Here is a 72089-nt window from a genome sequence, read left to right as displayed (position 1 = left end):
CTGATCTAAACAACCAATAAAGCCCTACATCATTATGATTTAAAAAGGAGCCATGATCTCTATCATTAATCATCAAAAAAAAAGTTTTTTGCATGATCAGTCATATTTTCAAAATCAATGCCAAAATTTCACAATTTCTGCCAGGGCATGCACATTTTTGAGCACAACTGTATATATTTATCTGAAGTAAAAAAAAAAAATTATCCAACACCTATATTACCCATGTGAAAAACTAACTGCCCCCTTACACTTAATAGCTGGTTGTGTCACCTTTAGCAGCAACAACTGCAACCAAACGCTTCCGATAACTGGAGATCAGTCATTCACAATGCTGTGGTGGAATTTTAGCCCACTCTTCTTTGCTGATCTGCTTTAGTTCAGCCAAAATGGAGGGTTTTCGAGCATGAACTGCCCGTTTAAGCTCCTGCCACAGCATCTCAATCGATTTCAAGTCAGGACTTCGACTAGGCCGCTCCAAAACTTTCATTTTGCTTCTTTTGAGCCATTCAGCGGTGGATTTACTCTTATGATTTGGATCATTGTCTTGCTGCATAATCCAGTTGACCTCGAGCTTCAACTCACAGACTGATGACCGGACGTTCTCCTTTAGGATTTTCAGGTAGAGAGCAGAATTCATGTTTCCCTCAATTGTTGAGTCACCCTGGCCCTTAAGCAGCAACGCATTGCCACAACATCACACTAACACCACCATGTTTGTCCGCTGGTATGATGTTCTTTTTGTGGAATAGTGTGTTTGATTTCCGCCAGATGTAACGGGATACCTGTCTTCCATAGTTTCACTTTTGACTCATCATGGGAACATTCTCCCAAAAGGTTTGAGGATCATCAAGGTGTGTTTTGGCAAAATTCAGACAAGTCTTAATGTTCTTCTGGGTTAGCAGTGATTTCCACCTCGCTACACTTCCATGGATGGCATTTTTGGCCAGTGTCTTTCTGAGAGTGGAGCCATGAACAGTGACCTTTATTGATGCGAGAGAGGGCTGCAGTTTCTTGAATGTTGTCCTTGGCTTTTTTGTGACTTCCTGGATGAGTCTTCACTGTGCTCTTGGAAGAATTTTGGAAGGACGGACACTTCTGGGAAGGTTCACTACTGTGCCAAGTTTTCTCCATTTGGAGATAATGGCTCTCACTGTGGATCTTTGGAGTCCCAGAGCCTTTGAAGTAACTTTGTAACCCTTCCCAGACTGATGTATTTCAATCACCTTTTTCATCATGATCATCATTTCTGGAATTTCTTTCGACCTTGGCATAGTGTGCTACTGGGTGAGACCTTTTAGCCAACTTCATGCTTTTGAAAAAGTTATATTTATGTGCTGATTTGATTGAACAGGGCTGGCAGTAATCAGGCCTGGGTGTGTCTAGTCCAGCTGAACCCCATAATGAAGGCAGTTTCATAGATTTGGGGATTTAATAAATACTTTTTCACACAGGCCCAGTTGGTATTGACATTTTTTTATTTTTTTTGCTTCAATAAATAACATTATCATTTAAAACTGTACTTTGTGTTTACTCAGATTGCCTTTGTTTAGATTTTGTGAAACAATGTAGTATGAGATATACACAAAAACAGAAGAAATCAGGCAAATACTTTTCCACAGCACTGTATATACAATGCAAGTGAATGGTTGCCAGAACTCTGAAGGTCCAAAAAGCAAATAACGGCAGTGCAAAAGTAACCATAAGACTCCAGTGGTTAAATCCGTCTCTTCAGAAACAATATGATAGGTGTGGGTAAAAAAAAAAAAGAGGACAATATTCAAGTCATTTTTTTATTATACTTCTCCACTTTCACTTTCTTCTTTTGGCGATTCACATTCTATGTGCATATCACCACCTACTGGTCGGGGCTGATCAAAGGTGGAGATTTATAGTAAAAAAGGACTTAAATATTGATCTGTTTCTCACCCACACCTAACATATAATTTCAGAAGACATGGATTTAACCACTGGAGTTGTATAGATTCTAGATTTTATGCTTTCTTTATGTGCTTTTTTGACCTTCAGAGTTTTGGCCACCATTCACTTGCATTGAGCTACAGAGCTGAGATATTCTTCTAAAAATCTTTGTTTGTGTTCTGCAGAAGAAAGAAAGTCATATGCATCTGGGATGGCATGAGAGTGAATAAACGATGACAGAATTTTCATTTTTGGGTAAACTATCGCTTTAACAACAGGGCTCCAGACTAAAAAAAATAATGACTTAGGTGGCTCCTAAACAGAAACAATAAAGAGCCAAATGGCTGTTTTTGTCACCATCTTACAGAATTGTTCAGTTTAGATCATTGTTCAGAAATAAGATAGAAAGGCGAAGAAAAGGAAGACAGCTGATAACCCATTAATCGGAGGTTTAATATACAGTATATATATGAGAAGATAAGTTTGCATTCCCCTTTTGTCTCATAAATGTTCACACCACTTTCATAATTTATACAAATATAAGAAAAATCTTTTTTATTTAGTACTGCCCTTCAGAATCTACATTACATATAAAGTATATTATGCATATTGTAATGTGTTGCCTTCTGTCTAGAGCATCGATAAATGTTTGCACTTTATGTAATAGTTGTGTACAAGTTCCTCAATTGTCCTAAGTAGTGATTGACTGATATGGGTTTTTTAATGGCCGATGCCGATATCCAGACAGCAAGGTGGCTGATACAATGCCAATATAACAATTTAATATCGTAAAAAACAAACATAAAATTGCTAAAAATATATAAATATAAACTCTTATTTAGCACTATATTTACTCAATTTCATACAAAAGAAAAAAATAATAATGTATTTTAAATGGTAGACAACAATTTCTTCAGATTTCTGTGTAGTCATCAAATTTTTGTAATTTATTTGCACATGAAGAAATTGTTAATATACTATGATCATGTATAGGCAATCGATGAAAAGTTAATATTTTGTCTAGGCGTGCATTTTCTTTGGGGTTTCTGAAGGTTGAAGCATCCAGGATACACACACCAAACGACCATTTTCAACAATACAGTTATACAAATCTACAGCAAAGACAATTAAACTTTTGTACAACGCTCCTTCTCTTGTAAACAATGACGTGCTTCCTACCTCCTCCTCCACGTGACGCGTGACCTTCCCAACAAGTTTACATCATCCCTCTCATGAGCGCGCGTCACCGAGATGTACGGAAGTGAACAATTGTAGTTAAAAAGTATATAAGTATTGTTTTGTTTCTAAAAATAATCAATCGTTTGGGTTCAGAAGAACTTTATTTGTCGACTGGAGTTGTGTGGATTATTTTGATGCACCCTAAATATGCATTTTGGACCGTCAGAAAAATTCATTCACTTTGTTTAGAGGAGGAGGCCTGAAATGAAATCCTAAAAATCTTAAATTCTGTTTTGATGAAGAAAGAAACTCAGACACACCTTGGATGGCCTGAGGGTGAGGTAAATTATCAGCAAATTTTCATTTTTGGGTGAACTATTCCTTTAACAACTCACATGATGATATCTGACGAAACCCCATATGAACGCACACAACCCGACTGTCGCCAATGGCGACTAGATTTTGAATTATTGTCGCAATAAATTATTTTTGGTCGCATTTGCGACCATTTTAGTCACAGTCTGCCCTGAACAAACGATAAAAATTTCAAACGTGTCTTCATTATGTACATACATAATTTCACGAGTTACGTCCAGTTATCATCTCGAAAAGAAGACTGGGAAATTTGCATCTTTAATCCAATTTTGTGCAAAAGCATCTTAAGTCTTCGCAGTTCGATCAAACAATTAGTCGGGAAATATGTAAAAAATTTAACCGGATATAACTTTTTCAATTGACGGACTGAAAATAGAAGGTCAAGTCTTGCATGCTGCACATAGCCTGTATATAAAGATGGACGACGCATCTCCACTTCCTCCCACTGTACAAAAATGAAGCCAAAATATCCCGGAAACGGGTGCTGCCATCTTGCGCTGATGACGTCATTTGGACCCAGAGTCTGCACAGAAGTGATTGTGGGGTGAAGCCGTGGTATCTTTAGACAGAGTATAATTCAGGTTTTTACCATATTATTTTATAAAATAAAAAATAATTAATAACTGCTAGCTACCGATCACCAGCTTTTTTCCACACAGCTAACGTTAGACTGCTTGTTGTCTTAGCTAGCTAGCTAATAACATTAATTTACTGATTAACTTACAATAAGGTGACCAGATTTCTGAAATGAAAAACGGGGACATTTCTAGTTCAGTAGTAAATATGTCATTGAAAATTCACATGCAACTATGAATTAAGAAACGGGGACAATTCGGATGTTATGTATTTTGACCATGGTGAATGTAGTAATGTCATGAACTATAGTAAATCATACACTGTTGAATATGTCTCAATGAAATCCGATACAGAGGTGAAGATGAATGTTTCTGTTACATATGAATTTATTATTTTCTACACTGTATACAGTAGATGACATTGTGGCATTAAAGTGAACTAAACAAACATATATAAACAATGATTGAATATAGGAACTATTGCAGCTGACTCCACAGCACAGGGACACCTGCCCTTGGTCACACTCTTTGCATCAGTCTTCTTACTCTCTTCTAAAATTCCTTCTCTTCTCCTCTTTTCCTTCATCTTTACCTGGCACTTTCCTAAAAGTAAGACGGTAGGCTACTAATTTGCTTGCTGACAAACTGGCAGAGGAATTTCAAAAGAAATGATCTCACTTGGTGGTGACGGGTCCCGTTCCTCCCGTTATATCTTATATGGTGGTCTTGATCACATAAGATCATCATTAGATCATATTTGACTTCATATCTGTCACAGTGACAGCACTTTGGAATAAAAAAAAAAAAAAGCAGTTTGCGATCAGTTTCCATGATTTCTTCGTAAAAAAAAGTTCATATCCATCAACAGCTGCTGCGGGTCAACTGGGTCTAATAGAGCAGATGCGATAACAATGGCGGTGACCTGTGATTCATCATTTATGTAAAATCAGAGTTTTCCTGATGCAATGATTCAGTTGAAATTTAAAGCCCTAATCTCCAATTATCTGTGGGAAACGGGGTGTTTCAACCCCACAAACAGCACTTTTTGGGCAGTTTCAGCGCAATTTGAGCCAAGCACCCATAGACAGCAGTTCTTTTCTGGGCTACCAAAAGAACCCGGAAGGGGCGGGACAGATCATTTGTTTGTAAACAGTAACTTCATCTATAGCATCAAGTTACTCATTAAAACCAAACTTATCAGAAAAATGAACACTTGAACTTACATCAACGTGATAAGAACTACTTAAAATGCCAGAAACCATCTTTGGGAAAAAGTACACCTTAAATAAATTAGATTTTTTAGTCTGTCTCATGTCACATCCGCTAACATGGTGGGGTTTATGACCTATATTGCAGCCAGCCACCAGTGGGTGATCGAGATGTCTTCACTTTTGGGGAGCCGTCATGTCGTCCATCTTTATATGCAGTCTATGATGCTGCATGGTGGGATACAGTAGTATGCAAAGCGCAGTACAGTACACAGTATGCTCTGCTTTAAACTGCACATTCTGGCAATTCGGGTATTCTATACATGCAGAAAATGTGCATACTAGGCTATATATAAATGTAGAAATAGTAATAGTATTATACTTCAAACATTACCATACACTACAACTGTCTAGGTAAAGCAGAGAATGAGAAATCTGATGAAGGTTGGGTTGACAAAGAGGAACGTGCATTCAACCGAAACACGGCTGATTCACTCATAATGCGCTTGATGATGTGAAATCAGCTTTTGTTCACGTTAGACCAAGTTGCATCTTCATCAGCCCCCCTGCTTTGAGACGCTAATACACTCATTATACCAATAATTACACATAGGACACTGTAAGCACACATTTCCCTCTCCCTAAATCAGCATACCCGGCACCCTAATGGATAATTGATACCAACAGGGGACCAGTGCCTTTGCACTTGCCTGTAAACAGACTCAGAGCCAGATGCAATCACTTAAATAGGTACCTGAGCTTCAGCCATAATAGATAATTCATGTAATCAGATATAATTGTGAATACCTTTTAAATTTGACCCACATATATTTGAGCAGCACTGTATTATTGGCATCTACATGCTTTTATGAAGAAAGACACATTTCAGTGCATCAGTATACATTTCAGTTAAAGGGATAGTTCACCCCAAAAAATAAAAATGTATTTACTCACTTTCATGCTGTTATAAACCCATATGACTTTCATGGGAGCTGACGTTCTTAAAGTTATGCACTAACAGCCTCAGTTACCATCAGTGTTGGGTGTAATGCAATACTAAGTAATTAATTACTGTAATTAAAATTACTTTTTCACTGAAAAAAGGGATTACTCTTAATTTTTAAGTAATTTAATTAGATACTTCTAATGTAATTGTGTTGAATACTGTATAGACTATAAAACAATAGTGAATTTAAAATCGAAATGTAACGTCTAATGTTAAAATGTATGTTTTTCTAATTTATCACTGCCCCTTAAATTCTTTGGCCATTTCATGAATAATTTATTTGATTTTATATGATTTATTTGAAAGAATTAAAAGAACAATTTCATGTCTATAGTTGTATTTTTCATCTGGTCGAGGTTGATCAGGGTTTAAGAAAGTAATTAGTAATAAGTAATGCAATTACTTTTCAGACAGAGTAATTAGTACAGTAATCTAATTACACTGTAGAAGATGTAATTAGTAGTTAATAATTAATTGCTTTTTTAGAGTAACTTAACCAACATTGGTTACCATTCACTTCCATTGCATCTTTTTTCCAATGCAGTGAAAATAAATGGTGACTGAAATTGTCAGTCCCGAATATTCTGCATGTAGTTTTTTTTTTTTTTTTTGATGAGCTATTCCTTTAAGTTCATCCTCTGACACAAAGCATTTAAACAGTGGGTCACAAACTTTCTCACGTCATTTCTTGCATTAATTTATCCCGAGAAAGTCCAAATACAAGACAAAGGTATGAGACTGCATCATCTTACCCAGCAAAACAGAGCGTTTCTGACCCAACAGAGTGTCTAAAGTGAGATGTGCTGCTCAAACTTTTACTTTACTTGATCAAACGCGTCTCTTCTCTCTAAATTTCAGAGATACCCGCTTGTTACAAACGCTCAATGACACTCACGCGCAACATCATGCTAACAGCAATAAATGTCGCGCGAGTTAATATTAAAAACACTCCCGCGATACCGACACGAGTCTTTCTCTTCATTTCGCCCCTGGCGAACACCATCATCATCCTCATCCTCTCACTGTAGTCCTACAGTACTTTAAAAAATAAAAGAGGAAGGACAAACCTAAAACTGCTAAGCCCTGACGCAAACGGCATGCACGAGAGCGACACAAATAAAGGGACGTTGATTTTTTGTAAGAGACGTTTTCTCTTACCTCCGACCCGGTACATGTTGGCTGCCATGACTGCCCCCCGGTCCTGCCTGGCGTCTCCAGGTAGGGCTTTCTCTAGCCGCTGCCGCCGCTGCTGTGTGTTGTGGTGCTGTGCGCTGTGCGCTGGAAAATGGTGGATTGATCAATACGAACCGAACCAGCGAAGGGATCTTAAAGAGACAGTGCACATATTTTTATGAAGCCGCGTTCCACTGAGCGGAGTGGAAGATTCAGAATCACCCGCGTGTTTAGGAAAAACCCTCCCAACAAAGCGGCTCCTTGCTCAGGAGGAGAGACTCAGGCCACGGGGCTGATGAGGGCGAGAGAGGGAGGGGAAGAGGGTTTGTAGGGACAGCAGCATCCTCATGTCGCGTTTCCCCGCCTCTTTCAAATGGCCGGACCATTGCTGTACTACTCTTGACCCACTAGAGGCAAAACGAAACATATAAACAACTGTTGCTGATTGACTGAGTCTGAACACAAATTTATACACTGGTATGAAAGAAAACTGGATACTTCATGTAGACTCCATTTGAGCAATACTGAAGAATAGGGTTGTCCTGAACCTGATGGATGGATAGAATGTCACCTCAGTCACCATTCATTTCCATTGCATTCTCTTTTTTTTTCATTCAGTGAAAGCAAATGGTGACTAAAGCTAAATCCTTCTGCCTAACATCTTCTTCTGTGTTCCTTAGAAGCAAGACAGTCGTTCAGGTTTGTAACAACAAGAAGGTGAGAAAATGATGACCCAATTATGACTATCAGGATGATGATAGCTTAATGGCGACATATTCATTGACAATCAAAAGATTAACAAAAACTGCACTCAAAAAATATTTTAGCCTATTTTTGTGACTTACACCTTTCAATTTAATAACAGGATTCCATCAAATTATGTATTATGCAAATAATGTTTAACAAAATTAAATATGTAAACTTCAAATATTTAGTTTTTATTTTATTTTATTAAAGACAACTTAGTTCAGTTTGATCAAATTTTGTAATGAAATTAAAATGCGTAAATCATAAAATGTACATTTACATTTATGCATTTGGCAGATGCTTTTATCAAAAGTGACTTACAGTGCCCTTATTACAGGGACAATCCCCCCGGAGCAACCTGGAGTTAAGTGCCTTGCTCAAGGACACAATGGTGGTGGCTGTGGGGATCAAACCAGCAACCTTCTGATTACCAGTCATGTGCTTTAGGCCACTACACCACCACCACAAATTATTTTATGTCCTCTGCATGTGTGTAATAATGAAATGTGGTGGTTTGTAACACTGTTTAAGTTTGGAGAGAGCAGCCTAAACACAGCTCTGACTCATGGCTGACAGTTACAAAAGCAGACTTTTTTATTTATTTGCTTACTAGCTGTGTGGAATAACCGTAAAGTCTCGAAAGCCAGTTTTTAATTAGGCTTTCCCTGAACACATAACTACAAAAATTTAGCTCCTTCTGAGTTTGGTCTGAGGGAAATGTGAAACACTGTTTTTCAGAAAGGTGTTGTGGGTGGAACATGTATGTTCCAGCATTTTTATGCAAAGAATGAGTCAGCATGTGAAAAACATGAGCACTAGACACTTAAGCTACAGCAGTAAACACTTAACCATCTATGATGAGACCTCCGTGGCACTGGCAGGGCTGGTTGCTACTGGTAAAGAGCAGGGTACAGTAAGTAGTGAGGACAGTAACATACGCATAGTAAACAGGCCATGAGCTGAACAAGCAAAAACAAGAGGTTTTTATTCTTTTCTGTTTGTGGGAATCTCTTTGTGTAATCTATTTAAATATTTATGCAATCGATTGAAAAAAATATATTAGGCATTGTTTGACACATTTGTCTGTATGTCAACTACCCAAACCAATTTCTTGACTCTCATACTGTAACAAATAACTCTCATCACATCAGTGAAATACACAATGAAAAAGAAAATAAGAACTTGTTTAATTATGAACATATACAATGCACTGAAAACCCTACTAAGTTGACTGTACTCAACTGATTGAGTAAACACTTTCCCTCCATTGAATTGAGTAATAACGTCTACAAAACTTGTGTAATTAAAGGGATAGTTTCCCAAATTGAAAATTTTCTCATCATTTACTCATCCTTATGCCATCCCAGATGTGTATGACTTTCTTTCATCTGCTGAACACAAATGAAGATTTTTAAAAGAATGTATCAGCTCTTTTGGTCCATACAGTGCAAGTGAATGGGTGCCAAAATTTTGAAGCTCCAAAAATCACTTAAGTCAGCATAAAAGTAATCCATAAGACTCCAGTGGTTAAAACAATATCTTTAGAAGCGATATGATTGGCGTGGGTGAGAAACAGATCACTTTCACATTCTTCTTCTTGTGTTTTTGGTGATTCACATTCTTCATGCAAATCGCCCCCTACTGGGCAGGGAGAAGAATTTCAAGCAAAAAAAGGACTTAAATATTCATCTGTTTCTCACCCATACCTATCATATCACTTCTGAAGATATGGATTAAAGCACTAGAGTCGTATGGATTACTTTTATGCTGCCTTTATGTGCTTTTTGGAGCGTCAAAATTGTGGCACCCATTTACTTGATTTGTATGAACCTACAGAGGTGAGATATTCTTCTAAAAACCTTCATTTGTGTTCTGCAGAAGAAAGAAAGTCATACACATCTTGGAAGGCAAGAGGATGAGTGAATGATGAGATGATTTTTATTTTTGGATGAACTATCCCTTTAAGTTAACTTAACTTGGTGTTCATATATATTGTACTTAACTATTTAAGTTCATTCTATATGAACACCAAGTTAAGTGTAACTAGATGCATGTAGACTTATTTTTATAAAATGTTGTTGTTTCAACTTAATTTTAATTGAACAGACTCAAATTTAGGTTATAACTGCTTAAATAATAAAGATTATCACTGCATCAAATAAACGTATTTCTCAACAGAAATGCCTATATGCCTGTACTTCAGTTGCACATGCTTGACCAAAGGGGACACAGATCGCGTGTCACCACAAGAAACAAATAATTGCAACAAAACAACATAAATAATACTACAAAAGAGCTAAAATCTCTATGAATTCTAAATTTAAATGCTCCCATATTTTCCCTTTCAAAAGGAAAGATAATTAAATAATTCAAGCCCAAGGCATTGTGGGTATTGCCCATAGCCTTACTTTTGTACTCAATAGTTTGAGTTATGAACACTTAAAATCTTAAGTCTATGAATTTTAAGCAAAATAAGTTCAAGGAACTTATATTTTTTAGGTATTAGCGAAAAACTTGATATTTCAAGTAATGTATAATTAAGACAACTTGATTTTATCACTAATGATGACATTAGGGTTTACAGTGTGGGCTCCAAAAAAATCACTGGTCTGTGAGCACATTTCAAATCTGGGTTTTTTCTTCATTTAAACCTGACATAAACCAAAAGGATTTAAAGATCTTGAAAAGTCACTCATCAAATGTAAATAAATTTGTGACATTGACCTTGTCCTATTATGACTCAAAATGGTCAGATTTTCTTGTTTTCACTGATGTACACAAGATGCTCTTTGGAACATTCTCAAATCAGGCTGGGATAACACGAACCATCAGGTTTTGCCCAAACATCTGATGTCCATGCTGACTCAAGTGCATGCTGTCATTTAAGCAAAATGTGGACACACCAAGAATACTAAGAAATTATTTTTTGCAATTCAACTTTTCACACAAATTGCGATGCTGATCATTTCATTTATAATGAATATATATTATGTTAGAAAAAAATGCAAAATAGAAGCATTTTCATGAGTGGTTTCACTCTTTGACCCACATGTTTGTCTGTACATCCATGTAATGCTGTGTCACATTGATTATTGTTGTTATGGTTTTAAAACTAAGTGAATAGTTTGTATGTAGATGAAAACTACATCATTGAAAAGCATCCCACTTTTAGAATAGCTCCAAAACACCACATTTGTCAACTGATGCATCAAATCAGTTCAGTTCAGTTGTAAACAAATTCAGCCAACTAAAGAATCAGATCTCAAGTGATCCTTTTGAACTTCCCATGTCAGATAAAAAAGTGGAGGGACATGAATGTGACATACAGAAATAGGCACCTCATATTTGGTGGTTGTTGCTAGTAAAGGCTGAGTGGAATGCTGTGATAAGCAGTTGATTTACACCAAATGAAAACCTTACAAATTGAGCTCTGTCTCCAGCTGTAATCTGCAATCACATGATTGGCCTCAGCCAATGGCAGGCTTTGACTTATCCTCGGTGGAGACTCACAACAAAGCCAAGTCCATACTGCTGATTTGTGTGTATGTGCCTGTGTGTTTATTCATAGATTCATTGTGTGTGTGTGTGTGTGTGTGTGTGTGTGTGTGTGTGTGTGTGTGTGTGTGTGTGTGTGTGTGTGTGTGTGTGTGTGTGTTGGGAGCTAGCTGGTATGCGATAGCTGTGTAGTATGTATAAACCTCACTCCCCTGGCCTCAAGAGGCGCACTAGCGGCTGATGCCAGAGGCTGTAACCTTTAGCCTCCTCCTAGTTAGCGCACCCGTCTCCCATGCCGGAGACCCTGGTTCAAATCCCACTTGGGTCAAGCAGGAGCAGGACGTGTGTGTGTGTGTGTGTAATGATGTCTGTTTGGACACTGCCAAATAAAAGTCTGGCTGAAATTCATGCTTCAATTGCTTGAAAAGATCAGAATACACAGTCTACTCATGAAGGAGTTTTTAATATATGGTATGAAGTTGCATTGTTAATTTTGTTGCATTCTGTCTATACCAAGGACAAGACATACTAAATCTAACAAGCAGCATTAGGCTTCACAGTGCTTGTAGTCTGTCTCTCGTTCTTCCTCACTGGCTGCTCTCGGCATCACCCCAGCTGGCTCTCTCACAGGGCCCTTGCTCTAGCACAGCAGGCAACTGCTAGAGCAACAGAAGAAGTCAGTTAAGGTGTGTGGCCTGATCAAGCTCTGCCTTTTCTTGTGTTCCTTTATTACGGGCTCTAATTACAGCCAAACACTGTCCACAAATAATATAACCATTGTTGCAGACCTCTTCCCTGAATGTCACAGTGAGCTCAGTTCCTGTGAAGGTACTAACTGGTCTGCTTAATGCAATTCTCTGTATACAGTATATGCACACACACAAACACATACACATGCAGAAAGGAAAACTAATTATATTCCTTTCTCTCCTGGCATAGAACATTTATAATAGAACCTTTAAGGGCCTTTTGTCAAAAGTGCAGAATGGCAGAATTCACTCAGAGACAGACGTACTTGTAAGAGGACTGCAAGATTTATTGGAATAATAGAAGAACAAAATGGACAAACACTCTTATGGAAGATCAAAGTAATGAGAAGACATCTGATCATGTTGTTAATCACGCAGCACATAAAACAGGAATAAAAACATAGGAAATGACGCTCTCACTTATGTTATTGTCTGTTTATTTGCCAGTCAGCCAAAGCAGAAATAATATTCCCCACCAAAGTCAGCATTGTTACATCTAATTTTGTATTCAATTAATATTATTCTTAACTATTCAGTATCTTAATGCAAATGGAATAATATATTGCCTTATTGGGTGCAGTGAAATCAACTATGCAGCCTCCAATTTCAGCAATTTTGTTACACTGTTTAATCCTCAGAGACCCAAGCATTGACATTTATAATGCTTTTTATTATTATTTTTCCACCTTGAAACACCTTGAAAATGTTTTTAAGAAGCCACTTATTATATAAATGTTGATATTTAAGCATATTTTATTTTGGTGTAAATATGTGTGACTTTAGAAAAGAGTGGCATGAGAAAATCTTTATTTTTAAAGCATACTTTTCTTTTGTATTAATTTTTATGCAATTGTTTTCCCCCACCAATCAGTTGTTGTGAAACTGTTCAGAGTGCCAACTAGTGTCATGTGTAGAGTTTTATCTACACATAGTTTTTAATTTAAAAAGCTATTATTTAATTGCTTTAAAAAAAAACTTTGCAATTTTGCTACACTGGGTCTCTGATTTAATCTCAAACATTTTGAATTAATTCATGTGTGTATCACTGACAAATTAAGAATCTGATATAATCTTACTTATTCACCTATTTATTATTACCTGTATTATTATTCTAAATGAATATTTGCTCACTGATGGTAAACAGTTGGTCAACAAAAAGCATGATTATGTATCTGCAGGGGGTCTTTATGCCTAAGAATGCTCAAAATTGTCATAATTGGAAAAGGAAGGATTAAAAGAACTCACAGATAAAAAAATAAATTATCAGTTTTATTTTAATAATGAGGCAACATCTTCAGTCTGTATAGATGTCACACCTGAAATAAAGTCGATTCATCTTAAACTAACATAAGCTTAAGGATACTGTAAAGTAAAAAAAAAAATAATAATAATAATTTTGTTTATGTATTTCAATTTCATAACAAATTTCCATCAAATTGAATTGAGTAATCTTTAGAAGAATTTGTTCATTTCATTTAATTAAAGATTACACAGTTCAGTTTGATCTAATATTTTTTGATGAAATTGAAATGCGCAAATCTTAAAAATAGGCTAAAACATGTATGATTTTGAGTGTACAGGGGTGCAGTGACGTGCACAGAATGGGGGCAGCAGGGGCGTTTCGTTCACAGATCTAAAGGTGCCCTTTTGGTCGTCCAGAAAAAGGGGAGAATTTTTAATAATTAAATTAAAATTGTTAAATAAAACAAAATTAAAATCTCGTCATAATCTCACAATAACAGTAATAATGTGTTATGAGATGTCTTTGTAAACCGTGGATGTATTTAAGAAAATTAAGCGGAGGTGCCTTTAAAATAATTTGATAGAATAGTCTTTTATAGAATATTGATATAAACTGAAGGAGCTGTCAGGTTCAGCCAATGCCAGTTTGGTTTTGTTGAAACTAATAAGCCATTAGACTAATCACTTTCAGAAAAATACCATTAGGCTACCACAGTACCACCAGTCCCTATACGCATATTGCACAGTCTTTGTAGGGCACCAACTCCCTAGGGGGGTAACATCATACCATAAGGGCCACCAGAAACTCCCCCAGCTGCCCTTACTCACATGTTATATGATATTCAAGGACCCTGTAGCATTCGCAAAACACAGTCGATCGCCTCGCTCTCACACTTTCTCATCACGCCTTCGCACCGTACACCACGTTACCAGGGCAATGCCATGGTACTGAATGATTGATCATGTTAATTTTTCATGATACTGTCACGGTACTCCAAGGTACTTTAAAAAAATACCATGGTTTTACTATGACACATGTCATAAACATGGGGTTATCACAGACCATGTCTGAAAATATATAAATAAATAAACAAGTGTATTACCATGGTGCTTTTTGTGAGATATATAACAGAATAGGCTATTATTTGTGATAAAGGAAAAATTAAAAAAATTATGTACAGCATATATATACAAGAAAATGGTTAAATACTCAAAAAAGCAAAGAAATTAGTTAACTATTTATCATTTTTTATTCTTCCGCCCCTGCCTCTGCTAAGGTCTGTGCACGTCACTACAGGGGTGACATTTTGACTGTCACCAGATGGCATCAATATACTTTAGATAATTACTACAAAGGTAAGATCAATTAAAATGTCTTAAAAACAGACCAGTGATAGATGGAATGACAAAAGCAGCCTCTTTCTTAATTATAACTGTGGTCTTCCTGCAATGTAAAAATGTTTTCTGTGTTCCACAATCCAGATTCAGATACCTATTTTATTGTTCATCAGAAGGGGGCGCCAGTAAACCAAATTTCATCACATGTCTTTGTCCTCGCATGCTCTCTATTGAACAAAATGCACACTGAGAGCAATCAGAGCACAGCAGCGCAGCCAGTGCTGACAGAGGAAATGGCACTCATTTAAATGGCTCATTTACAACACACTGGTGAGATTAGATTTGAGGCTGACGACATGCATATGAAATTAGATAGGAAACTATTTTATAGAGATGTTCTAAGTGTTTTTGTGTGCGTGGCACTGTGATGTGCACAGAACGGGGATAGCAGGGGCGTTTCGTTCACAAATCTAAAGGTGCCATTTGAAAATCCAGAAAATGGGGAGACATTTTTATAATTAAATTAAAATAGTTAAATAAAACAAAATTAAAATCTCATAATAATCTCACAATAACAGTAATAACGTGTTATTATGTGATTTCCTTATAAATTAATTATTAAAGAAAATTAAGCGGAGGTGAATTTAAGTGCGCACACTATAGAGCCCATTGTACAAAGGGGCCTCAATTTGTTCCTGGGAGGCAGCAGATGCCCTAACCCTGCCCCCACCCTAATCCTAATCCACCTATACCCTCCCAGGAATAATCTGAGGCACTTTTCTCCCATTGCGGTGCTACAGCAGATCAGGGACAGATCCCAATCGCTTGTGATCCTCCCTATGCCCTATACTCACTACGAAGTGCAGAGCCCTTGAAATGGGTACTCTGCAGGAAACATAGCATTACTGTATGAATGTTCCCTTCACTAACAGTCTCATGGAAGGGCCCTTCGAGAAAATCTTTTTCACTTTCGTTTTGAACAAGCTTTCGAGTGGCGTCCCCTCCCGCAGCAGTACACTTCAAGGAAGCAAAAAATGCAGTTTTGAATTGGCCCCGGAGTATCGAAGTGCCGTTACCTCAGATGAGTAACAGGTCAGATAAGAAGTCCAATCCATGTATTGTGTTGTAAGTTCATCAAAAGAATAACACTCGATTGCTACCATATTTCTGACATCACGCACCTGCAGTGTAGACAGATCTATTAATTATATTGGGAGCGGTCATAAACTGAAGGAGCAGTGGTTAAGGCTCTGGGTTACTGATCAGAAGATTGGGGGTTCAAGCCTCAGCACCACCAAGATGCCACTGTTGGGCCCTTGAGCAAGGCCCTTGACCCTATCTGCTCCAGGGGTGCTATATCATGGCTGACCTTGCACTCTGACTCCAGCTTATCTGGGATATGTGAAAAAAAAAAATTTCACTGTATATGTGTGATAAGTAAATTTAATTAATTAGTTTAGCTAAAGCCAGTTTGGTTTTGTTGAAACTAATAAGCCATTAGACTAATCACTTTCAGAAAAATACCATTACCATTTTTTGGACATGTAGGTTACCATGATAACCTTTCAAAACCATGGCATCTTGACACCATCATTGTATCATGGTTCCGCCATATTATTGGGTTGAGGTCCTGTATATTTATAAATATTAATGACAGAATACAGAAAATAACATTATATGAATATTAAAAGAAATGAAGAGAAAGTAATAAAATAATTATATAAAGTTATATAAAGATGATGATGAGGTCAGAGTGGAAGCAGCAGAGATGACTGTATGAAGTGAGGGATCAGAGATGAGAGAAAGTGAAAAGAGTGATGAGACAAGTAAAACATAATCAGAATCAGAATCAGAATAAGAGCCCTTTAACAAAAAATGACACTGTGCCGTTACCAGGGTAATGCCATAAACTTTAAAAAATACCATGGTTTTACTATGACACATGTCATAAACATGGGGTTATCACAGACCATGAAAATAAATAAATAAACAAGTGTAATACCATGGTGCTTTTTGTGAGAAATATAACATAAAAGGCTATTATAAGGAAAATATATATATAGACTGTAGGCGTGCCATCTGAGGCTGAGACATGAAATTCACTTTATCCCTTTCTTAAAGGAATAGTTCACCCCAAAATTTAGGCTACTCACCCTTATGTCGTTCCAAATTTGTATGACTTTTCTGTGTTAAAATCTTGACGTCCACTGCCTGTTCATTACCGCTATGAGAAAATCTAGTTCACCATGGCTTGTTTGGCACTAAAAACAATGCAATTCTGTGTGAACACATGCCACTGTGAATTAGCTTCTCTCATAGCGCTCATGAAAATGGCTGAAATTGCAGGTTGTTTTTCACTAAAACCTGTCGAATGTCTTCAGAACACTTGGAATATGACATACAAGTAGAAAATGAAATTAGCACCTGTCAAATGCAGGTGTTTCATGCGCACTGGTGGATGATTTTGCCTCTGTGACGGGCCTCGATATACTTCTGTAGAAGTTCTTCTTTGTTCTTCGTTCAGGGGTAAAAAGAAGTTCTAACAGCCGAGCAATGGTATACTGTTTCTGAACATTCAGACACCCGCCACACCGATGTGGGAGGTATTTAGAAGTACATTTAAATATGAGGACACTACATGTAAAACCTTAAAATGTGTTATCAATGCCTCATTCTGGGTAGAATTCACAGTAAAACAAGCTGTTTTAACCACTCGATTATGATTTAAATTAATATACTGTATATGCAGTAGAAAATGTTTAATTTGTCTTGTTTACATTATGAATTCATGTCGCTAATGAGCTAACATGCTACACGCGGCCATAATATCCAATGGTAATTTGTTGTGACACTGATACCATTGCAAAGATGAGTCTATAAAAGTGTTAATGTGCAGAACAAAGATAAAACAATGATAACTGAGGCATATCTTACTTGAGCAGATGTTTGAATGGCTTTTGCTGCAGATTGCACATGAATGATTGGGTACTCAAGAGTATTTGAGATGATTGGATTCTTTTAGTAGACTAAAAATAAAAATCACATGACATGGCCTTGGAAAATGTCTCTAAGCGAACAATTGTACAGATGTAGGTTCATTTGCACCAGCTCGCTAATAACTGCACATCGAGGTGTTCACGTTGACTCATTTTGACTCACTGAACAGCATAAACAGAATTAGCCATCGGCCTCATGGTAGGTGGAGCTACAGGTCACACCTACCGATGACGTGGACCATTGGCAGTAAGAAGGTGTTTAACAGACGATAAGATTTTTTTCCTAAAAGTTCGCCCCAGCGAGCTGTTATGAACCAATGAAACGAACGCAAAAAGCACCTTTTGGCCAGATTTTTTTCTAAATTATTTCACACCCGTTCATTCTTCGATTTCGTAGGAAGTATATCGAGACCTTAAGACATCTCGGAGTGACATACAACAAGAAATGCCTTTAGACACAATACACGCACATGAAGAAACACATTTGATTATATTTTGAATTACAAATGAAAGAAAAGCCATCGATGCACGTGTCTGATTTGCTGTGTGTTCAGATGTTTCGTGGCGCTTTGGTGCTCACCTCACAGAAAGCTTGCATTTGATAAGTTCAGTAGCGGTTTTATTCTCTACGCAAACCACGCAATAGCATTGCGGTAGGAAAGCTCCACAAAAACCGCTTGAGGGGTGACATGTCGTTCTGGGTACATGCACGAATAAGCTGTTGTCAGCGCTCTTAGAGCGGTTCACATTAGATGTCTGCCGGGTGCAGGTCATTTTTTCCAAGTTGGACTTTGGGTTCGGGTTTGTAAATTATGAAAAAATATACAGGACTTCCGAACTTGTTTCACACCGAACGTGTTTTTTGCGTGCGTCTGCTATGATTTCCCATTGTTTTTCTATGTAAACACATGCTGGACGAATGTCCTTGACTGCTGCACCGCGTCTCACTGTTTCTTCAGTGTCTCACGCAGGACCAGCACATTTTTAGACACTGTGTCAAGTTAAAAATAACTTAGGTCTCTAAAACACACGTCGAGACACCTGCGTTCTGTTTCATTCGTTGCGCTGCGTCTAGACTGTTTTTAGCGAAGGTGTCACAAAGATTTAACGTTTTGAACAAGTTCAGGTTGCAAAGAGGTGACTGTTACAATGGTCAACATTATTCCAGATTATTCTGCACCAACGGCATTGATAAACAGCATTGTTTTTCCCCCCTTCTGCTCTAGTGTGCTGAGGGGCCGGCATGCCTTATATGTGTACTGTGGCTGGTTACTGTTATGAATGTTGCCTACGATGCTTACATAAAATACTGCCTTTTGTAACATGATGAACAATACACTGCAGCATTAGAATATAAGATCCAGGTAAAAGTAAAGTATATATAATGATACTGTGTCATTCTGTATTATAATGAAAAACTGGACAACAATTAATAATTGTTAGGTTATATTAATAATAATAAATAACAGCTGAATTCCAAAATGTTAGTGAGTGAAGTTGCAGGTTTTGCACACCCTGTTCATAAAAAAAGTGTTTTGTAAAAATATATGTAGGTAAATATTGCTCTTTTTTTATCACTGTATTGTCAAAAAAACAAAAAAACAAACAAACAAACAAACAAACTGGAAAACATGCTTTAATTATCTTGAACTAGAATTTTATTTCTTTAAATATTTTGAATGTACTTGGCTACAACAGCTGATAGGATGAATTTAAAATTATGATTTAAAATTAATTTGATGTAATTTTTTAAGTAACATTTTCGAAATGGGGCCCCGGGTTGGTCGGTTGCTTGGGGCCTCAGAAATCATAAACCCGCCCCTGGATAAGTTCTTGCTATTTCTTTACTGTCAGTCACAGTCGTTTTAACACATTATTTAGGTGCAATTTATTACATTAAAAATAACGCAAAAAAAAAGAAAAAAAAATTTATGCAATTAATCATGCCCCCTGACACCTATGTATGTAAATTCCATAATAAAAGTACAGATTTTCCTACCAAAGGAGCAATTCAAGCTTGAAGTACATCTGTTTTTGTGAGCCGCATCAATAGTTGGCAGCACACCTCAACAAACCCCACAAGCAGCGCAAAAACATAACTGCTCACTGAGGAAACACAACAGAATACAGGAATCTTGAGACGTGATTTTCACTACTTTTAACATAACACAGCATCCTAAAAATGTGGCGTATATAACGCAGAATACCAATGACACGCTCCAAACGCGTCTGTCTGAGGCACGTAAATGTACATAGAGCGACAATTTAAAAAAGCGCAGATGGAACGCAACAACTGGACACACTGATGAACTCAATGCAATAGAGATTGCTGTTGACTATAGGCTTGTTCAATGATATGAGAATAAAACAAACAATATATGTAGGTCCCCCAACACTGCACATTTTGTATGTCACACTTTTCCGACACACCCAATTAAATCAGGTGTGTTTGATTAAGGAGACATCCAAAATGTGTAGTGTTGGGGGGCCTCCAGGACAGGTTTGAGAACCATTTGTCACAATAATGCAATTTATTTCAAACTCAATTTCAGTTCATGTATATTATATATTTATTATAGGCCCTACATACTGTATCATATTTGATAAAATACAAAAATATTTCAATTATCAGGCATTATTTATACGAATTATCTTTATTTGGGGGCCTTTCTCAACAAATAATGGTGTATAAGATTAATTGCGAATAATATGATTACTTAATCTGCATGTCATGTAATTAATTCCATTAATATATATATATATATATATATATATATATATATATATATATATATATATATATATATATATATATGTATATATGAAAATCAAAGTGGCTGTTAAAAATTTTAATTAAATTTTAATGAGACTGCACACAAGTCTGATGGACTAGTTTTATACTTTAAAGTATTTTTTAAGATTTAAAGTGAGGCACTATCCACTGCCAATGTATTGAAAAGATATTAAAACTGTGCTCTGCTTCCACATAAGAAAGTCATACGTGTTTGGAACAACATGTGTAAATACACATTTCTGGTCTTCTTGTAAATGGTTCAGGAGTGGTCATTATAAGTGGGAAAAATTGTTTCTTTGCAATCTTCTATAAAAATGTAATATCTCACTCTGCCTCTGAAATGACTTTCTCGGCTGATGTCACCAAGCCCTTTTATTTTTCAATGTTCCCTCTAACCACCCATCTATTGGAGAAAACTTTTCATGACCCTGTCAATCCCCTATGGATTAAAACAAGTCCTATCCTGCATTTTTACACTGAACATCCAGTTTTACTCTGAAATATGTCATGTTATATAATTATGTCATGATATCATGTTGATTTTAAGTGCAGCACCATAAGGTGGCCATTCAACAATAGCCCACAGATGTAACTCACAGGGAGCCTTCTCTGGAAATTAGTGTTTAAGGGTGGAGAGATACAGAAAGAGAGAGAGAGAGAGAGAGAGAGAGAGAGAGAGAGAGAGAGAGAGAGAGAGAGAGAGAGAGAGAAAACAATACGTTTAGTTTTACATCTATTTAAGTGAGTTTCATTGTTATTTCATATTTAAGATAAAATTCTGTTTATAAATATTTAATATAAGAAGAAAGGATTGATACTTTCCTGGAGTAGTAATACAACTTATAAAATTACAGACACATACTGACAAGCACTGTATTCAGAGTTTTGGCAACAGGAAGAACTTGCCGCAAGCAACAAGATTTTCAAACTCTCAGCTGCTGGATTGGTATGAACGCTGTCTCAATCTGCTCTGCCCTGCTGGAGAAATGCACCATGCCTCTTTCTCTACAACCACTGAGTGCCAGCCATCAAGAGTGCAAGGCCCTATAAGAGGCCAGCTGTCCTTGTTTTAGTGTGCTGTCTGTTCTACAGAAGTGGCCACAGACAGTTGGCAAGGGAACAGTGGAGTCATCCATATGCCCAAAATCTGGAGAATAAAGAGGCAGCTGACCCCATAAATTTCAGAGTTGGCATAACTGGCTCTAAACTGGACGTCCTGCGCACATGCGTGTGTTGCACACACAAGTGCAATGCGTACATCAGTAGATCTGTACCGTGTGTGAGTGGATTTGCTTGGTCTGTGTGATATACAGTGATTTTGAAGTATAGGCTACCTCTCTTTGTCTTGAATACATCTAGTTTTTCATGCTGTCTTGACAAAGTACAACTCTGGACAGTTTTAATTTGGAACATTGTGGAAGTGATCTCATATCTCTTCTGAGACAAAAAAAAAAAAAATTGTTAATTGTAAAGGAAGTTTTGAAAACAGGCTAAATCAAAACTGGTAGTTGCTAGAATGAATAAGATTCCCAAGCTTGTGTTATTTCATGTGATTTGTATTGATGATGAATATGTGTGAAACCAATGCGGCTTTCATAGAAATTCATTTTTCCAACACTAATATTTGAATCAAAGAACGTTACGAAGCAGATATTTTCAGTGATCTGGAACCCACCTGCCTGGACCACATTGGCTAGAAGCTCCATTGCACAGTAGCCCCAACGTTCTCACTGAGCTTCCCTAAAAAAAAAAGGACAATGAGGTGCAGCTGAAGAAGGCAATGAATGCCTGGAAGCCCCACATTAGACAGACTGAGATGATTGAGGATCCGGAGACCCAAAAGACTGAGATGTGCTCCTTCATTCTGGCTTGAGCCGAATACACATTTCAACCAACCAGCATGGTTAACTGGTCTTATTTATTGCGACAGGAAAATAAAACATGTTTCATAGCACCTGTGATCCTAATAGTTTATTTGACCTTTAGCTGGGTAAGTACACACTAGGTCTGTAGGTATTTAGAATAATAAGGGCAAATAAGTATGATAAAACACACAAAGGATTAATTGTAACAGATTGGAACACAAAGTGTAGACAATAATAGAGCAGCATAGAACTGCATTCATAAATGGTCACAGTGAAAATACACAGTGTTTTGGTTTTTGTCAGTGTAAGTGCACAAGTCTGGTGGTTTAAATCTCCCAGTTCAGACGAATTCAATTCAATTTGAGTTTCAAAAGTTTTTCTCAGTTTAGTTCAAATTTGTTGTGTTCAGATTGGTAGGGGTGCAACCTTTTAAAAATTCAAATGAACCGTTCAAGGGGAAAAATGTCCAAAATGATCCTCAATCAGGATCCAAAAAATGTATGGTCTTAACTAGGGGAGACCGGTGGTTAGATGGCTACAGGAATTCCTTGACACAAAGTTAATTTCTGGTCATTTTGAATTATTTTCACAAAAGTGTAACATCTAAATGTTAACTTTTTTGACCTACACTGATTCTGTCAGGACATCTGAGATACATTCTAGAAATAATATCAAGAAAGATTTTATTTAAATATTTTAGTTCATAGTGATGGATATCAGCTATATTTCAATTTAAGATTTGTAAGCCTATGATAAGCTATGCTAGCTGGCTAACATCATTTATCATATGACTGTGAGTGGGTTTGGTTGTCACATTGATTTTGGGGTTGGTTTGCACAGTGTTTTCTGGGTGGGTTAGCACACTGGGTATTATAAAAAATAATGGATAATAATTCATAACATTCATACACTACCTACCAACTTAATACCTCTAAATACACACATATATAACATAAAATAATGTATAATAATGATAATAATAATATTTCTTCTTATTATTATTACCTATTACACATGGTTCAAGCCAAGCTAATGATACAATTAGTTCCTATCATTTATGTGATTCAAATGTTTTACATTTATATAAAACAAGTTTATATAAGTAAATATTTATATATTTATACAAGTTTAAATAAGTTTTTTTCATATTAATTCAAAACTGTAAATTTGCATATATTGATCACAATCATTAATAAAATCATGTTAATTACATATTCATTATTCATATTAATTTTAGAAGACAAACTTGTGTTGTTCTGTTGTCCTTGTTCAAAATTTACAATATGGAGTTGGTTGGCTCAAATTCAAATCTCTGTCTTTTCATTTTATTTCGATTGCACATTTGCTCTGTTGTCTCTTGCTTTATTACATTTGTTTAATGTCTGAATTTCATTGTGAATGTACATCATCTGTTGTTTTTAAAAATTAAAAAGCCATGTGCCACCCCATAACTGAAAACATTCCTCTGGCGAAAGCTTATTTCTTTTATACTGTATAGGCGTATTATAGAAACCAAAGTTACCAAATAAAAAAATGTATACAGTGCATTTACTCTCTCTGTATATTCTTTGTATTTTACAAACAATTCAAAACTCGCACAGATGGAATGAACGGAGTGAACGATTGCTAGGGAATGCTTGCCATGAACGAGTGTCTATTTACAGTTTACACTAAGTGCAAATAGCCTATCTTGTTGGAGAAAGTCTATTTACAAGGAGGAAAAAGAAAAGAAGAGGGTCTACTGACAGACTGGAGAGACAGATAACATCAGGGGCCGTTTTTAAAATAATGGTGCATTTTTAAAAAATGTGCACTTAAAAAACAATGGTGCATTTTTTTTAGAATTGTGCAATTAAAAAATAATACTAAATAAAAGAAAATAATGTTTGTATATATTTATTTATCAGGGACAATACACAATAATTAATGGAACACTAAATGTGCCAGATTTAGCCAAAGTAGCTCAGTTTCTCATTTGTCTCTGGGCAGGTTGCTGTTAAAAAGAAAACCCTACACTAAGCCAAAGAAAATCATTGTATTTATTTGAATATATTCTATAGAAACACATCATCACAACAGTCAAAAACAATATTACACACACCACAAATCAAAAAACATATAAAATCAAATACAATTAGCACACCTAATTAAAGAAATGTGATGCTGACAATTTTGAATGGAAAAATAGCAGATTTAAAATTTCTAAAGAAAACACATTGACTTATAGAGAAAAAACATTAGAAGTATATTCCAGTCATAATTTGTGTGTAATGAGGGTATGTATATATATATGCATATTCAACTTAGCAAGCAATACTTGTAAAGCCCTATTCGGACGGCAGTTAGTTTACATGGGGACGTGAGGTAATTCCAGCATTTACAGGGGGTAGTCAGTGATTTTATTGCCGTCTGAATCCGAAATGTCAGTGTTTTTCTCTCACCTCCCGCGAGAAAATTCCCAGCCAAATTACCTACTGTTTTTTTGACAAACACCAAGGTCGTATGTTAATTTAATTACCGTCCGAATCCATATTTTTGAGTTTATAATCCAAAAGCCATTTTGGAAATCCTTTTTGACCACTGCTAATTGCCATCCGAATAGGGCTTAAGACAACACTGGGCAAGGGTTTCTGAAAAGGCATATAGTCATTCTTCCAATTGTCCAGGAGTTTCCCCAGAAACTCAGATTTACAGCAAGGCAATTCATGGTTTCTCTGGAGCTTTGAACTGAATTGAATTGAACTGAATTGAGCTTTGGGATCTGAACATTTCCCCAAAAGCTACAGACCTACTCACACTCATCGTGCTCTTTGCAGCCATCTGAAATGAATTACCCACTTTGCATTTTAAGTAAATTGGTAACCTCATTTAAAGCAACAACCCTGTCAGTGTAATGTCCCATACTCTTTTGGCTTTTCATGTTTATGGAAAAATTCATTCTTTGACTTCATACAAAGTTAATTAAGAATTGCTGTCTATTCTTTATTGGTGGTCAGAACTGTCAATAATTATGGCTTCAATGTTTTCAGCTGCTGAGTTTATTTTTCTTGCATTACATGAAACCAAATTAACTGTGCAAGCTTAAGTGCAACTATTTGTATCATTAACCCTTTCATGCATGAATTATGACAACCTTAGTCAGGATTTTTTCCCCAATTGTTTTTAATCATCTTTAGGCATACAAAAATAAAGTTGAACATCATTTTTTTTATACACGCATTTTTCAAAGAATTTATTATATGTCCACTCAGGTGGACAGCATGCATTTGGGTTGTGAAGAAATAAGAAACAGAAGAAATATGGACTTAGCAAACCAATGAACAAAATGATATATTATACTGTTAAAACTAATGTGTCACATATTTTAACATCTTCTTATACTGCAAACACATTGAACCTCGCTCCTGACTCCTCAGCTTGTCCCCTCTCCCTTTCTACTCCTTGCTCCTGTCTCCTCCCTCATTCTATTCCTCGCTCTTGACTCTTTAGCCCCTCCCTACCTCTCCCTGTTGAACTGTATGTTTTTTTTCAATGAAGACATTTTTTTTATTCAACAGAAATAACAAAAGTAATGTCATTGGCTCTCCAAATACTCTCTTTCGATGTTGTTTAGACTGATAGTCTCTTTCAGTTTTACTGACTTGTACATCAGTTCACTAAGTCTATCTTCTATGAAAATTGACAAAGCACCCAGGGCACAAAGCTACAAGACACTGCATGCAGATGGCATCTGTTTGCATTTCTTGCTTCAGTGAGCTGGGGCCAGTGGTTTCCAGGGCCAAACCTGATCTCAGGGGGTGCCTTGGACACTGCTCTGCGCTTAAGAGGAGGTGGGGTGGCACTGGGTCTGCCTCTTGTGGGTGTCTGGATGGAACCTTCATTGATTAGCGCACGAGCTACATATGCCTTGAAATGCAGAAGATCCTTCTTTTCCAATCCAGACATTCTATAGTGGTGCCAGGCATTCACAGTGGTCACATCCAAGAAGTGAAAGAACACTTGGATGTACCACCGTTTGTTTTTGTGTCTGTGGGCATACAGTGCAACACATTGATCCATGAGATTTACTCCTCCCATATGCTGATTGTACAACTTCACAGAAAATGGCCTTTAGATGTTGAGCATCTTTTTTTCTTTCTTGCTCCATATCTGGGCCAAATCTGGTGGGGACTGGCCAACACAGGAAGATGCCATGTGGATCACTGAACTATCAAGCCAATGTGTGACAGTGATGTTTTCAGCGTTGCTGACAACAGAGCAAGCTCCTCTTCCTTCTGTTTTGAGTTGCTTTTCACTCTTTAGATTCAGTTGTGCTCCCTGGAGCCTGTTGATTCTGCAAGTGCCAGTGCCATAGATGCCCTGTTGTTGCAATGCCTGAATGAGTGGAATGGCGGAGAAGAAATTGTCAAAAAAACACCTTGTGATTCTTTTGCTGTATGTCATCACAGAGGCGCATGACTACATCTGCAGCCATTCCCAACTGACTGACCTGACCCCACCCAGCTAAACCCTGATACACTTCAAATCTGTACATGTATCCAGAGGACCCTGCTCCCACCCACACTTTCACACCCCAGGGTTTTTTTTTTTTTTTTTCGGGATGTACTGCTTGAGAGACAGGCAGCCTTTGAAGGGAATGATCTGCTCATCAATCGATTGAAACTCTTCCGGATTGACTGCTGAATGGAAGGTTTTCTTGAGTGCATCTAACACTGGTCTGATTTTGAAGAGCTTATCAGCATTTTCTGCCTCCTGTGGGTAATTATTAACAAAGTGAATGTACCTCAGAATCTGCTCAAATCTGTTCACTGGCATGGCATTTGCTATCAAATCAAGACGAAGCCCTTCCTCTGATGACCATTACATACTTGATCTTGGGTATTTGAGTTATGACATGACCATATTGATTCCTAAAAATGTCTTTATTTCATTTTTTGTCAAGGCCAGATTTTCTTTTCATTTTTGGAGTGCATACAGGTTTGTATTGTGCACTAAATCATTCATCAGATCTTCAGGAAATAGATGCATAAAGAAATCTATTGGTTCTGTTCTCTCATCATTAACTTTCCACTCTCCTAAAAAAGAAGGCAAGTCTCCCTCAAACTGGTTGTCTTTGGTTTTCCAGACATGTATGCTTTTTTCTGTCCTTGAGCTCTGTCAGGTGGTGCATCCTCAACTCCCTCTGCATCCTCAACTCCCTCTGCATCCTCAGCTCCACTATCACTACTGCTAGCATTTCCTAATCCTTTTTCTGGCAACCATTCCTCATCACTGCCACTAGCATCATCCTCACTTGACTCTGATTGTAATTGCTCCACTATCTTGTAGGCCTTTCTATCTTGAACTACACCTGAGATCTAAAAAATATAAAGACACTAACTGTTACTCACATAATGGAACTAATCTGCACAAAATGTTGTTTTTGTCACATAAACTGCAAGTTACATTCTAAAAACATAAATCAATTGATTACAGCCCAAAAAGTTACTGCAGATGAAGTATTTTCAAGAACAACAAAGTCGCAGTAATAGAATGAATTGTAGTTGACATATAGCCAGTGATGCATGATGTCCAATTTAGTGGACAGATGATTAATTGTAATTTCCTCCAAAAATAAATGCAATACTTCAAAAAATGTACAATTGTATTACTCCTTAGTAGTTACTTGATGTTACCAAATTTTATTTACCTGCAAGGGTCTCCTTCTATAGAAGAATTGGCAAGATATTCCTGTGCTAGCCAGCATTTTTGGCACTCCGTCGGCCATCTTGGATTTGAGAAAATGTTGTTGTACTTACAACGGCTGGCCAATGGTTGGCAGTGTATGGGATGATGCAATAGCGTCCACTGACTAAACCATCAAAAGCCATGCGTATACAAGAAAATGGGTTTTGAATAGCTGTCCACTGTAGTGACCACTATGCATAAACGTGCATAGATGAATGCTACAGATTCCATCCATTTGAAAAGTTGTTTTCGCCCAGAACATTCCTTAATTTAAAAAAAAAAAAAAAAATTATACTGATCATTTAATTTGTAATGATAATATTTATATTAAAGAATAAATGAGTGCAAAATAGAAGCACTTTCACTAGTGGACTCTATATTTGTGCCAATCTGTACAACCAACCACTCACCACTGTAAGCAAAACATCCTCCAGAATTTCCCTCATTACATAATTGCTGTTGATTAGTGGCTTGTGTTTTCCTGTCAGGTGCTACACAGTATGCTTGACCATCACAATAAGCTGCCGTTGGAGACACGTGATGATGTCAAAATGGGACCTCTGAATTTCTCCTTCGCTCTCCTCCTGAGACTTATTACAGTTTTGCACCCTTTCAAGTGACCGTTAGAGAAGCATTAACTTGTCCACTTGCTCTAGACAAACATTGATTTGACAAAGACATGAACGATGTGTAAGTAAACTAGCTAATATAGCTGCTCTGATTAGATTAAACAGAGATACTCAAGAGAAGAGGGAACTCCCAAAGGAGGACCACTGGAGAGTGTACTTCTGAGTAGAGCTCAATGTCAGATCTTCCCATCGTGAAAAAAAAAATAAATAAAATAAAACATGGCTACAATCTGAAGAGTGTCTGGCGAGAGTGAGGGATGGGGTCAGTGTACTGTTATCTTAGGCCAAGAGTCAAGCCAAATACCAAGGGACGACTTTGACATTCCTTAGCATCCATATCTGTTCAAACTTGGAGTATGGCTAGAGGCTTTTGCAGCAATACCATCTGTGTAATAGTATCATGTTTAAGAGTTTCTCACATGCTCCAAGGACTTCTCCAGCCCTGTCGCAGATATGCGACTGTCTGATAATGGAGTTTGGTTGAGTTGTTTAAGGTCTAGTGTGAGATAATGTGGAGTCTGTGCATTGTCTGCCTTTTCGGTCTCCAAAGACACCTGATGCTGTTTTCCCAGACTGCAGAATACAATAATAGGCAATTAATAGGCAAGTTCTGCTTCAATTCTACTGAATCTCCATTAACATTTGCATATAGTGCTTTTTAGGGGAGATCAGGGCATCAGTCCACTCTGCGGCCATCTTTGGAATGCTCCCAGGCAGCTATTTTTCTGTGGATACAAGCGGCATAAAAGTTCTATCTACTTGATTGGAAATGGGAAATACAGAAATTTCAAAAATGCTTGGTCAAGATTATGATCAAAGACTATGTTTCAAATCAACACTAAAATGTGACAACAAAAGTATCATAAATGATGCTTCTTTAGCTCAGATCATGCTAAATTTTTTTTTACATTTTTCAGGATGATCCAGCTAATGCACATACGTGTTCTTGAGATGACTGGCAGGCAATGTCTGTATCTAAACGGTGATTGGCTCTTCTGCCTGTACGGTAGGACTTTCTTTTCTACATCTGCCATATTGAGTGTTCCAATATCTCCCATTCATTATAATATTCATTAAAAAGTGTTCTGTCTCAGGCTAAATAGTCTCTGGATCAGGACTAGTTGTCATACTTTTTACTCCAGTGAATATTTCTCAGTCTAGGTTTATTTTTGAAAGTCAACTTCTGTGTAGGTAAATACCTTTAAGTTTTGGCTATAAAAAAGCCATTGAACATTTCCACCATTACTGGCCAGAAAAAAAGAAAAAAAAAATGTTTCTTGAAAACATGTTGACCTTTTATGACCCATGAGGGCAAAGATGCAAGTACGGGTATTTATGTGACACAGAGGGACTAAGGCACCTGTTCACCACTTGTCCCAATAGATTAGCATGGGCTTGAAATAAAAAGAATTTGAAAAGAAAAATATACATATATAAATATGAATATAACTGCATATTACTGACATTTTATGTAAGATAAATGGTAACATTTTCAAAACTTTGCTTTTGTCCCCAAACACTATTTAACTTTTAATAACCATTCATTTGTACAGTATGAGAACAAATTAACAAACTCTCCACAGAACCTACTACATCCCACCCCCCCCCCCCCCCTCCCCCTCCATTTGCAGCATGTGTAAATGTGCTGATACAGCAAACTTACTGACGCTATTACACTGACACGCAAATTAACCTGAATTAACATGACACTGCAAGACTTGAAGTCCTCTTGCTGAAATTAGCTATAGTGAGAGAGAGAGAGAGAGAGAGAGAGAGAGAGAGATTTAACATCTAGACTATCAAGTGACACTTTCAAAACAGCAATCTCTTAAATGTTCACTAGGGTGCTGTTTGACTAATTAACTAAGCAATTTAGGGATTTGCAGAAGATAGTAGGATTTGAATGTGTTTGGGTAGTCTGGATAGGTGCTCATTTCCTCTACTAACTGAAAATCCAAAACTGGAAGTGACTGGGAAAAACATCACTGTAAAAAATAAATAAATTTCAACTTAAAAACTAAGTGTCCATGCTGCCTTAAAATTTTAAGTTTTGCCAACCTGAGATGGAAAGCTCTTTCAACTAAGCTACATAGAACATGTCAAATGAGCATAATGACTTTTTAAATAAACTTGTCTTTCTTAGTTCAACCAACTTGATCCTAATTGAATTCAAATTGAACTCTGAAGTTGGACTAGTTAATTAATTTAATTGTTTATCAAGTAAAAGCCTGACTTATTTCATTAACAGTAATGCATCAAACTGCCATTTGAAAACAAATAATCAGTACTTTATAAGAGACCAATGCCTCTTGCCTGTATCATTTAAAGGCACATGATAACAAAGCAGACACACCTGGTCCTCAATACATTACTCGTAAATCATAATCATGGTGACAATCAATAAATATATCAAGTAAAAAGATTAGCTCTGAATTATTGCTGCATTATAAATAACTGAAAATGACAATGAACATAACCATCTGCATAAATAAAAGCAGCAAACAGTAAAAATATAACTGTGTGCTGAGAATCAGAATATGTGAATGTGATGTACATTGTTGTCTTATATTTTTGAGTTCTGCTGAAGTTTTTCTAAGTTTATCACAAGTTCAACCAACAAAAATTTGGATAATTGAGTTATCTCAACTAGATCAATCCAGTTGTTATTCCAATGCAACCTTTTAAGTTATAATAACAAAAAGGTGTGGTTGGTGCAAAAGGCTGTAGGAGCTGGCAAAGGATTGGGATCTATAAAAGACATGGTTATAGCCATTTTAGGATGTGTGGAAAAGTGATATAATAAGGTACAAATCAGCCTAAAACGTAATACAGTCATTGACCACAACCTCAAACAAAAGGAGAAGTGTAATCATGGCTGAAATCTGTCAAAATCTTCCTGCTCCTGATTTAGACTAGTAATGGTCTGGCATATGTTGAAGAATCGTTATTCATGAGAAGTGAAAGGAGCTATTGTTGGACGCCTTCACACTGACGTTGAAGGATGAGAAAAGGAAAAGCCAGTGACAATAAGTAGACAGTTACCCCCGCCAGCAGCGGTGGCCAGACGGCCCCGTCTATTAGGTGACTGACCGGTAGCCTGACTAATTAGAGAGCTGGACCTGTCAAAGAGGGCGGGGCTATGCAAATACAGAGCGGCGTTTATAGTGGGACGCTCGCGGTTCTCTCAACCATTGGTCGTCTAGCGCGCGTAGATGAAATAGAGGAATCCGTTCTCCGTCAAACCCGTTGAAGAAGAGACGATGTCTTCAAAGTGCCCTAAATGCGAAAAGACTGTGTATTTTGGTAAGTTTGTTTGTTCTTTTCCCTCCGTTGTATTCTTAAATTGTATTTGAAATACCATCAACGTGATGTTTTGACCACGCTGGCTGTTTAATGAAGGAACGCGATGATTTGCTTGTGCAGGTGTTGATTATTGAGTCCAGATTTATGAATTCATACACAGCCGATGCCAAATTTACAGTTTTCGATTGATCATACAATTAATATGTGTCCAATTAACCACTCACCACCCTATGGAAATGTCATAACTCTTTAATAAGACCCAAATGTTAGCTGAACCACATTTGCAGACGAAGAGATCAACAGAATTTCAGCTTCTTATTTTGAGATTGCTGATTTCAGTGACAGCAAGTTTAGATTCAGAACATTTTATTGCCCACTTCTGTAACAGTTACAAACACTTGCGTCTGTAGGTATGGTACAATTGCACTTTTATTTCTTTTTGTGTTATGTTCCCACTCTCCTGACCAGATATGGGGCTTTTTTGTAATTTTTTATAAAGACTAAAACGAAAACTTGAAGATCAGAAGTCAGTTTGCTTTTATAGACTTGGATGTTTTCTTTAATAATAGAGCACATGGCTCTGTTTGGATATTTGAGGAGCTGGAAGATCACTGTGCATTACATTGAAAACAGCAGAGCTCTTGATTTGTATCTACTTTCTGCCCAGCACTGACCCATTACTTCTCAATGCATTAAACACTTGACCAGACTCTCCCACTTGACCTTACCATCCCTGCTCTCATATTTATAAGGTTATTCATCAGTGCATCAGTGTCTGTGTGGTAAACACTGAGATTATTTTTCAGCTCTTATTTACAGAGCTCCAGACTGCGACTAAAGTGGTCGCAAATGCAACCAAAAATATTTGATTGCGACAATAATTTAAAATCTAGTCGCCATAGGTTGTGTGCGTTAATATGCGGCTTCATCAGATATTATCTTGTGAGTTATTGAATACATCTTTAGAGCGTGCACCATTGTGTTTCGCGCCACTTTTCACCTGAGTTGAGGTCTTCACGGGTCCACCCTTACCCGAGGACCCAAGACCTGACCTGGGACCCGCAAGGGTTTGGATCCATGTTTTATACGGTCAGCCGGGTCCGTGTCGGGTCCCATTCTATTGCTGCGCGTCCCGGGTCTGTTTAACATTATGTGTAATACCCGAGTCGATCCGAGAAGACCAGGCCGTGATCAGACAGCACTGACGATGATGGTGCTGTGTGTGTAACTTGCAACATTGTAAAATTAGGCTGGGAAATAAGGTGAAAAACAGAGCGGAGCCACAACGAGCTGAGTGATGTCAGAGGCAGAGCAGAGTTAAGTGACACGATATCAAATTAGCAATGCTAATATTAGCAGCCGTGGCAATGAACGAGCAATCGTTATTATAGTTCAAAAGGGCAATCAGTCGAAGTTATCGTATGCGAGATACAAAAAAAACTATAAAGCTGATTCTAAACAGGTCATGTTTGTCATCCGTCACCGTGAGAGCAAGTGGACTTTTGAAGCTGAAATAATGAGTGGATTAGCTATGCTGTTTCAATCAGCAAGAGAGGAATCACAGAAATCCTGGATGTATTTGACCAACTTGCTTGGCAAGGAGGATGGATTATATGCGTCATAGCCAGGCACAGGGGAGAAGGCTACTAACCTAACATTAGGTAAGTCACAATGTTTTGTTTTCACAACTTGTAAATTAACTTGTTAGCAATTAGCTGTAAAATTGGTGCCTATCGGGTCTGTGTCTCCCGGCCGGGTCCGGGTCGCAACTTTCAAATAATAGATGGGTCCGGCATTTCTCGGTTCTGCATGGGTACGGGTCCAAGCTTTCAAATAATAGACGGGTCTGGTTCGGGTCCGGGTAGTACATTTCTGGATCTCTTTGGGTTCGGGCACGAATTGTTGGACCCACGAAGACCTCTACGCCCGAGGGGTATTCCAGAAAGCAAGGTTAACTTGCCGTGACGTAAACCCTGAACTCTCGGTTGATTAACCCAAAACTTGCTTACTCACGGTATGTGGGTTCCAGAACACCTGCGCGGGGTTCGTTCACTCAACCGTGAGTTTGAAACTCGAGCTTGTGCACATTCACGGTGAACTCAGAAAGGCATTCTCAGCAGATCACAGAATTCTCGAGTCACCATGGAAACAGACGCTAAGAAGAATTTCATATTTCAGTGGCAGAACATGAAGTTTTAATAACCGCAAACGAGCATTACTTCATATTCACTCATAATAACTATAGGAGCTGCATTGGTTTAGGCCTGAGAGTTTGCTTGACAAAGTATCCTTTACTGAATCATTGCGTGAATTTTTAAATTAATAAAACTATAAAGTTTTACCGTACATGTAAAAGCTTAATTCAACATTAATATTTGACCTCTCTTGCCTACATTAATGTTTAATAGGTCACGGATGCTATTATCCGCGATCCACGCACAACTTACCACATACCCCATTGAGAGCGAGAACCACTTATAGCGACCACGAGGAGGTTACCCATGTGACTCTACGCTCCCTTGCAACTGGGCCAATTTGGTTGCTTAGGAGACCTCGCTGGAGTCACTCAGCAGAGGGCAAAAATTGTTGTTTGATTGGACGCACTGCCTTTTGATCAGGGACTAAAAACTGTTCAAAGAACGAAAGCAAAATTAAAAACTAAACTAAATTTTTAGTAGAATGTAACCGAAACCAGGAACAAAGTCCCTTTCAATCATTTCAGAGTGAAAACTTTATTTTTAAATGCTGGTAACTGATTACATCTGAAGTATGTAACTTTTTCAGTGTTAAAATACTTTCTTCTATATCCCAGTTTAATATGAGACAACTGTAAGTAAGACATTCATAGATGCATTTTCTCAAACTGAAAATGTTGTGTCTCTGTGGCACTTTAAAAATTCCTGTGTTTGTTTTGAGCGACCTGTTTACACCCAGTTGGGGGCGGGATTATCTGACTGTTTGAACAACAGCAGATGAGGGGTGTATTCAGAAAGCTGTTTTTAAAATATTGTTTAAATTACATCAGCTTTAATAACCGGTTAATTTAGCTCCAATAATTTTTTCATGAAGCCAAAAGACTAAATGGTTTATCACAGTAAATTTTCAGAGTTACACCACTTCCTGTTGTCCAAAAAAAAATAGGGATTCACTCTTTTATTTGTTAAACACAAATATGTGCTTTGATCCTGAAGAAAACCACTGCTTCACACATTTCTTTGCCTTATTGTATGTTGTGGATGTAGTCTTCCGTGACATGCCGAAGACCTTTTAATCAAAATATTAATACATTTCAATGTATGATTTTAAGGACCGTTTTGTTCAGTTTTGTAGGCGAAACAATTTTAGGACTATGTTGGGTCACCACTTGATTTTTAATGTAAAATCTGGGCCCTGAAGCAAAACCATTTAAGTAAAAGATGTTTCTGTCCACCCAATGGACACACATAAATGAAAAACATTTTAATTTTAGTCCCTGCTTTTGATTTCAACGATAAAACATATGGAAACGCATTTTCTCCTCCCATTTAAAAGTTGATGAGCCTGTTTATTTTGCTGTCCAAACTATGCACAATGATATGGTTAGATGCATTTTTATTTTATTTTTTTTATTTTTTTCTGTCCAAACAGATTTGTCATTTTTGGGTAGGGGGGAAATATTAAAGGAATGTTGGGGTTTAAAAAAAGTTAGGCTCAATCAACTGCATTTGTGGCATAATATTGCGGCACTTACAGTGGAAATTAATGGGAGATGTCCTTAAACGCTAAAATAAATACTGTTTTAAAAGGATGGCCATGAGATGTAAGCATTATACGTGTTAACATGACTTTATTGAGATAAAATTGATTACTAGCCTTATCTCTGAAAAGTTTTATATAAATATATATAATATAAAATTTTCCAGCCCTAATTTATATGTTGATTACTGCGATTTATATATTTTGTTTAATGCATACATTTAACAATTAATGGTGTTGTTTTTTTTTACTTCCCGAAACTTCAAGCGATAGTAGAAAGGTGTCCCGGGTTGTTCTGCTGCCTGCCAGGAACAAACCCAGGCACATTTGTGCAATGGGCAAAACTTCACTAATGTTTTTCCCCACTTTGGCATATATACATTATCCGGGGGTATACATTTGACTCAACTTCACATAATACAGAATCAGATTGTGTGGAGCAGTGCATGTTATTCATTACGCACGATGCATGTCCCAGGCATAATAACAAGGGAGTGGATTTGCTGTACTGAGAATGGAGACTTCACCCACAAGTGGTGAACCAGGCATGCGAAAAATACGGTCAAGCTTTGCATCGCCCGAAAACTCTCACTTACTGTCATCTGAAGCATTTTCAAAAACGAAACTGCGCGAGTGAGACCCAGCGTGTGCGTGATACAGACTGAGAAGGACGTGGCCGTTTAGCAAGTTACAGCCAGTTATACTTGTAGTGACTGAACGGCAGCCAGAGAAAATAGTAGTTTTGAGATTTTAAACTTCAGCAAAGTAAACTTCAGCATTCAATATGTTTTATATCTGTATGTATAGTTTATAATAAAGCATTGGCTATGTACAGTACACTTGAAACTGTATTTTAGCATTTATGAACTGGCCCAATTCACTTTCATTGTAAAGTGCCTTACTGTTACCACGATTTTTGCCTTTTTTTAAATAAAGGAGGGACGAGTCTAAATTTGTGTAAATCAACATTATGCAAATGCTGTTAATCTCCTTAACTTGTATTAAACCTGGAATTTTCCTGTAAATGCTTGAATACTTAGCACTTCTTAAAGCATCAATAAATTACCAAAGGGTTTAGGACACAAGTCTAAGGTACTTCATTATAGCTGGTTTTGATGGTTTTTGCACTTAGAAATAGTTTATTGGGCAAAAAGGAGGATTTGGACCTGTGCTGCATTCATATATGTGTGTTGTTGATGTCACAGTGTTGTTACGTGGTGCTTGATGGGATAGTGCAGAAGAAAGGACAATGTAGGGTTTCACCTCAGACCTTGGTGTACGTCATAAGGGAGTTGGTCAGGATGGATGCGGTTGACTGTTCTTTTATTAGCCTCAAGTTGAAGCCAAGACACATTCCGTACAGCTGTGGAAGTGCAGGAGCGTGGCTCCAACTCCTCTTTTGGTCCTCGGCAGTGCTTTCCTATGAATATGAAAATGTCACTTAGTGGAACATTTGAGAATGAAGGGGACAGCAATATACAAGGCTTCAGTCTAGACTTAAAGTGAATGGAAACTAGGACTAACACTCACTTTTGACACCATGCCTGACGGTTGACTTCATAGATTAGAGATATAAACAATTAAGTTTAGTGCTTTTTTAATGTTAGTTCATACTGAATGTAAAATATATCAAATGAAAATGATAAAAACTACAAAATTTTAGTAGCAAAGCCTGTTTCTCCATATATATATTTATATTATATTGTGTGTGTGTGTGTGTGTGTGTGTGTGTGTGTGTGTGTGTGTATATATATATATATATATATATATATATATATATATATATATATATGTAGTTTTTGGGAATCATTGCATGTGTTTCTGTAAATTCCTTTCTGACTATATTCTGTTTCAAACCTAAGTGGTAAGCCACTGTATTGAGTGGAGAATCTTCAAACTTTCAGCTGAACCTTTTATTCATTTATTGAACAGCTGTTAGCAGACACTGTGTTTTCTTGTACAGTCAACCATAAAAGCTTCAAATAAAAAGGAGTTACATAGAATTTAACAGTTTCTTATCTTTTGTACTTTCTTCAATTTAGAAGTTTGACTCCAGATTCATACACAAAACTACAGTATTTTAGAAGCAGTGCATGTACACTCAGGGCCTGTGCTCCTTTCTGAACAGAAGTAAAGAATGCTTTCTATTTCAGATTGCTGGGTGCATAGAAATTTGAGAGGATATCTCCATCCTGTTTTCCTTCTGTTTCAGCAATATAGACAAAACATGCTGTCTTCCTCTTTGATTCCTTCTTATGTACTATACACAAACATTATTATCTCTGTGTAGGTGCGTAGAGTTACCACACTGTTCTCACCCTCATCATCACCTTTTTTTATGTTCTCTCTCTGTTCCCATCTCTTTCTCTCAGAAGATGTTTGAATGCACAGAATCTGTTACATAATGCCACTTGAGTTTTTTGCCTTCTGTTTAGGGGCATTGCATAACCCTGGGAATCAGAATGGGGGCTGCTTTCCTTGTCTGTCAGAATTCCTGGCAGGCATGAACCTTAACTTCTTGTAACTATGGTTTTTGCTCTTGTGGTAAGGTTGGTTAAAAAAAAGAAAAGCCAGTAAGCCATTATGTAATTACTTGTGTTTTAAACTGACATTAATCTAATTCGACCTACCCGAAGGCTTGCAAACATGCATAATTAATTTTTTCTACATAGAGACACATGAAGGAAAATTTGCTGTCTGTATTTTCTCTTTCTTGATTTTCCTTATATCTGCCGTGAATGTATTATTTTAATGTTCAAATATAAATGTACCCTGACATGTAAACGAGAGGATAGAAACATGTCCGGGTCACATTTCATCCCAAAATCAAAAGGAAAAACAGAGATTTTGAATTTTCCTCCCAAATTCCCATTTGCGTAATGCGTCCAGATTTTACTTTGATTTCCTTTTTGTAGGTACTGTAGTACAGTTATATATTATGGTTATATTAAAAATGTAGTTAAAAATTACTGTAATGCACAATTTTATTTAAATCTAAATACATATAAGGGGTCATGACATGAGTCAAATTTTCCTTGATCTTTTAACTGACATCGTTCTGTAAAAACATACTGTAAGTTTTAGAAATCAACTTCCTCCTCACTGCAAAAAGAGCAGTTGTTGAAACCAAGCTGCCCAAAACAACTCTTTTTCTACTTCCTCCACATTGTGATGTCACACTATGATAGATATTTGCATCTGCCTACTTTACCTTAACACTTCCGTTGCCCCGCCCAGTAGCACTGAGCAGTGAGATGGCAAGGAGAGAGTAGGTCAGTCAAGAGTTGAGTGTCAGTCAGAACAGTGGGCGTTTACTGTCAAGTCTTAAAGGTGAAGCAGCACCAAAACCAAGTGTTTCTGCTAGAGGTCTTGTGTTCAAATCCCGGACGAACTCCCATTAATGTTACAACCCAATATGTCTAGGGTTATAAAGGGTGTAACATTAATAATACATTATTGTCATGGATTCTGGGCACAGAAAAGACCAAGACAACAGATATATTCCCCAAAACAAAGTGGTCTATTTATATACAGTTGTGCTCAAAAGTTTGCATACCCTGGCAGAAATTGTGAAATTTTGGCCTTGATTTTGAAAATATGACTGATCATACATCTTTTATTTAAGGATAGTGATCATATGAAGCCATTTATTATCACATAGTTGTTTGGCTCCTTTTTAAATCATAATGATAACAGAAATCACCCAAATGGCCCTGATCAAAAGTTTACATACCCTTGAATGTTTGGCCTTGTTACAGACACACAAGGTGACACACACAGGTTTAAATGGCAATTAAAGGTTAATTTCCCACACCTGTGGCTTATTAAATTGCAATTAGTGCCTGTGTATAAATAGTCAATGAGTTTTAGCTCTCATGTGGATGCACTGAGCAGGCTAGATACTGAGCCATGGGGAGCAGAAAAGAACTGTCAAAAGACCTGCGTAACAAGGTAATGGAACTTATAAAGATGGAAAAGGATATAAAAAGATATCCAAAGCCTTGAAAATGCCAGTCAGTACTGTTCAGTCACTTATTAAGAAGTGGAAAATTCGGGGATCTCTTGATACCAAGCCAAGGTCAGGTAGACCAAGAAAGATTTCAGCCACAACTGCCAGAAGAATTGTTCGGAATACAAAGAAAAACCCACTGGTAATCTCAGGAGAAATACAGGCTGCTCTGGAAAAAGACGGTGTGATTGTTTCAAGGAGCACAATACAACGATATTTGAACAAAAATGAGCTACATGGTCGAGTTGCCAGAAAGAAGCCAATGCCACAAAAAGCCCGATTACAATATGCCCGACAACACCTTGACACACCTCACAGCTTCTGGCACACTGTAATTTGGAGTGACGAGACCAAAATAGAGCTTTATGGTCACAACCATAAGCGCTATGTTTGGAGAGGGGTCAACAAGGCCTATAGTGAAAAGAATACCATCCCCACTGTGAAGCATGGTGGTGGCTCACTGATGTTTTGGGGGTGTGTGAGCTCTAAAGGCATGGGGAATCTTGTGACAATTGATGGCAAGATGAATGCAGCATGTTATCAGAAAATACTGCCAGACAATTTGCATTCTTCTGCATGAAAGCTGTGCATGGGACGCTCTTGGACTTTCCAGCACGACAATGACCCTAAGCACAAGACCAAGTTGACCCTCCAGTGGTTACAGCAGAAAAAGGTGAAGGTTCTGGAGTGGCCATCACAGTCTCCTGACCTTAATATCTTTGAGCCACTCTGGGGAGATCTCAAACATGCGGTTCATGCAAGACGACCAAAGACTTTGCATGACCTGGAGGCATTTTGCCAAGACGAATGGGCAGCTATACCACCTGCAAGAATTTGGGGCCTCATAGACAACTATTACAAAAGACTGCACGCTGTCATTGATGCTAAAGGGGGCAATACACAGTATTAAGATCTAAGGGTATGCAGACATTTACTAAGGGTATTTCATTTTTTTCATTGTTGCCATGTTTTGTTTTGATTGTGCCATTCTGTTATAACCTACAGTTGAATATGAATCCCATAAGAAATAATAGAAATGTGTTTAGCCTGCTCACTCATGTTTTCTTTAAAAATGTACATATATTACCAGTTCTCCAAGGGTATGCAAACTTTTGAGCACAACTGTACAATGGTAGATGCAGTAAATGGTGAGTAATAAAAGTGAAAATTTGAAGTATTTACAATATTTACTGTACTATAGACAAAATGGAGAAAAGGGATGTGAGCGGCGCCAAATAAAAGAACAAAACAAACCTAATCTTCAGGGCTTAGTTATAGTATCACAATAACATAAACACAAAACTTACAATGGGTGGCCCTCACTCCTTAACTAGTGTTTCTAATACAAAAACAATGTAACTACGTGTGCACCATGTAAGTCACGTGACCCACCTGTCATCTTTTGCCCATTTTAACGCACAAATTACACAGTTGTAGAACGATGACTGAGCAATAATAATGAGTGACAAAATGCCGGAACAACAGGACAGCACAATGATACACAGAGAACATTACAATTTTAACAAGCACAGATAACTCCAAACTGTCGATATGGCATTTTGTACAGGTTTTAAAACAGGCAGAGTAATGGCAGATTGGCAGAGGTAGGTGATGACGTCAGACTGATAACGATGATCCAATGGTAAGTGTCTGTGAGCAAGATAGGAGGAGATGGGGAGAGAGAATGTGTGAGAGAGTACAACACATCAAAAAAACAAAACACAGACACATGTACGGGATGTAACAGAGGGTCAGAATGGGGGTGGAAAACTTTATTACTATTATAAATGAACCTCAAGAAACATTAAAATAATAAAAAAAAAAAAGCAGTACAACAAATACTACCATGATGTAGAAATACTTTATTTTAATACTTCAAATATGACAATAATAGCTTTATATCATTTTTTTTTTTTGCATGTGCATAATGAGAGAAAATGTGCTAAATTGTCTTTAATGTCATAATAAAAATAATAACAATAAAAATCCTTAAAATAATCAGGGGGTACACATTTGATTTTGAGGTGAAATATGACCACTGATTTGTTGTGTGGACCAGTAAAGATTAGCAGTAGATGTAGGGAATCGGCATTGATTTGTACTGACAGCCGTAGGCATTACAGTAACAACCAAGAGCACACATCCACATGCAGCTCGCATTCAGGCCAGACACTGAAAATCACAAGACTGCTTGAACAGATAGATGTGTTTTGGAGTCAAGCTTGCTGTGCCTTGCATCAATCAGAGACAGCAGGGACACATCTGCACAGCAAGTGCCTAAAACGACACCCAACCTTTCCACACTACTTTACAGAAGTTCACAAGCCATTGGAAATTGGAAAACCAAGCTCTCAATCACACAACTATTTGAGATTTGTTTGGAGAAGGAAGTGCTACATTGGAGTTGATGTTTGTGGGCATGGTCTCACAGAGCAAGGCACTGTTTGCCATCATGGAACAGCATGGTCATTAACTGTGTTACAGAACATGATCTGAGCCCAGAGCATGTGTGCTATTTATAGTATGAAAAAGCTGAGGATCATGGGAACTAACCAATGCAATCATTTCCCCGCTTTCTGGAGCCAGGGAGTGTTTTTAATGATTTTGTGTACATCTGAGCTGGCTTTACCTATGTTTTATCTCACTGTGTGAGCGTGTATATTTTGCTGTGGCCTGAAGGCCCTCAGGTGCAAGGCTAGCGGGTCGAGCTGTAATCAGTGACTCTAAGTGAAATGCCATGATGGACCCAGATGGCGTTCATCTTGGTTTTGCAGTTCTGGAGGATACAGTTGGGGTACTGTAATAGTGCCCTGAACAGATGGGTCTCAATTAATGGTTGCTGAAGTGGAAGCAAATCTGTCCCTGCCTTTCAAATTTATTTCCATGTGTATAACCACAGTGAGTGCACTTATGGAGTATTTAATGCATACATGTAATTTTGGCCAGCATTTTGCCAGTAACTGTTTAAGATGCTATGGTGCCAATGTTCTTGTGTGTTGGTCTCTCCAACCATTGGACAATTTGATATGTCTGTCAAAAAAAGTGCCATCCAGTAAGTACTGTACAATAGATGTTTGTTTTTATTTACTTTCAGCTCTTTTAATTTCTACCAAAATCCATTTTAAAAGAAAGACAGTTTCTTCTGAGGATTTTGTTGTCGATTTCCAGGATGCTTTCCGTTGTGGAGCTTGTAGGGTCTTCAGCTTTGTAAATGTTGTTCAGGCCAAGTGCTGTTTATCTGTGATTTCTGATCTCAGTCTTTGCTCACGGCAGAGTCAGCATGTCAGAGTACACTTATCATTCTTAACTTAATTTAGTTCTCTCTGTATGTAGTAGGACTGAGCATTAGACATTACATTTTCCCTTTTAGGGCACTGATTTGTTGATCATAATTAGGAATGCAATTGGCTCACCAGCAGATTTCACATTTGTTCACCCATAAATGAAAATTCTTTAGCATTACCTCACCCTCATACCATTCCAAACCTGTATGATTTTCTTCAGTGGAACACAAAGAAAGGTATTTTGCAGTATGTACAAGCTGCTCTTTTCCATACATGAAAATACACAGTGACCAGTGGCTGTCAAGCTTCTTAAAGGATAAAAAAACACCATAAAAGGGGTACATATGACTTATACGCTACACTTACCGAGCACATTATTAGGAACACCTGTACACCTACTTATTCATACGATTTATCTAATCGGCCAATTGCGTGGTAGCAGTGCAATGCATAAAATTACGCATATACGGGTCAGGAGTTTCAGTTAATATTCACATCAACCATAATAATGGGGAAAAAAGGGGATCTCAGTGATTTGGCATGACCGTGGCATGATTGTTGGTGCCAGACGGGCTGGTTTGAGTATTGCTGATCTCCTGGGGTTTTCATGTACTACAGTCTATAGAGTTTACTCTTGGTGCCAAAAAAAAAAACATCCAGTGAGCGGCAGTTCTATTATTGAAACTTTCAGACATGATGTAATTCACATGAATATGCCATTTTGTTTTTAAACGTGTAAGAATTACACTTGTATGAATATTAAGTTGCCCATTTTCTAGAGTCATTACTGTAGTTATTCTGACTCATTGCACAGTGAGCAGGAAGAGGATAAAGAGGCTGCTAACGGGTATAAAAACAAATTAACAAATAAACATGCAAATACGTATGCTTGCTTTTTTCCCAGGGCTGTTTGCGTATAACTATTCTAAGGATCAATATTTGCATATATCATCGGTATACCCACTTGTTTGCTGCATCAGAAGTCCATAATCTACTGTCGTGTTAGTTTCCCTTTAACTGTATCCACCTTTTTTGGGGGGTCTTACTGGGGAAACGAATGTAGGTGGGACTTCCGCCAGAAGTCATTCTATAGCATTCCCTTGCTCTGGCTGCAGTCATTTTAGACCCTGTTTACAGCTGGTAATAAGTAGAGTCCAACCGATACCGATTTCAGAGAGGTAAAATTCACCGATTACCGATATAGCTAATTTTTGAGCTGGAATGAAAACAGACCTTTTCTATGTGTATTGTGCACCGATTCTGCACCGATATGACTTTGCAAAGGTACTCGGAAGCCTGCTTTCTTTAATATTTTTATCAAAGAATATGTGACATTATTATTATTATTATACATTGTCAACAAATTCTAGAAATGAACACTGAGAAAATAAAGAATAAATAAAAATACAATAAATAGCTTAATAAACATCGTACTGTATGTATAGTATCAGTCAAATGCTGACCATTTAAATAAAGAATAAATTAAAGTAAAATAATTAGCTAAATAAACATCAGGGGCCGGTTGCAGCAGCTATATGTACGTTACAACTTAGCCTGGTTGTGGCGTAAATGAGCCCTAAGTCACAACTTATGCTCTACTAAATATTTGAGCGTTGCACCATCAAACTTAGGACGTAACCCTACGTATAAACTAAACATCTACGGCAGCCTCCGAGTAACGGATGCAATAAAGCAGACTCATTTAATGACATCAATGAGCTCATGTTTTGGTTGACAGGCATCAGTCCTTTCGACATATATGATGGTGTTGGCATTTACACTTTTACGAGAGAGAGAAAAAAAAAAAAGTATTTTTAAGCGGCTCTTCAGCATGAAACCGTTCTAACGGTGCCGTTTTTAGGGTGCGTCGCCCGGTGTCAAGTTTCAACGCATTCAAAATATATATATATATATATATATTTCTATTTTTCCAGCCTGTTGTATGAGTATTTATCACCCCTCATTTATTTTAGATACAGTTCCTATATATTATTATTTACACAGGGCAAATATACTATTTATTAAATCTACTTTTATTACATATCCTATTTTAATGTCTGGAAAACCAGACTTTTAAATATTACATTTTATAAATGCAACAACTGGAATTGTTCGGTTGAAGGGGGTACCAAACTGTGAATCCACACTGTTAAACTCCACCCTGTCTGCAGAGCAGAGCCACTGTCAGTTCAGAGTCAGCTCTGTAAACAATGGAGTTGGAGCGTGCTCTGCTGGACAAACTACGCTATGACACCAAATTTAATTTTTATGGGTTTTTCACCCAATTTGGAATGCCCAATTCACAGTGCGCTTTTTAAGTCCTCGTGGTCATGTAGTGATTCGCCTCAATCCGGGTGGCAGAGGATGAATCCCAGTTGCCTCCGCGTCTGAGACCATCAACCCGTGCATCTTATCACGTGGCTTGTTAAGCACGTTGCCACGGAGACATAGCACGTGTGGAGGCTTCACGCCATCCACCGCGGCATCCATGCTCAACTCGCCACGCGCCCCACCGACAACGAACCACTTTATAGCAACCACGAGGAGGTTACCCCTTGTGACTCTACCCTCCCTAGCAAACGGGCCAATTTGGTTGCTTAGGAGACCTGGCTGGAGTCACTCAGCACGCCCTGGGATTCGAACTAGCGAACTCCAGGGGTGGTAGCCAGCGTCTTTTACCACTGAGCTACCCAGGCCCTCCTATGACACCAATTCTAAAGTATTGTTTTCTGCATTATGTTCTGAAAAAAAGTTTTCCTATCGGCGCATATCGGTAAAATATACGCTGATACCGATATATCGGTTGGGCACTAGTAATAAGACGTGTTTCGGATGATCTGATCGTAAATGGTCACGCTAAATATAGTTGTAAACGGGGTGCAAAATGTTTGTGATTGAATCACAAAAAAACGCATACAGAGGTAGTCAAACCACATCGCATTTCAGGTTTAAAATGCTGTCCTGATGCGTCCCAGATGGCAGCGAAGCACCACCTCTCACCAGTCAATCACTCACGAACAAATGTTTAAACTTGCATGCGGATTTAAAAGGAAATAACCATCCGATTGGAAAACTTGAAAAAGCGATTACATACCCAAGGATGAGAACTTCACGGCTGTTCCTCAGTGTGTCTGTCTGATTTGAAAATGCAGGGTGACAAGATAACAAGCACATACATCTGAAGCTGAACTAACACAGGTACTCCACTAAAACAACCGATAATTTTGCTCAATGTTGCGTTTGTTCTTAGATTCAATCTCAACTGCATCTGGGAGAAACAGAGCGCCGGTTTTGTTCACGCTTTCTTTGTCTTTGACTCTCTTGCAGTTTTGTGTCATTCAGTAACACACTGATATAGTGATTGATATCTGTCCTCATGGAATCATACACGCTCGCCTCAAAATCCTGTTTACTTGATAACGAACAACTGTTTACTTGATAACGGAAATAATGCCCACATTTCTTGCTAAGCATCACGGGATGAAGGAAAAAGGTGGATTGGATGCCCTTTTGTGATACTGGTGATTCTTTGTTGTACTGGTGCATTATCACTTGAATTCTAACATTTCCCACTCCTGACAACCATTGTCACTGCTGTCAGTGAACGGACAGAGAGAGAGAGAGAGAGAGAGAGAGAGAGAGAGAGAGAGAGAGAGACATACTGTAAATAGATATCTATGGAGAGTGTGACACCCTCATGCTGAAGCAGTATCAGGTACAATTAATTAACAAAATATATGTTGCCAAATGTCCCGTAAAATAAGGAATCGTACCCTAATTTAGGGGAAAAAATGCGTTCCGTATGAAATCCATAAGCGACACACCTAAACTGCTGAGAAAGTTTCACAAATTGAGAGAAATGAACACACACCTTTCATGTGAGTTATGTGAGATATCGGCTTTACATGGACGCTACATTTGAAAGAAGGAGCTGGGGGAGATAAATAACAATCAGTGCATGTCTTTTGTTGTGTTTTCTGTCAGAAGCAGGAGAATTTTGTCAAACATTCGAGTGCATGTTAATTGTTTCGCGCCATTGGTATTATAAAACACCAGAAAACGCACCTATTCATGACATGTCTTTACATTTTATTGCATATGTCAGAGCTCTTCTGCAATTTTTTCTTTTTTTTTTATTTGAAGTTGGTAACATTTTGTTTTATGTTGTCCTTTTATTTTGTGGTGTTAGTCATATGTTGTCAAGCATAACATTGGGAAGATATGTGGGAAATTAATGTAATTTTAAAACTTCAATATACATTCAATATAACTATTTAGGCTAACAGAAATAAAATCATCAATATTCGTTTACAAATATGTTTGTTAGATATCAATCACAGACCATGTAGTGGATAATTTATCCACTGAATGTCCACCTTGTTATTGTCCACCCTATTATGAGAAGAAAGATTAATGTAATTTTAAAGAGCCCATATTATGCTCATTTACAGGTTCATAATTTTATTTTAGGTGTCTACTTGAATAGGTTTACATGCTTTAATGTTCAAAAAACACATTATTTTTCTCATACTGTACATTGCTGCAGCACATCATGTCACCCTATGTCTGAAACGGTCTGTTGTAGCTCCTGTTTCTTTAAAGCCCCTTTTTCCAAAATGCCCAGTCTGCTCTGATTGGTCAGCTGGCCCAGTCTGTTGTGATTGGTCAACCGCTTAGAGCGTGTGTTGGAAATGTGAACGCCCCTTACCATAACCGAGTTTCAGCTCCCAAGGCTTCCTGAGCAGCGCATTCCTGAGGCGGGCATTATGCAAATGTATTACATAGTGACGTAGCTATGTCATGGAAGTAATGGCTGGACTGGAAACCAGGCGTTTCAGGCAGTTCAGGAGCAGTGTTTTCTGTGGGAGAGAGTAACTCCCTTTGGTGTGGACTTTGTGCTTTTGTAACTTTTGCAGACCTTTTACATGCACAAACTGCTATATTATACAATAAAGGAAAGGTAAAATCCCAAAAAGCATAATAGGGCCTCTTTAAAATTTCAATATACAGTATTTATGCTAACAGAAAAAAAATCATCAATATTAGTTTACAAATATGTTTGCTAGATATCAATCACAGACCATATAGTGGATAATTTGTCCACTGAATGTCCACCCTGTTATTGTCCACCCTGACGCTACCCATTTAACTGGATTTACATCTGAATTTTTCAGTAATTGAGCATGACCAGTTTGACTAATACAATCTTTAACATGTCCATGTAATGATGAAACTTTAAGATACTTGTAAAATAATTGTAAAGTTCGTCTGTAAAGTTCATCTTTTTGTAAAGTGTTACCGTAATTTTACTGTATGGGGCATATAGCTTGCAAAAGTGTGGCAAAGGGCACTTCAAGAAAAAATCTGAGATTGGTGCACCACTAAAAGCTACAGCTGAAAAGAAGATTTTCAGTCAGTAATGAATTAGTTGACCCAAATAGTTAGGTTTGGAACAACTCCGTTTAACTTTTTCTTCTGTGGACCACAAAAGATGATGTTGGGCAGAAAGTTAATGACTTACAGCCTCAGTCACCATTCACTTTCATTTAATCTTTTTATTAATTTTTTTATCAATGCAATGAAAGTGACTGAGGCTAACAGTTTGCCTAGCATCTCCTTTTGTACTTCACGGAAGAAAAAAGCCATACAGGGTAACAACACAAGGGTGAGTAAATGATGAAAAAAAGTATTTTTGGGTCAACTCTTTAAATTTGATCTGTGAACTACTCATTTGTACTGCCCTTAAAACCATCTAATTACAGTAGTTCCTAAAACATTTATTCATGCTGCAGCTGGATAAAGGGAAACACTCAATTTGAAATACAGTGTCTCCATGTTCCACAAAGATAGAAGCATCTGTTGTGTCATCTCATCTAATGGGAATGGTTAAATGGAGACTGACGTTGTAAGGACTCTTCAAGAGCCTTTTCTGTTGTGGAATGTCTTCAGGATATTGGGCACAGCACGTTTGCGGAGAGACTTACTGTATTTATTTGCTATCAGGTTAATGAATCATGCTGTTTATGTTGATTTAAGTCTCACATGACTAAACGCGAGAGGTTTGTTGTGAGTGATCTGCCTTCGAAATTAGAGCTGAAACCACAGTGCATGACCATTAGCCCACATTCAAGTCTGCATCTATTTTGCTGAGATGGCACAAGCTCACTCGTGTGAAGGTGTTGTTACTCTCACATGAGTGCAGAGGGTTTCGCTAACTTTCACTTAACGGCCCACACACAACCCATTAAACAAACCTCCAAGCCACTCACGGATCAGTTGACTTTGTGTTTGAGGTGTTATATTGGGATTTAATTGTGGGGTAAACCAAGGGAAAACATACAAGTGAGGTCACATTGTATATTGCTATCAACAGTAGAGACATTTACTGACAAAGTAGAGGACTAAAGAGATTAACTCTGTGGCTCACAACAAAGATCTAAGATGCTTATCTGTGATCATGTGTACATATTGCACTCTCTAACCTCTGTCTGTGCTCATCAGAGCTGGACATTGTGAGGCATCACAACCCCACATATAATCTTACACCACCGTCCATTATGGCTCTCGGTGCATTAGCTCCTCTCATCCAGGGTAACATGACTCCCTAATGATACCTGGACTCTTCCCTTCTCTCCGGTTGGATAGAGCCTTTCAGGGACGTACAATATGACAATGTTTTTAGGATATTGCTATGGTGATTGTGTACCGTTTATACTCATTTATAGCACCACACAGTCATGCGTTCCATTTGAAAGCAGACCTTTGAATCCAGCAAGGCTGAAATGATCTGAATATGCATACTTCCCTGCTACACAGTATGCAAAAATGAGTATGTAAAATGAGTGGAATGTCCGTATACTTGGTATTCATGATACTGTTGGTGCACAATAGTCAAACATACAGTCTTCATCTTTCTATCCAAGTATACATGACACAATGCATAATCAATTCAACTGAGGAAGTGTTAACTCTAAAAGCTCTGTCTTTCGGAGCATGCCCACAACGCTGAGGCCAATTGTTGTCTGATTAAATGCTGGATGAAGCCCAGCTACAATTGCATTATTCAGGGCTGTTAGTCTGACTTTGAAAAAATTAAACTCGTAAGATTTCAGTCAGAATTAAGTGTTTACATGACATTTTTAAAAGACAAATTATTCAATATGTTATCATACGCAGTTATAATCGACCTACAGATGGTTTTTTCATAGGGGCACTGCGGTCTTAATCTGTTTGTCCTAGTATATGAAACACAATGTGTAATCGATTAATTATACCTTGCTTTTGTTGCTTTAAAACAGCAGGTTAAATACATTTGGTCACGCATCACCTCTATCTTTCGGATGATGCGCTCAACACTAGGCCAATTGTGGTCCAATTAACATGCTTTCACACTGGACAAAACCAAGCTACAATCTAGAATTGAGGTACTCGAGTTTGGACTCTGACTTGAGTCCGAGTCATGAGTCCAATTTTAATGGACTTGGACTTGACTCAGACTCGAGCCTTTGGGACTCAGGATTTTTTTCTGACTCCATGACATTTGTGATGCAATGAACATTTTTTAAATAAATAACAAAACAGGCCGAGGTGGCTGGCACGATGAAAACATCAAGACGGGTATGTATCCAATGTAATAGAAACTAAACAAGGCAGTTTCACACGACTCGGGACCTGACAACTGGTAAAATTGTGTGTGCAGCAAGATGGTGCTCGTATTGCAGTTTCATTGTGGTTAAAAACTTAAAATCAAGAACTTAGAGTCAAGTCACCCACATCAACACAGTTGACTAAAAACAGCATATCGAAATAAAAATAAATAAAAATGGTATTAATATTGGTTAAGTCTTTTTAGGCGTAATGCATCTACACATGTAGGCTTCTGTAGTCTCTTGTGGTCCACGCAGTGTTGTCAGCTTGAACTGGTCCATAATAGCTTGATGAATTAACTGTGTAACAATTAATAACAGTCGGGGGTAAATAAGCGTTAATTTTTTTTTTTTGTAGCAGACAGCAACTCTAAACAGATAAACAGCAGCTATTTATTATTGATTGACTATTTTCAAAGCATTGATATTATCAGCTGCTTAAAATACATTCTTTTACAGCATTTGTCCACCATTCACAACATTCAACTATGCACATTAAAATATTAGGACATTTTGGGCAGTGAAATGTTTTGTTTATAATTGTATTATAGACTATAAAATAAATGTATTATTTGTTTGTGTATGAAGCTAAACTTCATGTTATGAGTTTAATTTAGTTGGTTATGATGTTTTTATTTTAAATGTTTATTTTATTTTTATTGTAAACCACCGGGTAACTTATGCATGTCTTTTTTTAGCCTATATCTCTGACACTTTGAAGGACAATTCTGTTACATTTATGACTCAAAATTATTATTCTCCATGTTTTTGCAGTTAAAGAAGAGCCCAGTGCAATTTTCTTTGGTTGGTATTTAAAGATTTCAGACTGATTGCAGACCAACGCGGCTGCCACTCAAGCAAATATCAATTATTATTATTATTTATTTTATCTTCTGCAGCAGCTGCTGTGAGACGCACACGGACACATCAGGGATTTAGGTACACGAGCAGCATGCAGAACTGCCCTACATTGTGTGGTTTCCCGCAAATTAACCAGAAAATCATGTCCGTGATGACATGGCCCTAATATTATCACTGTTAAAATTAAGTGTTTGGATGTAGCATTTGCAGTCAAATCATGAGACGTAACTTCTCAGCGAGTGTTAATTATTACGGTGTTAACTCATTTGTATGCACTGTATTTTCCCAAATCAGTTGGCAGATAGAGAAAAAAGATTCCGAAAGAAATCTCAGTATAGACCATTATTTCTTTAGATAGGGATAATTTTAAATAAAACTAAATTAAATTGAATTGACACATTGAAAATGAGGTAGAAATAAAAACTAAAATTCAAAACGTAATAACCTTGGTTGTAATGATTAACGCAGCTTTCACTTTCTTTTAGACTATGTTTGAGTGGAGGGAAAAAGCAACAAATCATTGACAGAACGCAATAAGAATCGTGTTGAAGGACAGTTTATTCCAAATAAACCTAAAGCATATGCTTTCATTCTGAAACCACTTTGAAGTCTGTTCAGCAGGATACTAATCATAAAATGTGAATATGAAATGCAACAGATGTGTTTTTGTTACATTTATATTGACAAACTGTTTTTCTTAGTTGTGAAGTTTAAAGAAAGCTTAAAATATTGATGTTGAGTTTACAGTTACAATTTAAATTCAGATTCATGAACAGAGTAATTCGGACTTGGCCTGTTATGGACTCGGTCTTGAGTTAGACTCGGACCCTTTTGGAATCTGACTCAACTCGGACTTGATTGTTTAAAGACTCAGACTTGACTTGGACTCGACTAAGGTGGACTCGAACCCAACACTACTGCAATCACATTATCTAGGTTTGTTAGTCCAACTTTGCAAAAATTGCACACGTACAATTTAATTCAGGCTAAAGCATTTATATGACATTTTAAAAAGATGAATTACTGTTTTAGTCTGATTAAAAATCTAACTTCGAATGTGCATGTAAACATATTGTATAAAGCCATGGGAGCCAAAGAGCTGACTTTTCAAAAGTTTCGGAAAAATGTACAACACAATTTATAGGACACACTTGCATACCTAAATACCATAATGGCGTTTCATCAACGGCAATTTGTAATCTATACGGCAATTGGAGCACAGTCCAATCTTGGGATATTTGGCTAAGGAAATGGCTGCTTTCAAATTTAACTCTGAATACACTAATTTCCTTTGACTGCCTTAAAAGAATGTGTGTTAGTGTGTGTGACTGGAGGAGGTCCAGGCTCTATTCAACTAGATGAGGCATTAGCGGTTCCCTCTGACCACAAAACAGAACAACAATAACAGCTCCCCAGCAACCTCACACCTTGTATAACAACAGAAACCCTTTTATTGGCAGCTCTATTCATCTGTACTTTGTCATCCCCATCCCATACACACACTTACAGCGGTGTAGTACTCTTTCACTGGCATCTACCCAACAGAAACACACACTCTCTGTGAATACCCTATTGGGCCGTTGACTGTGAAATCTCACTTATTTCAGGATTAGCCTCCTGCTGTAATACCAGTGATTTATACTGTCTGGAATCCTTGGATCCTGACACCCCATCTCTTCTCTGTAATGTGTTGAAAGCACAGAATTTATTTGGATATGATTTATGTCAGCGTTCTTGTTTGCATGATGCACCAAAATGCTGCTTTCTACAAACACCCTGTAATAAACCGTTTTCTTAAGTGCTTGTAAACGTGGTTATTGTGGTGGCGAGTTTTAAGATTCACAGGCAAGCACCACTCTCATTTTCTGCATAAAATGATAAAATATTGTTATAACTACTGTTAGAAATTTCCACTTTCATCTCAGAGATTAGCATTGCTTTTCAAAGACTCATGTCTTAATTTGTCCCTCCCATAATTTTTCAGTCGTTCCTACTCCCCTGTGTGGGAGGATAGTTATTCATCTCTGGAAGAATACTTTTTGCTCCAATATGCATTTGGCTGTATATATTCTTCTCGTCTGATGGTGAAACTGATCTCTGCTGCTCTGAGCTAGACCCCCCCGAGAGATGGGCTAAGAGGGCTGAAAGACTGACGGACTGAAAACAATGCCTCTCCAGGTGGGAAAGTGAGGGAGGAGGAGCAGAACTGGAGGAAATTACCTGTTCTTTCTGGCCGATTGTGCCTGGTTCTGATAAGGGAAGGTGTCCTCCAATGTGAGAGAGTCATCCCAGCAGGGCTACATTATGCATGGTCTCGAGACTAAGATATATAATTGGGAAGAGTATTATTAGGTCCAGGAAGTCTCTCAGGACACTCATAAAGAAACAGTTCAAGAAGGGAAATGGAGAAATGGGTTCCAGAGGTGTCTGCACTGAATGTCATCACTTTGACCCAGCTGCAATTAGTCCTCTGCCCCTGCATTTCCTTGTGACATGTCAACGCATTCAAACTAAGGAAGGAACCACTATGACCCCTACCCTACAATGAGACTGTTCCTTTTTTTTTTATAAAGCAAAATGATGTCTATTGATTATAAGAATGAAAATGGCCAGACCAGCAAACATCCCTAACTTGAAGCCAGCCTTAGCCCTTATTAATAATGCTATGTTGAGACTCGCTCATTGTTTGCATTCAGACAGGGAGAGTCTCTTTCTTCCTCATGAGGAAACGCACTGCATACTTTGCTTTTTCAGGAGCTTGGATTCTCAGACAGAAATGTTCCTAATGTTATTCAATGGCACAGTCATTACTAATCAGGATCTACAAAGATTTAAAAGGAAGGGAAACTGCTGCAAAGAAACTGCCATTAAAATCCTTTTTTAACAGACTAATTTCACCATAGTATAGTACCTTCTCATTCCCACAGTTTCATCTAGAGGATAAGAAATAGGCTGACGGGTGTGGTAAGTGGCAGGTCTACTATCTGGAAGAACACCATATTATCAGAATATTACACATAGCATGATATATTTTGTGTGTTTTGTTAGACTATGTACTGCATTACATTGTGATTCAATCTGTATAATTTGACTGCAATAAGTAACACCTATATGACATTACACACAAATCACATGGCTCATAACATATCTGCAAGACAAGTTCTTTTAAAGGAAGCTTGTTAGTGTCGCTTGCCAAGGCAAAATGTAATATAAAAATCTAGTTTGTGATTGTTCTCTGTCTCTCTTTTTCTCTGCTCATTTCCCAGCTGAGAAAGTGTCGTCACTGGGGAAGGACTGGCACAAGTTCTGTCTGAAGTGCGAGCGCTGCAGTAAGACCCTGACGGCGGGCGGCCATGCAGAGGTGATTGCAAGACAAAGATCATACACTACCTCTCTTCTGTTTAGCAGTGGAAACTTTATCTCCAACAGCTGAGTATTGACTTTGTGACACTGCACGTTTCCATCAGAGGGCCAGTAGTTCTATTTGAAGAGACCAGCACTAGGGCTGAAGCCAATGTTACGTCACGTGGCATTATGTGTTGGGGGCAGTGCTGGGTGCATACTTGATATAACCATATTCAAAGGGATAAATGTGTCACCGTAGTCACAGAGTCTTTTTTGTTGGATGCCAAACTTTTTTCCTTTATTTTAGGAAAATCGAATGTAATGCAACGTAATGTTTGAAGGGTCTCATGATGCTCGTCTTCAGTGATTTGCTGAAAGCTTTGTATGTCACAAGTCTTCCTGTTTGCATGACTCTGAGACAAATGAAATTCTGAATGACCTTTCCAGTATCCTATTACATCACACTATGATGACTGTGTTTATATAGCAATGGTATCAGAGGGTAAAGGACAGGCCAGTGATGTTTAGAGCCAAAGGACTCTTCATCAGAAGCTTTGGATTCCATCATATTGCCTTGAGATTCATGAAGTTATTTGTCTTCTTTAATACTGTGCTCCAAGTGTCATAAGAAAAATGTACTTTTACTACAGGAAGAGAGTCACAACTAAAGGCAGTCTCTCTTTAATTTGATTACATCCTCACTACAAGCATTAGCCTAAATCTGGATGTAGGTCAGGTTGCTATGGAGAGGGTCTTATTTCTGTTGGGTGTTTTTTTTTTTATATTGGGAATGAGGTTGGGCTTGTGAACCTGGTGATAACACATGTATATTAGTGATCCAGATTATAGAAATATCAATTAATATTAAGTTATTAATTTGGACATTTTGAGATTATCAGCATTGGAAGTGGTAGATCCACCTTAATGGCTAGATTTTTTTTTCTCTTTTCAAATACTGTTGAGTGAAATACTGTTGATGTTCTCAAAATGTTTTGATGTATATTTGCCATTAAATTATTATACAGTATATCATTATTGGCTATCATGATCTCTACATATTGTTATTGCATCGTCCATTGGAAATCCCTCATGGCTTAACCACTAATCTGTTTGTTTCTCCAAGATCATTGCTGTGTGCACTATTGATGGTACATCAGAGCAGTATGAAGACTGAGAGACCTTTTCCATGTGGAACAAAAGAATGAACTTTCCCTGTGGATAATGACAAACAATCATAGTTCTGGGGTTTCATCAGAATGGGGATGTAAGGAGAGTTAGAATTCCATTAAGGAGAGGGTGGGGGCGTGGTCGTGTGTCTGTTTTCGGGAGAGAGGGAGTGGTTTGGCTTGTCAAGCTGGTTGGCATGATTTCTAACAGCTTCTCATTACAGTGATGGCGTAGAGAGCCCTTAAAAGTAGCCAAACACGCCAGAGAAGACCGAGAGAGAACATGTCGAGTGTTTGATCTACTGAGTATTGTTAAGAAGTTTGTTTATTTTGAGAGTGTTAATTATTGAACTAAGTGAAAGCATCAAAAAGAGTGCATACGCTGTACACAGAGGTAAAGAAAATAAAAGCCTTACCAGAAGCGTGTCACTGCTCCCCGTCTCCTCCTTTCTACACCCGAACACTGATGTTGTGTCACACTGGTACCGAAACCCAGGAAGAAATTCAAGGAGATATGTCATCATGGAATCCTCACCACTAGGCGAGGTGATCAAGACCCTTGCTGGCATCCAGCAAAACCAACATCAAGCCCTTGTCAAGCTGCGGCTGGAGCAGGAACAGTGTTTCCAACTCCTGCTCCAGGTCCAAGCAGAGGCCTGATCAGACACGAGGGGGTTGCTGCTACGGCCTCGGAGCCCACCTTGGCTGTCCAACCAGTCACCCTCATCAAAATGGGGCCAGCCGACGATCCCAAAGCATACTTGACCTCTTTGAGAAGACGGCCTGTGGTATGGGAATGGCCGCCTGACCAGTGGGCGTCTCACCGTCGCATCTCACAGACGTGGCCAAGTTGCAAGCGGAATTTGCAGATGTGTTCTCACCTCTCCCCGGTCACACAAACCTCATAGAGCACCACATCGAGACCACCCCAGGTGTGGTGGTTCATAGCTGCCCCTATTGCCTTCCTGAACACAAAAAAAAGGTTGTTCAGGAAGAATTGGAAGCAATGCTTGACATGGGCGTAATAGAGTCGCACAGCGATTGGGCCAGCCCAGTGGTTCTGGTACCTAAAGAGCGACGGTCCGGTCCGGTTCTGTGTAGATTATTGAAAAGTGAACGTGGTGTCCAAATTTGATGCGTACCCAATGCCCCGGATTGATGAATTGCTTGATCGGTTGGGCAATTTTACTCAACACTAGATTTAACCAAGGGTTATTGGCAGATCCCCTTAACTCCAATCTCCCTAGAGAAAACTATGTTTTCCCCACCGTTCGGCTTGCACCAATTTGTGACTCTTCAGTTTGTTCTGGGCCCCCACCACATTCCAGCATCTCATGGATAAAATTATCAGGCCACATACAGCATATGCCACCGCTTATTTGGATGATAGCATCATTTATAATAATGATTGGCGGTGGCACATGCAACATGTGAGAGCTGTCCTGAGGTCGCTGTGACGGGCGGGCCTCACAGCCAACCTGAAGAAGTGTGCAATTGGGTGGGTGATTTCTACCTGCTGGGGCGGGCCTTTAGCCTCTGTTCAGATCATGCCCCACTCCAGTGGCTCCACCGCATGAAGGATACCAATGGGCGGATCACCCATTGGTACCTGGCACTTCAGCCGTTCAAATTTGAGATGATCCACAGACCAGGGGGCAGATGGCTGTGGCTGACTTTCTCTCCAGAAACCGGGGGGGGGGGGGAGTTGGCAGGCCGGATGTTGCCCTGGCCTGAGTCGGGCAGTGGGGGTATGTGGGGATGGGGCGTGGTCGTGTGTCTGTTTGTGGGAGAGGGAGAGTGGTGTGGCTCGTCAAGCTGGTTGGCATGATTTCTAACAGCGGTTTCTCATTCCAGTGATGGAGGAGAGAGCCCTTAAAAGCAGCCAAACATGCCAGGGAAGACAGGGAGAGAGAGCGAGTTGAGTGTGGCACATTGGCATCTGTTTATATTGAGTGTTTGATCTACTGAGTATTGTTAAGTTTGTTTATTTTGAGTGTTAATTATTGAACTGAGTGAAAGCATCAAAAGAGTGCATACACTGTACACAGAGGCAAAGAAAATAAAAGCCTTACCTAAAGTGTGTCACTGCTCCCCGTCCTTTCTACATCTGAACCCTGATATTGTGTCACGGAGAGTCGGAATTGGATTCGGTTACCAGGATGTAAGAGCTGAAGGCTCTGGGGAAAAGTGTGGGCTGGGAGAACTACTCGATAAGACTGGCGAGAGTTGTGCTGCTGAACTAAAATGGAAACTTATGAACTGGGGTTTTCTCAGCCACAGACGTCACCCCACAGATCATTCATGGGACTGTCTGATGAATATTGCACACAAAAATGGCAAGAGGTTTTTCAAAACCACAAGCTCCAATCTGATTTGCTGACTTTTTGTCACACATATCAGTCTGCTTGGAAACAAAAGCTGCTTTTCAACTATCGGGCAGAGTGGCTCTGAGCATGGAGAGTAATGGTTCCAGTAGCACTTCCACTTGAGCACGGTTCGCTACAAGCTGTTCTTGGCCCAGATTTCTCAGCACAGGTAGCTAACCGCAATAAACCGTGCTGGTGGAAAGCCATAATGATGTGTCGACTCACAGTTGATCACTCACTCAGTCAGTCAATTCTAAGGACCCGGGTAAACTTCATTTTTCTTTGTTCCAGGTTGGATCACGCCCTCTCAACCACGTTGCCTTTCAGAGTATACTCTTTTAACTGCGAGTGAATACGAACACGTTCAACACGTGCTGAATGACTGCTTTGTAAAAAACTATTTTAGTACCCTCAATGTTGGCTCACAGACGAGGACTGTCCAAAAAATCTGGGCCACACTGAGACTGTCCGCACAGACTGTGCTGTTGATGAAATTTGCATCATGCATACTGTGTGTGGAGCGATTTAGCAACACAGACAACTAAAGAATACTTTGGCCTTAATCCTGATTTCGCAGCACTACAGTAGAAAAAGTAACCGTAACCATGCCAGCGAGCCCGGATTGGTACGTAACGGCATGGTTCAGTAGCGAGAACCATTCGGCCCAATGGTGGAAAAGCGCTAAAAGTGGTTCACAAAGTTTGCTACAAAGAGTACTTCCATGGAATAACTAGTCAATGGATTTGTGAAATTTGAGTTACTTAGTAGCACGTAAATGAGAGATCCTAGATCACACCTGTAAATTCTGCTTTGCTCTCAGGTTTATATCTGATTTTGTTTACCCACCCCTAAACATTAAATACAGTTGAATTCATCTGTCAGACAGTTCCTCCTGTCTAAGTGTGTGCTTCTTGGCCAGAATAAGCTGCATGGTGGACCAGACTTATAGTTAAAAATCTGCTAATGTGAGACTAAACTTGGTGTTGTGAAGTCAGTAGTGCTGAAATTCCCTCCCTAGTGGGTGACTGGGTTAACCCGTCACTTTAGGCTCCTGATAAAATCAAACCAGAACTTTTACCTTTTTTAGAAGTATTGACATATTACAACATCAAGTTTTCCAGTCATGGTCATGGGAGTTGAGGTAGAAAGGTGTCTGTAAGGCTTTGTTGGAATGTGGTTGCTTATTACACATTTTTTCCTCATGCATACCTCTGCACTGGCATAAGGCCACTGTTCTTGGCCCCTTCCGTTCCTTTGTCCTGCACTGTGCAGCTGTAACGGTCACACAGCTGCCCTCTGATGGTTCCCATAGCAACACACTCCCACCATGGGAGGACCTGATATTGAAGCATGTTCTTCCTTATCCACACATAGACACAATCAAGGCACAGAATTGCGCATATAAACTTCCAGAGTTTTATACATCAACACAGGCTGTGTCCTAGTAACTGCTGTGGATTTTATCTGGCCAAGGGATAACAGGCCCGTCTGTGACATTTAGACTGGAGTGGAGTTGTTCTGGAAGGATGGTGTACAAGCAACAGGTTAAAATGGAAACTTTGCACCAAGCCAAACTCAAGCAAACATTCACTTTTAGATTCTTGACTGCTTGAAGGTGGTGTACAGAAGGCATGGATACCAGCATGTATTAATTTGCATAGAATTGAAAGGTTTGAAAGTAATGAACATACTTCTTTTTTTTTTTTCTACATCCTTACAGCATGGTGGGAAACCATACTGCCACAAGCCATGCTATGCTGCCCTCTTTGGGCCAAAAGGTGAGATGAAATGACACATGCTGTATGTACTGTAGATGCATGTATAGAGAGAGGAAATGTCATGTGACGGACTCTATTTGGGAATGAAGAGTTCTGACCTCTACACTTTTATTTATTTATTTGTGTGTGTGTGTGTGTGTGTGTGTATATGTTTATACTACATAAGGATAGTACAACCTGAGATCACCTACCTTGTGGGGCCCAGCCAGTGGTCCCTACGAGGGAAATGGCTTATTAAACATACTTTTTTGAAAATGTGAAAATGCAAAAAGGTTTCTGTGAGGTTTAGGGGTAGGGTTAGTGGATAGAAATTATCGTTAGATCTGTATAAAATGCATGGAAATCTATGGTGAGTCCCCACAACGATATATAAACAAGTGTGTGTGTTGGAATCAGTAAAACAAGCAACTGACTTGCTGAGTGTGTCTCTCTCTCTCTGTGTGTAAATTCAATATATAAACCAATTTTGTTGTAAAATTAAATGGTGCCCTCTGCTGGAGGAACCATCAGGAACTTTATTGTTTTGAGAAAATGTCATTAACCTGTGATCATAGATCAAGATTATTTTTTATATTTATATTATATCAGCCACAGATATATGGAATGTCTATACAAAAACGTATTTGGACACTTTCTGGTTGTCAGATGTTAGTGGAACATGCCCATAGTTAATGTGATAACTACACCTGTGGTTACTTTGCTAGGACACCTGTTTGATATTTTATGAGTCCGAATACTTCTTAGGTCCACTGTGATTGTTTGGTGGTGGTAAGATTTCTTCATGACACTGTTTAATATTCAGGTGTAAACATTGGAGGTGCAGGCTCATATGTGTATGAGACTCCAGCCAACTCTAACTCACCCACATCCCACTTGGAATCTGCACCTAAACCTCAGGAGAAATGGGTACCAGCAGCTTCCAGGCCACCTTCTAAAGGTAAAAGTGACCAGCAGCTACTCTTTTTAGTTCTAAACAAGCTGAGAGTGTAATACTGACTAGCTTTTTACACTGTATACTTTCTAATATGATTTAAATTTGTGTGAAACAGTTGGCATTATTCTACAATAAACATTTCAAATAGTAGTATGCAGCATTGTTGTGAAAAGAAATCATGTTGCATGTGAGTGGCATACAGTTATTAAATAAAACTGTTTTGCCTTTTTAGTTTGTTTTTTTGTTAAATGTTTTAACTTTTGTCAGTCCGATCAAATATTGATTTAACATACAGTACTGTGCAAAAGTTTTAGGCACTTAAGTAAAATGTTGCTTAATAAGGATGTCTTCAGAAATAGTGCCATAAATAGTTTGCATTCACCAATTAATGTCATACAAAGTCCAGTAAACATAAAGCTAAATCAATATTTGGTGTGACAACCTTTGCCTTCAAAACAGCACCGATTCTCCTAGTTACAAGTGAAACAGTTTTTCTTGGTTGTTGGCAGATAGGATGTACCAAGCTTCTTGGAGAATTCACCACAGTTCTTCTATCTATTTCGGCTGTCTCAATTGTGTCTGTCTCTTCATGTAATCCCAGACTGACTCGATGTCGAGATATACGGGCTCTGTGGGGGCTGTACCATCTGTTGTAGGGCTCCATGTTCTTCTATTGAATTCTATTTGCAAAGGGAATGTTGAAATCTAAAACTGATATTTCCTACTCGTACACTAAAAGCAGAATATATAAAATTACTGTTTGAAGGCAAATGTTTTTGTGAAAAATATAAAGCACCCAAGACTTTTGCACAGTACTTTAGCAATGGAAGGTCAAGTAATGTACATTGTATTGTGGAATACAGAATTCTGTGCAGCATGCTCTGCTGTATACTGTACATGCTGTATGTAAATGTAGTATGTCATTCAGGAATGCATAAAGAAAATCTGCATGGCATATATCTAGCAAAAAGTGTGTTAAAATATTTTTCAGTGTGACATGAGACCAAAAAGTGCACAGTGTGTATGTTTGTGTTTGTCTCAGAGTTCATGCACCTCTCGTTTCAGCTGGAAGCATCACCACCTTCTCTGGAGAAGCCAGTCTGTGTCCCAGATGCAACAAGAAGGTCTATTTCGGTACACCGCTCTTCCTCCTGATAACATCTTAGACCGTAGACTTTAGTTTATAATGGCAGGAAATGCAGTGGAGCTTCCATAACGACATGTCCTGTTACTTACTCATGGCAGCTGAGAAGGTGACGTCACTGGGGAAGGACTGGCATCGGCCGTGCCTACGCTGTGAAAGGTGCAGTAAGACCCTGGCAGCAGGCAGCCATGCAGAGGTGAGATTGAGATGTGAAGTAATAAAGACCACATAAATATCTGAAATAATGTTGCATTTATCCAGTCCAGTTCACAAAGCTTTTTAAATTGGAAAGCTTGAATAATTGGTTGAATCTTTATTTTAATGTATTCATGCCAAAAATGTGTTTTCCTTTCTTGCAGCACGATGGAAAGCCCTACTGTCATAAACCATGTTACGCTGTCCTCTTTGGCCCAAAAGGTAATGCGCATAAGACATGTTTTGAATCTAGTGGGAGCTACGACTTAATTTTGTTGTTTTCATCTGAAATTGTCAAGGTGGTTCTTTATTAACATTGAAGATACAGACAATTATGCATGTTTTATATTAAAGAATTAAGTAGTTTTTGTGAAACAGATCTTTTCTACTTTCTTTTGTTTTTAGGATAAATGCTGTAGATTTAACTAATTATGTGCATGTTAGAGTAGGATTAGTAATAGCCCTTTTTTTATATATATATATATAGGCGTAAACACTGGTGGTGTTGGCAGTTACATCTATGACAAGGAGCCCAACACGGAGGCTCAACCTTGATTTTTAATCCTTGGGAATCCTCAACCCCAGCTTCACTATAATCACGGTCACTACCAGTACCTCACGCACTTTCACATATTCCCCGCCTCTTGCCTTTTCACGGATAACTTGTGCCACCTTGGATCTTTCTGCAGAAGCTCCAGTGTTCCCCTGAAAGCCCCCTTTCTCATCGGTCTACTTGATGGTCCTTTACTCACAATCCCAAATGTCCCCAACAGGAGGACAGTTTGACTGTTATGATATGCAGTGGCCCCAAATAGTATTTGGATGCTTAAGTCACAATTAAATGGATGAATGTTTTTGCATTAGATAAGAAAATATCAAGACAACTGACATTTATTTTAAACATAGCCCAAGCATTTCAGAAGAAGATTGTTAGATAAAAACTATAAAATAATTGTGAACTTGAGGAAATCGGACTTCATACATTCACCAAAATGACTGTGACACCAGCTAGTTGAAAGTCATTGCAAAAATGGCTCAGAAAAGTTAGTTTTGAGAAAAGGTGCACAGATGTCACTTGTTTTGATATTTTCCGTGCAATGCAATGGCATTCTGACCTTTTTCAGAGTCCTAAAGTGTTTAAATACTTTGGGGCCACTGCACTCGATGTGATCATGTCTGACTTGTCCTTTGTTTCATTTAATGGTAATTTATATAAATGTTTGTCTCTATGTTTGTATAAACCCAACATGAATAAAAGTTGTTATAGTTCCTCTACAAGGTGAAACAAGACCCCACTTCCATCCACAGTACTGCATGTACAGTAGAATGTGTTCAGAGTCTCTAGTATCAGATAAAACAACACAAGTTCACACTCAGTGGGAGCTCTGTTTTATGTGGAGGAGCCGGGCTGTTTGAATTGTTTACTGACAGGCAGATGAATCTCGCTTTTGAGAGTCCGTGCAGGTGCGGTTCACATCATCATAAATCTGAAAAATATTCTTCAACCCAGATTTACTCTTTGGCTGTATGGCAACATTCTTGAGGTAAAGCATTTTAAGGGTAGATCTGCGAGATGAATGCTGACAGTAAAGTAAATGGCCAAGCTCTTACTTTTTTAAGTGGAAGACAGACTTCTTTTTATGGGGAAGTTGCTTGAAATCCACAGGGTTTGAGGGGTGCCAGGGCGTGTGCGATTGGTGCTCATTGACTTAACAGCTGCAGCTAATATCTATTATGCCAATCTAGTAACGTTACTTAAAGCATGGAACCACATTAAGGAGAAAAAGACATGAATATGATTTTGTACTGTCTGTAATCTGAAAATTTTAGAAGAACCCCAGTTTCTCAAAGTGATGAAACTGAAGTATCATGTTTCCCAGTAGGAATTTAGCCCATAGTAAGTTTAATATTTTACTGAAATGACATTCTACTGAATGTGCTTTTGTATTCCTATGACTGTTATTGTTGTTATAATGATTTCTTTGTTGTAGCAGGTCTTTGTTCTTTTGAGAACTTTATGTAAAGAGAGCCTGCTTCGAGTCCTGCTGCTTCTGTCTGTTTAATCCCATATTAAAGTTTACATAATGCTTTGTCTTAGATTTCTTATCACATCAGTCTCATTAAGCTTTACTTAAATGGTATATGTTATTAATGGAAGGGAACAGTGTGAGTGTTGGAAAGTGAAATGCACTGCCACTGTTTTCTAATAAATAGCTAAAACGACATGTTTACACTGTAAATTAGCATCCATTGTTGGATCTGGGTAATGGTAATACATGAAGGGAGTTCTCGTAAAGCAATGGACAAGTAAAAATAATGTTAATCATCTACAAAATGTCAACATCATACCACCACCTATTTTCAAAGGGTAAATAAATCTAATCAGTTTCGTCATTGTATTGAAATCTTGGCAAAATCATATGGAATCTGATTTAAAGATATGACAAGTTAAATGGAACATACAGTATATGGATCTAAACTGAAACCAGCATGATTATTAACGGATAAGATGAAACCTATCCATCAGTCAACTACAACTTGTTCCTTTCTAAACTCGCGTAAATCACGTACTCTAACCTTTGTCACTAAATTTAGGCTGTAGGCCATTATATACATTTGGCATTGATGGAATAAAAGCTTAAATATACTGTAGCATTCACCCATGAAACCTTTAGACTTCTCAATAATATGAAAACTTTTAAGCAAGTCTTTGTTAAGCTGGTTTGAAACATATTTTTCAGAACTCCTCTTCTAAGCATTTTCTGAGACAAAAGAGGCAGAACTTTCAAAGCCTAACTCAAACAGTAGAGTGAATAACCTCCACAAACAAACCAAAGATGAGGAAAGGAAGATTTATGATGGCAAACTTCATTCTTGTTCAACACTTTATGGCCAAGACTGTGAAACTCACATCACTCTGTGGCATGTTTGTCTTCAGATAACGATACCTTGGCTTTATCATTCAGCGCAATAACAAAAAACTCACCTTTGAAACCTACCAGATTGATCTACCCTGCAAAACATAATGCAATTCATCTAGCATAAACACCTTTTAGATGGTTTCTAAATGCTGTCATCTACTGAAGTTGAAATGTTTGTGTGTTTGTTTTTGCTGTTAAGATATTTTAAGTATGTATTTAAATTCTAAGAAGTAAAAACATGGATAAAAAAGGAATAATGAAGCTGGTTTAAACCAAAAAAGTATTTGGGCACTAAAGCCACACTTAAAAATGCATTGGATAACATACAATCAAGCTATGTTAAACTACCAAACCAAGTGGTATTTTTTTTTTTTTTTTTTTTTTTTTTTTTTAAATAGCACACACACGTTCCAGCAAAACATTTTACAAAATGATGTTTATTAGGTAAAAAAAAAATTCAGTTAATGTGATGAACTAAACATTACTCTGCTAGGTGTGAACTTGAGGGGAACTGATTTGAAGCATCCATTTAAAATCACCTAGGGACAAGTTAATTAAAAGTAATTGTAAAAAATAGCTAACAAAAATAAAGTTAGTTCTGAGAAAAGATGTAGCTACATTTATTGACAGATATAGCTTGATAGTTTGACAGTTTTGTTATCTTGCATGCCTTTTAAAAGGAATAGTTCACCCAAAATTGTGAATTCTGTCATCATTCACTCACCCTCATACCATCCCCGATGTGTGACTTTCTTCTGCAGAACACAAACGAAGAGTTTTAGAAAAATATTTCCGCTTCAACTATCTCAAGTCCATTCTATGCAAGTGAATGATGGCCAGAAATTTGAAGGTCCAGAAACCACATAAAGGCAGCATGAAAGTAATACATACGACTCGTTGTTAAATCTATGTCTTCAGAAGTGATATAAAAAGGGTGCCTGGGTGGCTCAGCAAACAAAGATGCTGACTACTACCCCTGGAGTCGCGAGTTCAAATCCTGGGTGTGCTAAGTGACTCCAGCAGGCTTGCTAAGCAACTGATTGGCCTGGTTGCTAGGGTGGTTAAAGTCACATGGGTTACCTTCCTCGTGGTCGCTATGTCATTGTTCTTGCTCTCGGTGGGGCACGTGGTGAGTTGTGCATGGATGCCACAGTGAATGGCGTAAGCCTCTACACTCACTAGGTCTCTGCAGTAACGCGTTCAGCAAGTCACTTGATGCACAGGCTGATTGTCTCAGAAGAGGAGGCAAATGAGATTCGTCCTCCGCCACCCGGACTGATGCATGTCACTGCATCACCATGAGGAATTAGAGTGCATTGGGAATGGAGTGTGCCAAATTGGGGAGAAAAGGGATTAAAAAAAAAAAAAAAAGCAGCAGCAATATAAAAGGTGTGGGTGAGGTTAATCTCCACTTTCACTTTCGCATTCTTCTTTTGTTTTTGGTGATTCGCATTCTTCATGCATATCGCCACCCACTGGGCAAGGAGAATATAGTATTTTTTATAGTAAAATAAAAATATCGTATTTATAGTAGACTTAAATATTGATCTGTTTCTCACCCCCACCTATCATATCACTTTAGAAGACATGGATTTAACCACTGGAGTTGTATACTGTTATGCTGCCTTTATGTCCATTTTGGAGCTTCAAAGTTTTGGCCACCATTCACTTGCATTGTGAGGACCTACAGAGCTAAAAAAAAAAAAATTTAATCTAAAAATCTTTTTTTTTTTTTTTTTTGTAGCAGAAGTCATACACATCTGGGATGGTATGAGGGTGAATAAATGATGAGAGAATTTTTGTTTTTGGATGAACTTTACCTTTAGCTACAATGTATTGACTTCGTAGTATTATTTACTTTCAAAAAAAGATTAGGCTAGGGTCAACAGTGTAATTAAAGATGTTATTAGATGCAGGTACTTTAAATGAAAGGTAAAACCACAAATGTGCACAATATAAAATGCTGAATTTTGATATTACATACATTTGATAAGTACATACAGGTAGTATTTAAAGACATCTAATATAAAGTGTTATCTAATCCAAGGAAATTCAAACATATTTAAGTGGGCTTAAACATCCAAATACTTCCCGGAGGCCACTGTATATACACAGAAGAACAGAAAAAAATATTTCTACACATCTGATTTATGCAATGAAGTTGCCTTGGAGTTTCACCCTGACATCATCTTGAAACAACATAATGGGGGGGAAAGCAGCCGCAATCACAGTTCTGCCTACACACTGGAAACAGGTAAAGCCACATTACTTCCATCATGTGAAGACACATCTATGTGAAATGTCACAGTAGTGCAATAAATCAGGTGTAGAACACCTCAAGAACGTGTCTGTCAGTCACTGTCCTTTTCAAAACACTAAAAAAAAATAAAAATAAAATGGATACCTGCAATCGTTACATTAAGGATCAACTCTTGCTATAATAACTATGTATTAAGATTGATTCAACAAAGATAAATATATATATATATATATATATATATATATATATATATATATATATATATATATATATAAATTTTTTTATTTTTATTTTTTTTTACTTGAATCAAACCATTTAATTTAGATGTTACCACATGAGGCACATTTTTTTTTTGGTTAACATTTTTTTCAGTAGCCTATAGTAAATTCCTTCCACCGTGTTTTTGACAAACCTTAATTTGTATGATGCAAACTGTTGCCTCTTTCAACATATTATGTAACACATATGCTGTTTTGTGCCTTCCTTATTCTTTGTCTTCCAGATTTGGTAATATACTGCAGTTTTGTCTCTAACTTCAGTGGACGACTGCTCCTGCCCCACCCAAGGGAGCAGTTTGGTTGCTGCAATATACTTCCGGCCCATTCCCAAATGCTTTAAAATCACACAACTCCATGGTTGGAAACAAAGTGCTCTGAAAGGAATTGTTCATGCAAAAATGAAAACTCATTCTCATGTTGTTCCAAATCCATATGACTTTTTTTCTTAACCGAACAAAAAAGGAGATTTTTATGAAGATTCCCCTCTGTCTTTTCCGTACAGTGGCAGTGGATGGTGTTTCACTTTAAAGCTTAAAAGAGTATCATAATAGTGGTCCATGTGACTTGTCCGTCATATTCCAAGTTGTCTGAAGGTATAAGATGGTGAGAAACAACCCAGAATTTGTCATTTTTTGAGAGTCCGTTGCACGCTCATGAGCGCTATGATGGAAACTCATTCACAGTAAGATAAAAAGATAAATAAAAAGAGAGAAAAATACATTTAAAGAGAGACTGATATGCAGCTAAATCCTATAACACAGAAATCAGGTTGCCGCCTCTGCCTCTTTCAGATGTTACAAGCCAACTCTTGCATGAACAACTGTAGTGTTAATGGTGAAATATTAAAGTTTTTTTATGTTTCATGGTGGTCTTTGACTTTATACTGACACTTATCAGTGTGGGTGCAGTGCAATGCAAAAGCAAAAGTTTGTAGAAATACCCTATTCGTAGGCATATTTGTCATCCATGATCATTTGTTTTCTGCAATAGGAAAGTGGAAAGGAATAGTAAGAGGTTACCAAAGTGAGTAGTTTTCTGTTGGTTATGTGATGTCAAGGGGGCGCCCTGCTCCATAGAATAAAATTGGTGTAAATAAAGAGGGAGAAAAAATACGTACTACACATTTAACTGTACTTTATATTCTGATTGCAGAATATATTTCCTCCAGATGGCCAGTATTTTATCCGCTGCTTATTTCATTTCTCAACTTGGAACCATCTGACTACTGTCAGGTAGGTTCACATGGTTTATCACATTGCCCAGCAAAAAGATCAGGCCAATGGGCAGCACAGGGCATAAAATGATTGGAAACAGTGACAGCACAAAAAAGGAGGGAAATTTGCACCTATTCTCTTTATATTTCATCATGCTCAGAATGAGTGTTTGCTAAGTCTTGTTCCAGAAATAGAGATTTTTCCTATACAGTGAAAAAGCCAGAGTCATTCACTAGATGGCTTTTACCTAAATAAAGGGATGATGGCATGTGGGGCTGTTCAGGTCACTAAATTAGATCCAGTACCAAGATCAGAACAAAAAGTACCCATTACACATGCGTTCACTTACTTTAAGTAGTTTCTATTAAAATTATGTTTATTTTTTCACACAATTTCCTGTGAAATCTTAAGAGCCATAGATACAATACCATGGTAAGATATGACACCCTATTTATGACCAACTCTTTTCAAGGGTTTGGTATTACAGTTTTTCACACATTTTTGAAACCTTCACCCATTTTCTCACAACTTTAAACACAAAACCAAATCTTCAATCTACATTCACAAAACTCCTGACTCTTCTGGAAAAATCAAACAATTGCCTCCAAACCATTTCATCTGTGCACAAAATCAAACAATGCTTTCAGATCATACACACAGCCAGTCAATGTATAAACACTACAGAGCATTCATTAGACACTACATAAAAAATAGAGAACACAGTCCAGGGCATGTAGTTACAGAATTGTTTTTAATGTATATAGTAAGTGCATTTTGCAATTGCTGTAAAAAAAAAAAAAAAAGTATAGTAATTACAACTTACATTACAGTTTTTCCCAGTTGTTTACACAATAAAATTGGAACCTGAAATGCAGTCACCAAAACCTGAAAATCATGTATCAAATCCCTAAACCAATTCCTGCTTTACAATCAGTTTTCAATTCTATATCACACTTTTTGCAAAACACTACACACAGTTCTCTACATTAGGCAGAGCATTCAAAATTAAAATCTCTTTAGTCCCTTTGGAAAGCAACACCAATCAAAATGCCAAGCTCTATACACCAATTGGCAACACCCACTCCTCATATGTGTAAACACTAGTTGTTGCATTGTTCACTTAGAAATCGGAGCTTTAGCACTATAAAAGGCCACAGATGAGCGCTCCTGTTTTGGAGGAAAATGGAAGTCAATAGTGAAGCAAGAGCAAGAGCAAGAGCTGAAGGAGTGAGAGGAAGAGGAGGATGAGGAAGGACAGTTGTCTCAGATGAGATCAGGGCCACATTGATTGACCATGTGCTCAACCATGGATTAAGTATGAGTGAGACTGGGCAGAGAGTTCAGCCCAACCTGAGCCGCTACACAGTTGCATCTATCATCCGTACATTCAGAAATGAGAACCGGTAAGTTACCTACCACCTACCATCTATACTCTTTATGTATGTATACTGTAGTATGCTGCAGTCTGACATATCAGTAGGCCTGTGTTACTCAGTGATTGTTGGCCAATATTACTGTAATGTCATTTCATATTGAAAGAAAAGCGACTATTTTAGCTTACTGTAACAAATCATATCATATCTGTGGATCTTCTGGAGAACTGAGACAGCAGCTGTGGAAGACACCGGCTGTTCACACCAAAACAGGAGACCGCTATTGTGAACATGGTGGTGGCAAACAATACCATTAGACTATGAGAAATCCAGAACCACATAACTGCAGACACATTATTCAGGTGGGCTTGTCTACATTGGACCGTGTATTACAGTACAAGCAAATCTGGATGAAACAAGTCTACAGTGTGCCATTTATTTTTTTATTTTTTTGGGGGATGCCCAAATTCCCAATGCCCAAAGTCCTCGTGGTCGCATAGTGATTCGCCTCAGTCTGGGTGGCAGAGGACGAATCCCAGTTGCCTCCACATCTGAGACAGTCAACCCGCACATCTTATCACGTGGCTTGTTGAGTGCGTTGCCATGGAGACATAGCGTGTGTGGAGGCTTCACACCATCCACCGTGGCAACCACGCTCAATTCACCATGTGCCCCATCGAGAACAAACCACATTATAGCAACCACGAGGAGGTTACCCCATGTGACTCTACCCTCCCTATCAACCGGGCCAATTTGGTCACTTACGAGACCTGGTTGGAGTCACTCAGCACGCCCTGGGATTCAAACTAGCGAACTAGCGAACTAGCAAACTCCAGGGGTGGTAGCCAGCGTATTTTACCACTGAGCTACCCAGGCCTCTACAGGGTGCCATTTGAGTGAAACTCAGACAGGGTTAAAGAACAGCGCTATGAATATGTGCAAGTAAGTACTATACTGTGAATTTACTATCATATCAGCACTGTATAGTTTCATTACAGTACTGTAATCCATTGTATTGTGCCTCACCGTATTGACTGCTCTAGGTCTGTTTCACATTGTCTTGTAGTCTGTTTCAGAGAGTGTTGGAGCTGGATGCCGCTGCAATTCAGCACGTTTATATTTACATTGAGGCTGGCTTCAACCTAGACAAAAGAAGGAGATTATTGGTTACCGTGCCATTGTGAATGTCCCTGGACACCGTGGAGGGAATATTACCATGTGCGCAGCCTTTAGCCAGCAAGGCATCCTCCATCACCATGCCA

At 38.1% G+C, this 72089-nt stretch overlaps 2 protein-coding genes across 3 annotated transcripts in view; one reads left to right on the top strand and one right to left on the bottom strand.

Annotated features, from left to right (window-relative positions):
* LOC127411320 (metastasis-associated protein MTA1-like) overlaps positions 1-7750 on the bottom strand; it is a 72904-nt gene extending 65154 nt beyond the window's left edge. Inside the window, exon 1 of one of the 2 annotated variants that reach the window (XM_051646816.1) lies at positions 7419-7750. In XM_051646816.1, coding sequence (XP_051502776.1) covers positions 7419-7446 — 28 coding nt within the window. In that variant the 5' untranslated portion in view covers positions 7447-7750. The remainder of the gene's footprint in view (positions 1-7418) is intronic. The other variant, XM_051646817.1, reaches the window with a different exon arrangement.
* A 24448-nt stretch (positions 7751-32198) lies between these two features.
* LOC127411358 (cysteine-rich protein 2-like) lies at positions 32199-64878 on the top strand. Its single transcript, XM_051646878.1, has 8 exons — positions 32199-32318; positions 55120-55214; positions 60451-60508; positions 61311-61445; positions 62508-62576; positions 62688-62782; positions 62946-63003; positions 63269-64878. Exons 1-8 carry the CDS (start codon positions 32276-32278, stop codon positions 63334-63336), a joined length of 621 nt encoding a protein of 206 aa, XP_051502838.1. The 5' UTR covers positions 32199-32275; the 3' UTR covers positions 63337-64878.
* Positions 64879-72089: the final 7211 nt, after the last annotated feature.

Source organism: Myxocyprinus asiaticus, chromosome 20 (genome assembly GCF_019703515.2).
Source record: "Myxocyprinus asiaticus isolate MX2 ecotype Aquarium Trade chromosome 20, UBuf_Myxa_2, whole genome shotgun sequence".
In the NCBI taxonomy this organism is placed as follows: domain Eukaryota; kingdom Metazoa; phylum Chordata; class Actinopteri; order Cypriniformes; family Catostomidae; genus Myxocyprinus; species Myxocyprinus asiaticus.
Note: the sequence above shows the minus strand (reverse complement) of the source record. Positions and strands in the feature narration are given on the sequence as shown.

What these genes read in the sequence shown, in the direction of transcription:
- LOC127411358 (XM_051646878.1), top strand. Translation starts at nt 32,276, where the DNA reads ATGTCTTCAAAGTGCCCTAAATGCGAAAAGACTGTGTATTTTG. An exon ending in CGAAAAGACTGTGTATTTTG is followed by an intron (nt 32,319 to 55,119) that starts GTAAGTTTGTTT and finishes CTCATTTCCCAG; the next exon opens with CTGAGAAAGTGTCGTCACTG. An exon ending in TGCCCTCTTTGGGCCAAAAG is followed by an intron (nt 60,509 to 61,310) that starts GTGAGATGAAAT and finishes TTTAATATTCAG; the next exon opens with GTGTAAACATTGGAGGTGCA.